Source organism: Polypterus senegalus, chromosome 1 (assembly GCF_016835505.1).
Source record: "Polypterus senegalus isolate Bchr_013 chromosome 1, ASM1683550v1, whole genome shotgun sequence".
NCBI classification, from domain to species: Eukaryota; Metazoa; Chordata; class Cladistia; order Polypteriformes; family Polypteridae; genus Polypterus; species Polypterus senegalus.
The window spans coordinates 216,531,840-216,592,787 of record NC_053154.1 but is presented as its reverse complement, the minus strand read 5'-3'; the positions used below and the strand labels follow the sequence as shown (position 1 = coordinate 216,592,787).

Below are 60,948 nucleotides of genomic sequence, written 5' to 3'. Positions count from 1 at the left end.
TTAATTTTTTGTTTTAATTCCTTTCAGATTTGCAGTAAAGGCATATGTTAGATAAAAACATGTATATTAATCTGTAGAGTAAATGCATGCAATGCACTCTTTAGTGTTGCTATTTGGAAGAAAACATTTAACTGAAATACTCGAGCTTATTCTTTATTTTTAAAGTGCTACTTCACACTAGATTTTCAACATCTTATCGTTTTTCAGTTTGGCCCAATGCTATTAAATTCCAAGTATCGTATAGTAGCAAGTGTTTTGAACCATAGTTTACCCATCCTACAACTGTATGATGTTTCAATGTTACACTGTCTACTTACCTTTTTTCTGCTAATGTGTTTTATCAATACTAACAAAGCTATCTGCTTATTTTCTGTGACCGCTTTTTCCACTAGAACGTTGGGAGCGATAGATTCTCCCTCCACCACCTGGTAAACCAATGTTTGTGTCACGCTGTCGCTAATATGGTGTGATTGAAAAAAACTAGGATACGATAACGTTATTTCTGTAACAGTACATCCTCGGCACCGTTATGTACTGACTATGCTATACACGTCAAGCAATATAAACTGATTAAACCTCTCCGCTGTTAATTCGTTTGAAATCAACACCGCACAAAAGGCTAGACATTCAAGTCTGCTTTTTCATATAACGCCTTTTAGATCGCATCCCTTTCCACTCAACAAAGCCATCGCTACTCCCATTCCACGTCTACACGCTCTGTGCACGTGCACACTTAAACCGCTTAGTGACCGGCAGCTAAGACAGGAGGGATGCGTGTGTCGTCTCTTCTCCGCTCAAGAGCGCCTGCGCAGTAAGATGCCGCTATGTGCGCCGCCGCACGTAGCGGGAAAACGTCTGCAGGGGCGACTAGAGGGCGCTGCTGAAACTGTGGCGCGACTCAGTGACGGATATAAAAATCTGGAGACGGACGAAAAAAAGGGAAGTCTCAGAAAGAGTGAGAAGGTGGCAGCTTTCAAATAAACACTGTGAAGATTACTGCACTGGGTATCTCTTGAAGAATTCGAACAGCCGCTGAAGGTATGAGGAGTCGCCAACGGAGCTGAATGTTAGGATATATTAGTGCAATATGGAAAACACATTAGAGCGACAACAACGAGAAAAGCACAGAAGATTCTAGTCTAGGTGCTGGCGTGATTTTCTGAATAGCTCAATCGAGGTAGAAAACTTAAGATTTTCGTGAGATTCTAAATGAGGAGATACAGGGGTTGTTCGGAGTTGTACGAGGGCGTGCCAGTGGCTGTGTTGATGAAAACTGTGAACGAGGTGTGATTTAATTCGGGATGCTAGATTCTATTTGGGACTGCTATTGCCTTGAATTTAACAATCGAAAGGACGCGGACGGTGCTCTGTTGCTAGGTATCGGGAGCTCGGGATGTGGGTTTCGTTGCAATATAAAATCTTACATATTATGTTTGAAGTTGTACGGGAGCGGCAGTTAAACGTACCTTTTTAATTCAAAGTTTTCTCCTAGCAAAAGGTTTAAACTGAGGCTAATCTGATTTCATCAAGTAAGTACTGGTTATCGTCGCGTCTGTATTTAGTCGGGCGAGACGGGATAACGGCCCTGCACTTTATCCCGTTCTCTTCACATGTGAGCGATGGCATCCCGAGAATGTGCCGGTAAGCAGTGTTCGTCTAATCCTCGGTGCTGCTAGTTCACGTAGGAGTTGAGCTTTCTTTTACGATCGTCACCTTACCACCTTGTAAAGTTTAGTGTATCTCTGTCTTCTTTTTGGAGTGAGTGCAAGGAGCACATAAAAAACGCATGCACTTCATTCATTAGTTGAACAAAAGAAGAATGTTAAGAGCTCGGGATAGAGTATCGACCTGCTGAACTGTTCCCTCGTACGATGATGGGGTTACTGTGGGGGGCGGGGAGAATACGTGGCACATTCCCCCAGCAGCGTCAACCGACAGGGGCGCTCTCCACTTTGCTGTGCTTGCAACGTGGAAAATCGTTTAGTTGGAGTAAGTTTAGTTTGAGAGACCCCGGTGACCCACTCGTATAACCAGTAAGCCCTGCCTTTCGGACTTGCTGCGCTGGCAGTCCTCTGCGTAAAAGATGGGGCGAAATCTCTGAAACTACGCAGCTTCACTGGCTATACGCCACAATGTAACCGATACGCCTCAGCTCTGTCAGTAACTAACAAGTATCAATACACAGCATGTCCATTCCGTAAAATCGGTGTTGTGTGACGATTCATTGAAAATTAACACTCTGTAAATGTTTGAAGTGGCGCAGTGGTTAGCGATGTTGTTTTAGAGATCCCTCGCCCGGTGATTGTAAGTGCACTTTGCACGTTCTCCGTGGATCTTCCTCTGGGTATTTCGGCGTACCTCCTACATCCTCGGAGTCCTACAAGTTCAGTTATTCAGCGATCGCAGACTCGCCAGGGTCAATGAGTGGGTATCGGGGATGGACTAGTGCCCCATTCTGGGCTGTTTCCTGCGCTGCGGTCAGTGCTGCCGAGATCGACACTGTCGACCATTCGTTGGATCAGATAGGTTTTAGAATGAGACTTGATATGAAACCTTGAAGCAAAGCCATGCTGCGTTAATGATGCTCCCGTGATTGTAATCATGTTTTTGCACCATACGTATGAACACATTTTATGGCGTCTTTTTTGTCATAGCGCAGTGTAAAATAATAATCGACTAACGGAAAACAAGTAGTCACAGGATTAAAAAACACACACAAAACTAATTGCATAATTTTCTTGATATGGTCATTTTAGTCACGTTTGAGGGGGAAAAATAAGAGACTCTTAAAAGGTAATTTAAACCTTTTTGCTTTGCCATTGCAGTAAGCGAAACTTTGAATAAATGCACCCTTGTACTGCAGGAATTCTCCCCCAAGAAATTCCAAGCAATTTATTTCTGACATACATTGCCTAGTAGACCAGTTCTTGGCAACACTACACCACTTGTATAATTTAAACAGATTACTACAGAAATAAGAGAACATCCATTTATGTATTTACTGAGTCTGCTTGACACAATGTGTTATTGGCCCTTCCAGTATTAGGCACAAGGCTCAAATGCATCAGTTGGTCACCATCTTTATGGCACTGTTTACAGTGTGCAGAATCATAAGGTATGTTACAGGGCTACCATAACTACAAGTTGCATTTTAATCTAATTAAAAAAATAGTGTGAAAATGCCAGTATTCACATAGAGACATGTTAGAAGAACCAGCAAACCTATCACGTATGTATGCCTTCAAGATGTGATGTGGAAAACTGGAGTATTAAGAGAAAAGTAAGCAAACAGAGGAACTTCACAGCAGCAGTGAGTAAGCCCAGGATTTGAATAAGTGTTTTCCACTTTTGGCCCAAAAGAGAACTTCCTGCCAAATGATGTTAATAATAAATAGGAGCACAAAGTATCAATGTAATATTTTTAATAGACTAACAATATAATTTCAGACATTTTATAACTAGTAAGCTTTTGTAAAGTTTTTATGCTTACTTGAGCCTTTTTATCTTTCATTTGACTTCCCCATTCATGCAGCTTCTCAAATTTATTTTCGGCAGCTGTGCAATCTGTCAACACAATTGCTAACATAGTTACTTTTTAACATATTTCACATTGTGTCTGTTTATATTTTGAATGGATTATACCTTGTATGAATTTTAATTATGTTTTATTCTCCTTAAAACCAAAAAAGGCTTTCTCCATTGTGTCGTGATGGGGAGCAGGAATCTGTTTGAACTGCATCAGATGTACAGTAAAGTAACAGTCAACTGTTGGTGTGATGCCAGTTAGTCACTGGCCATACTCGTGAAAAAAAAATCATCCTCTCTCATGCTGTTTTAGCATACTGGAACAGAACAGAACAGGAGAAACACCCATGTAGACACTGGAAGAATGTGCAAAAAGACTGGGAACCAAATCTAGGCTCCGAGAAATATTAAATTAAAACCATTGTGCCACCATGCCAAATATCGGTTCACTTTTTTTTTTTTTTTTCTTCAGTGAGGTATACCGATCAATGTTTTTAGAGACAAATTAAAACTCTTAGACGCTTCACTGAAAATAATGTTTTAATACATGTAGCACTTTCCATAGCAGAGATGTCGCAAGCTGTTTCCAAAGTAATTTGCATTGCAGTACAGAATGAACTGCAGTGTCATCAAATGAAAGTTGGCAAGTGAAGTTATCAGGGACTTGTCAGTTGGGGGATGGGATAAATGGAAGGCAGAAGAGACCTCACAGTGGCTTAGTGGATAGTATTGCAGTTTCACAACTTTAGAGTGGTGATTCATCTCCTGATCATTTAATTATTTGTGGAAAAATATTTGTTGCATACATTTGGGTGAACCAAGTATGTGGGGTGTGACAAATGATAGTTGGATAGGTGTAAAGGTTTATGGAGGCAAAATAATAAGAGTTGATTCTTCAAACTATTTTGAAAATTTACCCAGCATATCATGCATTCATTTGCAGAGGTTCTTATTCTCAAAGATTGGTAGATTTATTGCAGTACACATTTATATATAAATTAGCACTGAACTTGTGATCTGAATTTTGTCATTTCTTTTCATTTATATATAAAAACACACCCTGGGCTCTCTGCGAAGTTTTTTCCTATGTTTTACTTACTATATTTAGATCATTTGCTTCTGTTTTAGCAGGAGACTTTTGAAGAATGTGGGTGGCCAAGCACCTAATGAAAAAGTGATAGCTGAAGCAACCATTTGGTCATTTTTGTGCATCAGTTGGTGTGATCTACTGGGTAAAAAATAATGGGTAATAATGACCTTTGTATGCGTAAAGAGTGCAGCTAGTAAAACTTCAGTTGAGGACCACTTGTAAGAGTCATAATTGCTGGTTTATGCTTTTCAGTACATAATGGGAAGTTGAGGTCTGCACCGCCTTTCAAAAAAACACATTTTTTTTTTTCTTTCTAATATTCCCTGGTTTAGTTTATATATCCTGGGGCAAACAGTAGAAACAAAAATCCTAGAGGAGCCACTGTTGCTGCTCCACCCTGAAATCTTTGTCTGCTTACAAAAAGCACAAGCATCTTAGCAACTGTTTTACCGCACCCATTGGCAGCATTGTGTTCTGTGCAGTGGCAGTCAGGTGTGCCATGTTGACACGAAGGCCTGATTCTTTGTGGTATTTAGATGGGAGAAAGGGAAAGCGATAGCATGTTAACCTCAGTACTTCTCCTATTATTGTATGTGTTGTTCAGCAAGTAATAATGTGTGGGGTATGTTTGGTGGATTTAAGAAGATCACTCAAAAAGTCCCAAAAAAGAATAAATAAACTGTTGCTTCTAATCCTATTGGGTTCATCTGGCAGTGTCACTCCACATAAATTGTAATTTTGCCATATAAGCTATTATGTAAGGTTTTTTCATACCAGAAGGAAAAAATTTAGACACATTTACACAGTAATAGTTTTAGAATTTATACAGTGCACCTAATAAATAAGACTGGGAAGACCTAGAAGACTTGTCAACCTCAACTGGCAGACAGCATGTTTAGGAAATCCATGTGCCCAATAAAATGTTGGGTACAAATTAAGATAAGTACACTTGTGAGGAACAGTGTTCAATAAACTATTGAAACACAATTCTCTACTCTGTTAGTGATGCAGTGACATCCTATGTAGTGGTGCTCTGGCTTTGAGATTGATGCTGTTAAGAAAGATTGTGGCTTTCTATGATCGTTTAATGGAATGAGCAGGTTACTTGTGTGGCTCCACTTACTGAGAAACATTATTGAAGTTAAAGTGCATGTACTTATAGCCGAGGAGCTTACGTTGGAGTTTTCTTTAGGCTTTGCGCGCACCTTTGTTCTAGTAGTTTCAAATCCATCTCGTTGATCCCCATTTGAGCTCCGATTTATGTACTGTGTGGCTAAAAAACTACTTTCACTTTTAGAAATTAACTACTAAAAAAAAAAAAAAGAGTAACTCTTATTTCTTTGGCTTGAAAACAAGATGGTATACTGACCATTAGATTTTGGAGTGGTCATGGACAAAATCCTGTTTAACTCAATATACTGGGTCTGGAGTCTCAAAAAATATAATGCGTCTGATGGTTTTTGTTTTTAATTTACTGAGCTGTCAAGAGTATGCCTAATTTATACGTGTGTGTGTGTGTGTGTGTGTGTGTATATGAGGATACATATGCATATAAATGTGTTCATAAACCTTCTTAATCCATTTTAGGGTCAGGGAAGCCCTGGGCCAATCCCAACAGCACAGGCAGTGAGTCAGACACTCTGGACAGGATATGAGTCTTCACAGGGCACACACACACACAAACACCCACTTACACTGGGATAAAATTTAGATTTAGCAATTAACCTAACACGTTTCAGGATGTGAGATAAAAACTGAGGTGCTCAAAGGAATACCCGCATGGACACAGGAAAAGTGTACAGACTGTACACAGGAAGTAAATTGGCATGGTATTCAAATGCAGAATTCGGTGCCTACCACCATGACACTTCTATACAAGCTAAAAGTGAATGAGCAACTAATGCCATTATATATTCTGACTGTTTCGGTATGATCACCTGCAGTGTCTATACTTGGGCTGTGGAACCTAATGGTCAGTGTACTGTACCAGAACATTATAAATGATCCCATTTCATCCAGTTCCTGAACTTGCTAATTGAATTCATTGTCATGAGGAACCAAAGCCAGTATAGAAAGCATCAAGTGCAAGGCTGGAACCAGTCCTGGATTGGGCAGGAGTTAATTGCACGAGCATTTCCTGCAATTGCCTGAACTCCTGCCTGAGTAACTTGGTATTGGCATTTAACCCAAATTGCTTGTCTTTAGTATGAGAGAGGGAAATGGACCTTGTCTGCATCTAGGAATCCCATCCCATGTCCTGCAGTCGTGCAACAGCTTTAATAATGACTGAACCACTGGTTTTTATCTGGATTTAGGTCTGAGCTCTGTCTGGGAAACAAGAGATGTGAACTTTTTCCTTGGTCTTTTGTCATGTCGTGGACTACTGTTTATGAAAAGTAAACTTTGTGGTTTCTTTCATCCTTCTTACAGGGAGCAGCAGATTTTCTTTGTTAATCTGTATCTTATTCAGTTTCCCTTTTGTACAAACAAGTGCCCACACCTAGTTAACTTGATGCACCCACAGCATAGAATGGGGTTTCCTCTAACCCTGTGCCACCCTGAAATAAATGGAGTTATTATCTAAATATGTACATGTAGGCAAAACCTGGTAATATTCAATGATTTTTTTACATTTGAAAATTTGTAAATGCTATGTACACTTTTTAAATGGTACAAAAACATGATTAATAATATTATACAAGTCTATATGACTATCATTGTGAAGTCATATCCCATCCTAGCAGAAAACCGCTTAAGGCCGGAATCTGCATATACTGGCAGTGTATGTGTGTTTGGCCTTCAGGTTCTATTTACATGGAGACGGTACTGGTCAGTAACCAGAAGTGAGCTTGATGAAATGAAGAAGGTACAGTTTGGTGCAAATTACTAATAACCTCTGAGAAAACTAATTTGCCCCACTATGCTTTTGTGTCTCTGTCAAGTTCAGTAATCCGTCTTATCACTTTCTGCTTTTTGGTTCCTCTACATACAAATACTTGGAATTAAAGGGTTAAAAAATGAAGGATTTTATAGTTCTGTTTCAGACTTTTAGAACTTCAGTTTAGCTCTTGGAAAAGGACAGCATCCTACCTGTTTTAGCAATCTGGTTGGGATCACATGGCAAAAAAAATCTGAGTCCAAGTACTTCTGGTATTTGTGCAGCTGAATTTCAACCATACTAAGTATAAGTATCGTTACCTTTGTTGACATTTGTTACATCAATTTACTTGGCCCATCTTGACTGCCCTACAGCTTTTTAAAAGTTTTATTATTTTTTCATTTTTTTTATTTCATGCCAGTTGTAACACGGTCTAATCAAGTTAAATGTATTTGTTAGGTGGGGTTACTGGTTGAAATGAATAAATTCAATTGCAGATTAAATAATGCAGAGCATATTTAATAATTTAACAGCTGCCTGGTTCATGTGTATGAATGACATGAGCTGCTATAATAGTCTGCTGACAGTCATGTTGGGAGGTGCTTAATTCTATTTTGTTAGTGAATTAGTGCTAAACTCTCTTAACAGGTGTTGGTTTTTTATTTATTTGTTTGTTTGTTTGGTTATTTATTGTTTTGTCATCTGTACCGTTTTATTAAATCCTCCTACTTCAGTTCATGGTTTTGGGCAGCTGTAGCCCATTCTGTCAACATAATGCTAAACAGTTGCTGACTGTTGTAAACTTTCAGCAGTTTGCTGTCCAGTCTTCAATTTTTTTTGAAGTTGAATGCACAAATATACTGTACATTATCAAGAGTAAAGCTATTTATCTAAAGAATGAATTTAAATTCAGATATGTTGCTTTTACCAAGTTTGATGTAGGGCAATGACTGAATGCTTAAAAAAAACAGCTATTTATCATCTCTCCTTTCTCTCTTTCAGCTTAGACACATATTGTTACCATGGTCTGCAGTATTGGAGTCATTTTTTTGTTTGGTAGCCTGTTGCCCTGGTCAAATGGTGCTAATGACTTCTTTACTTCAACTGGTAAGATTTTCAGCCCTTTATTATCTAAAATTCTGACCATTCCTAAACTAGTTTTCTTCAACAGCAGCGAGATTCTCTCTTGGGCTTGATCGACATTGTTTATTCCTGATCATCTTCAAGTAGGCATGTTCTGTTTGTGCATTGGAGAAGGCTGTGAGCATGGTACACGGCACTTTGAAAAGATCAAAGTTACCACTGGGTTCTAATTTCGTAAAAAGAAAAAGGAGTAGTGGATACTCTATGGAAACAACAGAAGAGCAAAATATCAGTTTGCTTATTTATTCCCAAGACCATTAATACTGTCAACAAGTGATGCTACTGTATTACACGATCAGTATCTTGCCTTTAACACTCATTTACTCTGGAGATATTTTAGTATTATTCTATGTAGCATAGATATGGTATTTGAGTCTGTCCTGGCATCAGGAATGGCTGCTGTAAGAACGTCGTCATTATCACCAAGCCTGTTCTAGCAATATTGAAATAGGTGGTGCTGCATGATTATATCCATGTGCCATTGAGGTACATGTGGGTGTTGGGGGTGGGGGGAGGACCTGTGTGAATACATGTGTTTATATCCCTTTTCTATAAAATCAGTAATCGGTGCTAGCTACAAAAACATAAAGTGTATTGCAAGTGTGTCAAGGTGCATAGTTATATTCATAAAAAGTAAAAACAATTTTCTGTGCATTAACAAAAGTCCTCTGGAACTGAAAAGCTGAAATGTATTGAAATGAAGTATCATGTTAAACTATTTCAAAAGAATGACAGTTGTTTGTCTGCATAGGGCAAATGACTGATCTCCTGTACACGGAGAAGGACTTGGTTACATCCCTCAAAGACTACATCAAAGCAGAAGAAAGTAAACTGGAGCAAATCAAAGAGTAAGTCCTGCTCGTCACTTCTGACTTTGAAATCTCAATTGCACATAAAATGTCAGGACCTGCACTTTTTTCAATAATTACATGCAAGCATTTTTGTTAATATCAGAATTTTATAAAAGAGCCTGTGCACAAACTCTAGAATAGAATAGAATGGTAACCCTTTAGGTTATAGGCACTTTTGAATCCTATAATGGTTTAGTGCTGCCAGAATGTCAAGGAGTATAAAGAGTTCACCAGCCCACCCATAGAAGTGAATAATATACAGTAGGTCTGTTGAAAAGCTGCATTTCACTTAGAAATTAATGTGAACATTATAATATATACAAGCCTTATAATGATGTTAAGTGAAATCCTCTTACTTGCCCCTTTATTGTTGTTTAATACCACCCAGACTGGCTGAAGTAAAATTTAGGTTTAAAGAGATTTTGTGTTGGTCAATCCTTTCATAATATTAACCAAATTAGAGTGATTCCTTTTGCTCTGTTACAATTCAGTTTGAAATAATTTTAATAATGTATTTGTATGGCACATTTTGCACACTGAATGCAGCTTAATTTGTTTTACTCCAAAAATGACAATATTTATTTATAAAAATGGATGCTCAATTTAATAATTCCAGTTTAAAATTGTACCTAATTTAATCACCTAATTTTTGACATCAGTTAGAGCATCTTCATTGGAGGGTTTACTTCTAGTATGTTTTCTCAAAGGTTCAGTCCAATAATTTTAAGAAAATTACAATGTATTTGTACAGGACTGGCCTGTTATATTCATATTGGGACAGGGATAAAATAGAAGTATAGTGGTGTCTGCATTTACTGTACATGCAAATTTGCATGAACCAAATATAAGTATGCCAGATGAAATTGCATAGCTCAAAGCACTCACTTGGCAGAGACAGAATAAAGTGCTTAGAAAATACATGCTAGAAATGGAGCAGAACTGGAGAACACCATGTACTTTGCAAAACAGGTGCACTGTTTTATGATGGGGACATATTTTCTCATTGGCCCTACTGGTCTACCCAGAAAAACCTAATTGTTTTATTCCAAAGTCTCCAACTAGGTGTAAAATTTTGGTGGTTAGTAACTTTATTGTGGGGTTATTTTTTTTATTTGGTACTGTATGAAGTGCCTTTGACAATATACAGGCAGTCCCCGGGTTACGTACGAGACAGGGACTGTAGGTTTGTTCTTAAGTTGAATTTGTATGTAAGTCGGAACAGGTATCACCAGCACTTGCATCAGATTTGTGTTTCAGAGACATTGTTGAAGGGTGAAGACAAAAGGTTAAGATGAGCTGTGTACACGCTATCACAGCAGGAAGACACCCCTCGACAGCACGTCTGGTGTACTGACAAGAGACAACTTCCTGCTATGTACGTAACAGTACAAGCAGGCTTGCTACTGAGAATGAATGGGGGCAGCGAGGGGCAGTTCACGCCCCGCCCACCACACAGTCGCCTCCACTTGCATATAATATGCTGCCTGCAGCATAAGCCCACCGAGAGCAAACAGTGCAGCCAGAGGCAGGTAGTGAATCGCCCACCACCGCCCCCATTCAACAGGCAGCCACCTGAGGCACACTACAATGCTGCCACCCTATTCACCCTCAATAGCCTCCATTCAGCCACAACCGGGTCACCACTTGCAGCCTCACCAGCCACTCAATGCGAAAGAACGGGGCAGCCATTCGAGGGATACTGCAAGTCTGTGTGGTAGGCGGGCAGTGAAATGCCCCCGCCCTTTCCGGCCTCTGTCCAGTTTGGAGCAGTAGCTCTGGCAGCGTTGTGGGCGAGCAGCGAACCACCTCCCTTTGCTCCATCAATCCTCTGTCCTGCACACGAGCGTATGACGCACACCCAGCAGCCCACTGAGAATGAATGGGGTGCAGCCCCCACTGCCCCATTCATCAATCGGAGTCGCCCGAGGGACACTACATTGCGCAAGCAGCGAAACCACCCCCTCCAGCCACCGCTTGCAGCATCTCCAGGCTGAAGATGATGGAGCGTCCGTTGCTGAGGAGCCTGTGTTGCATCCCCCAGACACATGAAGGAGCAGCTGCGGCCCTGTTCATAAAATAAGTCATATGTTGGATGTCCATAACTTGGGGACTACCAGTATTTGAACAAATCAAAATATAATCTTTTGTCCAACCTTTTTTTACTACTCCAGATTATACTAGTGTTTTGAAAATTGCACTCCTAGATAATCTAAAACCTCTTTTGGCAGTGGGGGAAGACCCTTCAATTAGATTTTTTTTCAGTAATCGGGAGTCTGCTCATGGTAAAGTGCACTCTTCACCAATTTGTGGAAACTTCGTCTGAATCAACAAAGATACAGTGCATCCGGAAAGCGGATGACTTTTTCCACATTATGTTAAAGCCTTATTCCAAAATGGATTAAATTAATTGTTTTCCTCAGAATTCTACACACAACACCCCATAATGACAACGTGAAAAAAGTTTACTTGAGATTTTTGCAAATTTATTAAAAGTAAAAAAAACTAAGAAATCACATGTACATAAGTATTCACAGCCTTTGCTCAATTCTTTGTCGATGCACCTTTGGCAGCAATTACAGCCTCAAGTCTTTTTGAATACGATGCCACAAGCTTGGCACACTTTCCTTGGCCAGTTTCACCCATTCCTCTTTGCAGCACCTCTCAAGCTCCATCAGGTTGAATGGAAAGCGTTGGTGCACAGCCATTTTAAGATCTCTCCAGAGATGTTCAATCGGATTCAAGTCTGGGCTCTGGCTGGGCCACTCAAGGACCTTCACAGAGTTGTCCTAAAGCCACTCCTTTGATATCTTGCCTGTGTGCTTAGGGTCGTTGTCCTGCTGAAAGATGAACCGTCGCCCCAGTCTGAGGTCAAGAGCGCTATAGAGCAGGTTTTCATCCAGGATGTCTCTGTACATTGCTGCAGTCATCTTCCCCTTTATCCTGACTAGTCTCCCAGTTCCTGCCGCTGAAAACATCCCCACAGCATGATGCTGCCACAACCATGCTTCACTGTAGGGATGGTATTGGCCTGGTGATGAGCGGTGCCTGGTTTCCTCCAAACGTGACGCCTGGCATTCACACCAAAGAGTTCAATCTTTGTCTCATCAGACCAGAGAATTTTGTTTCTCATGGTCTGAGAGTTCTTCAGGTGCCTTTTGGCAAACTCCAGGTGAGCTGCCATGTGCCTTTTACTAAGGAGTTGCTCCCATCTGGCCACTCTACCACACAAGCCTGATTGGTGGATTACTCCAGAGATGGTTGTCCTTCTGGAAGGTTCTCCTCTCTCCACAGAGGACCTCTGGAGCTCTGACAGAGTGACCATCGGGTTCTTGGTCACCTCCAAGACTAAGGCCCTTCTCCCCCGATCGCTCAGTTTAGATGGCTGGCCAGCTCTAGGAAGAGTCCTGGTGGTTTCGAACTTCTTCCACTTGCAGATGATGAAGGCCACTGTACTCATTGGGACCTTTAAAGCAGCAGAAAGTTTTCTATAACCTTCCCTAGATTTGTGCCTCGAGACAATCCTGTCTCTGAGGTCTTCAGACAATTCCTTTGACTTCATGCTTGGTTTGTGCTCTGACATGAACTGTCAACTGTGGGACCTTATATAGACAAGTGTGTGCCTTTCCAAATCCTGTCCGATCAACTGAATTTACCACTTGTGGACTCCAATTAAGCTGCAGAAACATCTCAAGGATCATCAGGGGAAATGGGATGCACCTAAGCTCAATTTTGAGCTTCATAGCAAAGGCTGTGAATACTTATGTATATGTGATTTCTCAGTTTTTTTTTATTTTTAATAAATTTGCAAAAATCTCAAACTTTTTTCACATCATTATGTCATTATGGGGTGTTGTGTGTAGAATTTTGAGGAAAAAAATGAATTTAATCGATTTTGGAAGAAGGCTGTAACATAACAAAATGTGGAAAAAGTGATGCGCTGTAAGTCAAGTTATACTATCGAAAATGTGCCTGGGTCAAAAAACATTGTCTCGTGCTTCTACTCTAGTAAAAGAAAATATTACATCTTTTTGAATGACCATCAAACCTAAAACTTAGTTTATAACACCCTGCCTAATGAACAACCTCTTGTGATGACTTATTCTGTGTTGGTAGTTCACTGTTTTATCTTGCTAATTAGGAAGAATCCTATCCACCTACCATAACACAATGGAGAAAAATGTCCTATTTTACTTAGTTTGGGAAAAAGTAGATTAACTACACAAACTATTCAAAAGTGCTTTTAGAATCTTATGAGACATTTTATTAACGTTGTCTTCAATTAAATGAATATACCAAGCCATTCATTAATTTTTTGGATATTTTCCCCCCCCGAGTGGTTACATCATATGAGAACTTGATTTTCCTCCCAATCTAGATAGGCAGGTATTGAGTCTAACTGATTTTGTAACACTGTTTAAAATAGATGAAATATGAAAATAAATATATGAAGCAGTCTAATTGTAATAGGATAACATTTACAGGTGGGCATCCAAGTTGGACAAGCTTTCTGCCATAGCTGTCAAGGATCCTGAGGGCTTCCTGGGTCATCCTGTCAATGCCTTTAAGTTGATGAAGAGGCTGAATACCGAGTGGGGTGAACTGGAGAGCCTAGTGCTCAAAGATATGTCTGATGGTAAGAGGCCACAAACATTAAAATAAAGTCTGACCTTTTTTTATTTTTTTATTTAATATATGTATTTTTAGTAAATTCTTTGTGCATATATGGTGTTCTTTTTATATGTTTTATATTTGCACTCTAGCTGTGTCTTTAGTATTATAAGTGACTAACTCGGTTACATAGTACTTCTGGCACATACAATTAACTAATGGCACTATAATGGAGGCTCATTGATGAAGCTGGTTAACAAGGTACTAATCTGTATACAATATTTGTATTTTTTTTACCAGGGCGTAAATTACTTCATTTGAGCTACTTACTGTTAAACATGCTCCATAAAGTCCTTGGTGCTAAAGTGATTGCAGCAGAACTCCATATTAAAATTATAGTTGATAGTGTTACACAGGTGATTTGAAGATGATTCGTTCAGTGCTAAAAATCTCGACTCTCTGTTAGCATGAAATCCTATAATTAGCACTGCCTCAATATACAGTACATTTGAATAAATATGTACCAACAGAAAACGGTTGCTAATTACTTTTACTCTGAAGCACTGTCATGTTCTGTTCTTATCACATTCTGAAAAATGGCATATCCATCAGCTATAGAAAATAACACGCTTTATTCTGTTCAATGACTTGGCTCCATCAGTTAATTTTCTGCTTGCCGTTTTTCTTTTCTAATTTCATCTTTGTGTGTATTTAACTTCAGAAAAGTGTTTAAAAATAATAGAGCTGGGTGCCAGTGTTGCCTTTTACTCACACCGATTATGCAGAGATTTAAAAAAAAAATAAATATTATAATATGCAGTATAAACCATTTTATCTCTGGTTTATTATCACATGGGACATACCCCCATTCCACTGAAGTGATGTACAACACTGCCATAGTGTGAAAATCCAACCACATATAGCCCCCAGTCCGTCCCCCAAACCCTCCCCCCCCGCTCCAAAATGGTCAAGGAACTTAAAAAGGTAAAACTGGGTCTCGACCACAAATGTTGGGACACAGTGCTCAAAGTTAAATTATGTAATCCAGAGAGACAATGAAATTGTTATCCCAAAGTGGTTGAGGAGTTGCTACCTTTGACATGCCACATTTGTTATTTAAACTATGTGAGCGTTAATGAAATTATCAGAATTTATGGGAAATGTGCTAATTTTTACTTCTTATCCTTTTTGGTACATTGGTTGGTGCTTAACCATTCCTTAGTCCTTTGTGCCTGTCTTCCTGTCACATTAAAAAGCATGTCGTTTTGTACTTGAAATCATTTCCAATATTTCCCTTTTATTTGCTAAACATTTAATTTCTGTCACTGCAACAAAAGGCTTATTTCAGTTTGTATTTTCATTGAAAAATAGAATTTTATTTGAAGACTTTCTATATATTTTACCATTAACAGTTTTGCTCATATCTATTTTTCTGTCCATCTTAGAGTAAGATGAAAGCTGATTAGAAAATTGAAATGGATCAAATTATTCGCAAGCACATTAGGAAGAAACTATTAGACCAAATGGAATGTTTGTTTTCTCAGTTGTCATTTTGCAGCATCCATTGTAAAGGGCATTTCCCAGTGTAATCTCCCACACTGTCAGTCAGGGTAATGTGTAAATTGCTTGTGAGCTTGTCCTCAAAGGACTGCCCTCATCGCATTCCCGTCATCCTATTCACAGCTAATATTGTTGTGCCCTTTCTATTTTTACTGCTGCTCTTGGGGTTTTTTTTAGCACAGCACTAGGAAGCAAGAGTCTGCTTCAGCTACTCATGATTACAAAGTGCATTGCTGTGTGTTATTGCCTTATCTAGCTTTTTAATGTCTTGTCAATTGATTATGCCCCAAATGGTTTAAAATACAATTTTGTGAGATGCCACAGGGTAATTGTCTAATCCATCCATTTAACCTGAAAGTGGTAGCATTTCAAAAAAGTCAATACAAAGATTTTAAAATAGAAATGTGAATATCAGTTTTATTGATGAACAGAGGTGACAGAAATACAAGAATTATAGGTCAAGCTTGCATTTGTATGAATGGAAAAACTAGTACTGATATTCTCAGTTTATATTAGTTATAGGACATGACTGAGTGGATCAAACCCTCCTTTATATAGATAGATAGATACTTTATTAATCCCAAGAGCATGACACATTAAGACAAAGTCACGTTTTCCTTGTATATGGATCTGCATTCAAGTGCACAGACAAAATATGTCCTATTGACCTTGCCCCAAAGAGATATCTGTGAAAGTTCAAACTGTGTCTATACCAACCTGCTTGATTGGCTGTGCAGGTGCTGCAAATGACATATGCAAATCACAGATTAGTTTCCTTTCTCTCAGTTTCTCTCAAAATATTTCAACCTTTGTTCAGGAAATGTAGGTCTTCTTAAATATAGTTGGTCATGTAACATTTTAAGATTGGGTAGATACGGTATCTAACACATTGCCTAGCTACTTTACATTTAGTTTGTGTGTGTTTTTTCTTTTTCACTCCACCCACCCCCTGTTTATTTTTTTTAAACCTTTTTATATATAACCATGCATATTAAAATCTCAAAGCTTTATTTTTGCGGAACTCCCGGATTCTCTAATGCTTCTCACTGTGTTAAAATTGAGTTTAAAGGTTTTTGGTCACAAGGTCTGAAGACATCCGTGTCTTTAGATGTGGTACTAAAGAAATCTGGAAACTGAGCTTTCTGTAATTGATTACTTTTTAATTGCTACCATTAATGAGCATCAGCACATTGATTTGCATGAATCCAATTGAACTTAGTTTCCTAAACTGTGTCTCACAGGGTCATGACGCACCATTGCATTCAATGGAAAAGGGACATGAATAGTTTGGAGTGTCTCAGAATGGGTTGACACCATGCACAATTTAAACAACGTGATTGGTTGTGGCGAAAGGGTTTATGACTGTTGGTGGAGATTTTCCAAGGAGGACTAAAACTCTCCCACCCAATCGGATGGTCTCTATGGACTAGGTCCCTAAAACACGAAGAAGGGCAAGATTGGGTCAGAAGGAGAAATAAAAAAGGTTTAAAGAAACATTACAGTGAATATTTTATTGATATTTCTAGAGATCTATAAATAGTGCAGAAGTTTACAGGTGGTTGGATGTGCTACCCAAGTTTCAAATGGATCCAAATGTTTAATTATATAGTGCAGTTATTTAAACCAGGTTCTTAATGTAATTCACAAAGGTTACCTTTTTGTGCACAGAGCTGGGTCTGTTTTACAAACTGTCTTCCATAATTGTAAGAGACGAATGTCTGTTACACTGGTACACTCTCACATTTTTTGTTTTTGAAGCTCACTTGGCATTTATAGCATAGCCATTTGGTCTGCTGTCAAAGTGCACAAACAGACTTCGGGTGGAAATGGCTCATTAATGTGGTTTCTGATTAACTCTCTCTGAGGATTAGAGACCACAAGTAATGAGGCCCTGCACTCTCATTGAATGCTAAAGTAGTTTTAATGAATGCAAAATATATATACACACATAAATAAGGATTTTGTTTTTTTAGTGAAGCATGTGTGCTGGGTTGCTTTCATCACAGTGATTTTGGGGTTTAGCAGATTTGTATGTTGGATATACGACCATTTATTAAAAGAAATACTTATTTCAGAATTGACTTTATCTTGTACCAATTTATATTATATGTATTGCCTGAAATAATTTATTGAGTTTGCAAATTTAAATTTTGTTTCTGCAAAATAGAGTTCTAAAATGTGCAAGTTTCCACTGACACTTTTTGGAATCGCATTGTGTCATTGTAATTGGCAATATAAATTACTATTTTGCTGTGGCCTGACATTATGTTTAAGTAATAGAAAAGTTTAAGAACAATTGTTTGAGTAAATCTGTTTATCTGTATGTATTTGCTAATTTGAGATGTATGTATGTATTTATTCTCTTTTGGTAATGGCAATAGGTGAATTGCCATTTTTGTGCCTAATAATGTTTAAGGTATACTGTGCAACTTTTCTCTGAAGAGCATTATGTTACATAATGTGTAACATCTGTGTACAAAACATATTGTTTTGTAATATAATTTGTCCTTAACTTTCATTCGTTTATTTGCCCAACTTGCTCATCTAAGGCAGAGTTTTAGGTTTTTCCTAATTTTCTCCTGGAGCATCTAATTACACATATTTATTTATATTTCGATAAATATTTCTATCAAAAAACTTTATTAGAGTATTTCTTATAATCCGTGATGTAATTTATTTAAATCTAGTGGATAAATACTGAAAACCCATGAGACAAAAGTGAAGGTGTCTTTAGATTTTAATTTCTTTTTCAAATGTCTAAGAGAGTCATTTGGATTTATTTTTTCACATGTTGCTTTTGTATCTGGTATACTTCATTGTAGGCTTCATCTCCAACCTAACTCTTCAGAAACAATACTTTCCTACTGATGAAGACCAGATTGGGGCAGCGAAGGCATTGCTTCGTCTACAAGACACTTATAACCTAGACACAAAAACATTTTCTAGTGGTGACCTTCCAGGTATGGAGAGTGGTTTACTTTGTTTACCTATTTTAATGAGGACATATATGTGTAAGTGATGTAAAGAGCGAGTCGTATAAGTATTGTACTATTACTGTAATATTACTAAGTTGTATAATGTTTAAGTTCACTTATTGGCTTGTGTGTGGTGGTTTAAAAAATATTTTGACATATTGATGCTTTTTATTTTATTTTTTTTCCCCACTCGGGGTGCGTAGTTTTTATCTCAGTTCATGAATGGTGTGATTGTTGTGTGCATGACATTGCTCATCAGTGTCTATCGGGTGTAATCTAACTAATTTCTCCTTTTTCAGAGCATCCAAATCCAGAGTAATTGAATATCCACAAAATATTTCTAGTAGTTCATTAGTGAACACCAGGAGCCCAATTACAGTAATATATTTCATTCTGAGGGTTGTGTTGCCATTGTGTGGTGTGGGTGTGTGTGTGTGTGTGTGTGTGTATGTATGTATATGCAGTGAACCCTTGTTTATCACGGTTAATCCGTTCCAGACTCTACCGTGATGAATGAATTTTCGCGAAGTAAGATTATTTAGAAATCGAATATTTTCACAGTTAGTGTAGAAGACCTGTTTACGACCTTCTAAATAAGTTTTTTAACATTATTAGAGCCCTCTAGACATGAACTAATACCCTTTAGTCACCATTATACACATTACCCAATATATTACACAAAATAAGAGAAAATAAGACATATTAGACATTACAAATATCATATTACTAGGCTTACCCGCCTTTTAAGGCGACCGACTTTTATCCTCAATTTGTGTGCGCTCCATGTGTACATCGGGCATGTAAGTGTAGGGAATGAGAACATCAAAGTGCCCATTCGTAACATCTCCCTAAAACCTAAGTGTTTTTTTATCCCCTCGAGTGCCTGTCCAAAGTCGTACAATGCCAGCCCGAATCTAAATAAGCTACAGATGAGAATAAGCAAGCACCATCTCCCCTGATATTTACTACGCGGTGAGACATTTGTACTCCATCAACATTGATTATTTCCAGAGACACAATTTTGTCTATTTTTCCAGCGCATCGCGCACAAAAGCAAGGGAACGAAGGGAGCACCAGAACTCTGCTCACATCGTATCGCTTCGTACCGCAAGTAGTAAGTGTGTGATAAGCGGAATACCGCTACGCTTTGCACTCGCGGGACGGAAGGTCAATCCCGACCACTTTTATATAGTAGATGATTGTACTGTACATTTAATTACTTACACACAACCACTAACCTATGAAGGCACGACCTCAGTAGGAGAGTCTTCAGGTGGTGCAGCTTCTTCAGCAGGTGCGTCGTTGTCTTCTTCCGCTGAAGGAGTACTAGGAGTAGGCAGTGGGTGTCTGGGTGCGCGGCTGAAGAACATCTTGATAGGCAGTTGCTGGCGCTGTCTTTTCATATGCGCGAGGGGGCTTTTCTAGGGTATTGCCATCTTTGATCATATCCAATAGTTTCACCTTCTCCTGGATAGTAAGCATCTTCCTCCGGCGCTTAGTTTTATTGTCAGAAGGCTTAGAAAAAGCAGCACGTTTAGGAGCCATTGTGGAGCTTAGATAAAAGTTCTCAAAGCACATGCGTAATGACTTAAGTGTGTATGAGAAAAAAATTGCAGTAGAGTGAAGCCGCAAAAGTCGAAGCGTGATATAGCGAGGGATCACTGTATATAAGTTTAGCTAAAATGAAATGAGTTTAGATTCAGAAGCATAATGAAACATTTTCGTTCATCAAAACCCAGAGGTGGAAGAAATATATTTAAAGGTTAAACATGGCTATCGGTTCTTTTATAAATGTGTAATTCTTTAAGTGTAATTTGACCAGTTAATCAGACAGTTGTGGTTAATGACAGTAGTATATTTCCGTAATATTTTGATAATCCTCCGTGGGTAACCAGAGGTTTACTATGCTTAAATTTAAGTGCTGATCAAAATGACGATGGCATCATGTGCACACAGTGCGAGAGGCTATATAAAACAAAACTTGTTTACTAAATGCCAGCATCATGGCTCAGTTGTCTTTTTGTTGTCTAAGGTAATTCACAATTTTATTATTTACGTGCAATGTGTGTATTATTTTTTTTTTTTAAACCGTTACTTTGAACATAGACAGGTGCAAACAGGGTCAGGTTAGCTTTTTAACTCCTCTTGGTTATATGCAGCTCATTGTTCAATTATATGGTTGTTCAAGAGAAAAGTGATGAAAGGTCCTGAATTTTAAAACAAGTGAGTAAATAAAATTAAGCAGACAGAAGAACTGTGATGCTTAGTTGGTCATAAAATAAGGCAGTAGAGGCTGAGTACTTGATATGACTTTGTTAAAAGCATGGCATTAATAAAGAAACAAGGATGCATTAAAGTAGAATCCACTCACTTCTTTATAGAAATACAAACAAAAATTGGACTTGTGTAGAGTCTCTGTGACCACAATTCATGCAGCATATATTATTAAAATCATCTGCTTCTGTAAAAGCAGTTGTCGCCACTGATAAAAGCCTGGTTTCTGTTTTTTATGTATGTGCCATTATTGTGATGTAAGAGAAGGAAATAAAACTAGGTACCCCACATAGACATTGTCTTTATGAAATCTGAACATCTCCTCCCAATGTGCAAAGAAGGATTCAAACAAGTTCAGTATTTTTTGGTGTATACAATATACTACATCTTTAAAGTTAGACAAACTAAAAAATATTTCCCGGTTAAATCCCATTTTCTGTTTCAGAAGATGGCTTTGGGGTACTGAAGCTTTTAGGCAAATTTTAAATCTTAATCATTTCTCACTTTTATTTTAGTGTTTAATGTTTGATTGTTAAAGAGCCAACAATTGGTTTCTGCTGTGTGTCATTCTGCTCTTCACTGAGTGTACTAACTAGTCTTTGTCTGCCTCCTTTCTTCAGGTGTGACGCACAAGGCCACTTTGACAGTAGATGATTGCTATGAGTTGGGTAAAGTTGCTTACTCAGATGCTGATTACTACCACACAGAGCTGTGGATGGCACAGGCATTGAGCCAACTAGATGATGGAGAAGAGTCACCAGTCGATAAGGTCACACTTCTCGATTACCTCAGCTATGCTGTCTACCAGCAAGGAGACCTGGACCGAGCACTTGTTCTTACCAAGAAACTTCTGAAGCTGGGTATGTACCTGGGTAAAGGTGGGGAAGGGGTAATATGGGGTAATTGCCACATTCACTCTTACTGGTCTTGTTTAGCAATATGTTCTTGCTGAATCTAATTGACTGAACCCTCTTGATACATGGGCACCATTTAACGACTGGTAGTAGTTCTGTTTCTAGTGTACTGTGTATTTGTTTGTTTGTTTGTTTATATCTTTTCAGACTGCTTGCATTTTATTTTCCTTCACAGACCCTGATCACCAAAGAGCAAATGGAAATCTGAAATATTTTGAGTATATGCTTGCTAAGCAGATGAAAATGGAACAGGCAGATGAGGGCACCAAAAAGAAAGAAGAAGAAGAAGTAGGCAGAACTAAAAAAGGACCTTCAGTTGATTACTTGCCAGAGAGAAAGAAGTATGAGCAGCTTTGCAGAGGAGAAGGCATCAAACTGGTAAAGATTTTTCTCTAAAACCTAGCTTATATTCCCATTATTTTCAGATATGCTTTTGATTGTGGTGTTATGCCCAAAATTTCTTTGTACTATATACAAAAATTGTTCGGTGTGAGATGCAGTCATGCAATGATGGTTCTCTGCAAGGTGGCCTGCTCTTTTGAAGTTGAGCCTCTACATTTTCTGTCATATGCATACATTTTTGCTGCTATTTTGCATTTCTAATTGGTAAATAGCTGTTTAACTTTATTTTAATTGTTGTTTAGATGAAGGGCTTAAGCCTGGTGTGTTTCAGATGTCTTGAAATACATAGGGGGAGGTTTTGCTTGTGGCTCTGTCAGGATCAACCATGTGGTTGCCAAGACCAGGCTAGTGGTCGACGGCAATTGTTTTCTTAGGAAGCCATTTAATAACATGAATAATGTTCATCCAAGGAAAAGATAATTGGACTCAAACAAGTCAGCTTCTTAGACAAAATGTGAGTGTACCAGTGTAATTGACATCCACCCATCACAATCCAAATTTCTAATAGTTAAACATAGCAACAGAATAATTCTTTGGCAAAATGAATTACTGTATAAGGCTATGGTGTGGTGTGTTTTTCTTTTTCTTATTCCCTTTTCCCTCACTGGTCTATAAGGAGAATTTCCCTGTGTGGTCTGCGTGCAAGTATCTGATTTTTCAACACGTTCAAAATTATGAGCAGCACAAGTGCCCTTCCACACAAAGAAAAGAAGAAAAAAGAAATTTTACCATTTCATTCTCTGGTGTAACAAAGTAAAACAGTAATGCATTTCCCTTATGTTAAAGAGAGGGCAAGTAACAGCTAAGACCTTGACTGTTATCATGGAGGGTACGCATTCTTATTAGGTTAAATGCAAGCTCCATCAGATTATACCACACAAGGTCATCTTAGGGTGGCTTAAATTTGCTTGAAAGATCCACTTAACCTATTAACTTTATTCATTTTGCTCAGTTTTTAAAAAGATTGAATTTGCCATTTATAGGCAAAACTTTCAGTTTCCCTACAAAGGCAGACTAAGATGACAGACATTTTATTTGACAGTGTTTTTTCAATGTGTTGTTTATATATGGTTGTGATGATTACAACATCGGAGTCAGAGAAATATTGATTTAGTTGTGAAACCTTGTTGTGTACAGAACTGGATCTTAGTGTATGTCTAATTAGTGGCCAGTTGATTTTGTTTATTCATTTGTTGTTACTTCATTCTCAGACACCTCGTAGACAGAAAAGGTTATTTTGCCGCTATTACAACAACAATGGGAACCCGAAATATATTCTTGGACCAGTCAAGCAGGTGGATGAGTGGGACAAACCCAGGATTGTGCGCTATCTTGATGTCATCTCTGATGAGGAGATTGAGACCGTGAAGGAGCTGGCTAAGCCCAGGGTAAGTTTTTATTTATTTATTTGTTTTTTCAAGTCATAACTTTATAAATAACTTAAAAATGATGACAGATGCGGTCCACAGAGACATAGCCCAGTCCTGCAGTTTGCATGTATGCCTGGCCAAGAAAAAGAGCTTGCAGTCTTCTATTTAGTGTGGGCATCAGATCTTTTGTATTTGGTACACAAAGTTGCACTGCACACAACTTCCAGACACAAAAAAATGAAGACAAATGTGCCAGTCTGTTGCAACAGAAACAAGCACCTAATTTTTTGAAAAAATGTTTAATTCCAAAACCTGTTTTTGCAAATATATACAACCACACTTCTTACAATTTCTGTTATTCTCTTTTAAATTTTTTTTGCTCTCTCTCCCTGCTGATCATGGTTTACGAACCCCTGAAAAGGGTGTTTTCTATATATATATATATATATATATATATATTACACACACTCCCTAGTGATAAGTTTACAAAAAAAAATACAATTCTTCTATACGCTTCCCCTAAAGGGAAAACATTGTCCCTCTCATTAAACATTCACTATGTTATCATGTAGTGCTTCCAGATTAAGATCATGTCACACAGACTTCATCTACATAATGTTGGTGAGCTGGGGGCAGTCAAGGTCCAAGACTGTAACCACCAGTAGTTTGACATACCCTGTGATTCAGTCTGACCATTCCCCCCCACCCAAAACACCAAAACAAAAGCAAACTTTTTTCTTTTTTTTTTTTGTCTTAAACCATAGGGTTGGGCTTGGTGTGTGTAAGATTTGAGCACCAATGAGAGCTCTATTGGAGGTAAAATGCATATAATGCAGCAACGAGGAATCTGTAATGCTGGTGTTTTGAAACTCCCAAGCCGATGTCTCGTTTATTATGTACCATGGTAGAATGGAAAAGATAAAGGTTGCAGCTGAATTTGCTGAACCCATAAACCCATTGCACATGAACTGGCTCCGCCAAACCTCATGTTATTGGCTGTCAGAAAAAGGGTCGCGCTTGCTGTACTTGGGTAATGTGAAAGTCTGCTAGGCAATTCATCACATCAATAGTATTATTTGACATGCCATGTGATTTGTAGCCACATAAATTAACATGCTCCAACGACAAGATCAGCAACTGCATTCATCAAGTTTGACATCCTCTTGCACTAAAAGTCATGGAATGTGACAGTTGGCTTTAGTTTGATTAGTGGCATTGTAGAGTAGCTGTTCCTGAAGTGAATTAAAGAAGAAAAAAAATGCATTCCAGCTCTGACATAATTTATTGATTCAAACCACATGACATGAGGTGTAGAAACAAATTAGAATAAAAGATGCTTGTAAAAATAAGACGCATGAAGCTGGCTCAAGTTTTTAGAATTTTGTTTTTATTGGCCCATAAATTTGACTGGATTGGCTTCCCTCTTCCAACAGTACAACATGTGACTTAGTGTTGTGGCTCTGCAAGCTGTGGTGGGTTTGGAGCTGTAGTTTTAACACATTTCCTTTTTGGCTGGTTGGCTTCACAGCTGAGGAGAGCCACAATCTCCAATCCCATTACAGGAGTACTGGAGACTGCCCATTACAGGATTAGCAAAAGGTAAGGAGAAAGGGTGTGGCTGGGCAGGCAATGCAGGGGTGCCCGCCATCCTGTCCCAAGGCAGGAAGCACTCCTTAGAGTGGCTGTGCAGTGGGATGCTAAGCATGGGCTTTTGCCCCTGTATCCTTCTGTGAACCTTTGAGGCACATTCTAAGGAGTGTTGCTTGCAACTGCTTATCTTTCCAGGGGACCAGTCAAATTGGGCTTTACTAACGTTTGTGCCTTTTCTTTCTGTTAAATATCCTGGCCTAAAATTGGGCCAGTAGCATTTGATATTGACCTAGTAAGAGACCATCCCTATTTTTCTTTCTTTCTGTTGCTCTGCTGGGTATTCCTGTGTGTAGCTAAGACGTGCCACCGTTCATGATCCTCAAACAGGCAAACTGACAACTGCCCATTACAGAGTCTCCAAGAGGTAAGGATCATTGCCGCAATTATTCAAAGGCTCTTGATCCTCTAATGTCTGTTCATCCTTCTGACTGTCCAGAAAAGCACTGTGGGGATGGTGGGGAAAGGGGTGTTTATGGAATGACTGATCTAATAAACCTGCTGCTCTTTGCTTAATAACCTAGACTTACAGCCTCCTGTTAAGTTAATAATTGATCTTTGTGTTCTTAATAGTCACTTTACATGATTAGCACATCTTAGCTTAATGAATGGTGTGATTTTTATATCAAGCTCTACTTTTTATTTAGTTACTGGCATCATATATTTGAAAGAAGTCACCATTTTTCAGTATGGTCTTTTGGTTGGTGAACTCAAGTGAATTTAATTTGGAAATGTTCTGCATGGCTTCAGTTTTCTGTTCTGGATTTGGCTTTACATTCTTTTGAAGAGGTAGAAGTGGAATGAAGGCAAAAAACAAGAAAAAGAAATTGGCAGCACAATTGTTTACATCTACTAGATAGTATCAAAGATGATATACATGCTTGAAAAGAAAACTTTAAATTGAAACTGGTGAGGCAATACTATAAAAATAGCTGTCTAGGCTTTTTTTTTATATCAAGCTTTTTCTTGGTGACTGCAATTTGAAACTGCTCTAGAGATCTGTTATGGCAAAATGATGACGGAAAGGGCATGTAATTGCAGCTGTGGCCTGTTAAGTGACTTGCACTAGGTCATAATGAGAGTCAGGGCATGCATTAATACTTTGAAATGGACAGTTTCATGGTAGCGTGCACAAGCTGGGGTAGGTTTAGTGATTTTTCTATTCTATCGAAGTTATTTAGATATCATGATTTTAATATTAAAAGACAGTGCAAGGGGAATTTAAGTATTAAAGTCTATATTTGGTAGAAGAATAAAATATTCCTAAGGGGGTTGTTTGTATTTTCATGTTCTTTTTGTAACTTGGCTGGTAACATTACTTCAAGACTGTCCACCGAATCAACAAGCTAATTTAAAGGCAAGCATAGTTATAGGTCACACTGTGGACCCCCTAGAGGTCATAGCAAAAGAGAGAGTTAAATCAAAACCGAATGCCATTATGAACAATGCTACACATCATCTCTCTGACACGGAGGACTTTCAGCCAACAAATTATTCAGCTTTAGTGTTTCAAGAAACACTACTGGTGCTCCTTTATACCAATAGCAATACGTCTGCATAATGCCTTACTGTGACTTTGACTGCCAAGTCAGGATTTTTCTTTCTTTTTAATTTTCATGCTTTTCAGTGATTCCGGTGTGTGTATAGACCAAAGTGTGTGTGTGTGTGTGTGTGTGTGTGTTTATATGTATTTATTTACTTGCTTATCTACCTATTTTATGTATTTAGTTATTTAAAGAGCTTCTGGGGGGGGGGAATTTCCCCCCCTGCAGACAAACATTCTGTCCATCTCTTCACCTACCTATAGTGCTCCCATTATCGCCTCGTTTTAACACTCCCAGTTCCTAAGTCTTCAGTCCATTCAATTTTCCCTCTGTCTTTACTTTGATTGTGGAGTTCAAAACAACAGCTTAAGCTGCCAAACATGATTCCAATCCAGTTTTTGCAGTGTCTGCTACTTATAGCCAATGGCCAGCTCATCCAACTGAGAGAACAGTGTTCTAGCCAGAGAAGCGCAGTAAACAAATAATTTAAATGTGTTTTAAAGAAAAATGTGTGGAAAAGATAACATTTTTAATTAATCCAAGCAAGCTAACTTGAGATAATAATAATCCGCAAGAATAGTACATAGTTGTAATATAAGCAAAATGCATTTTAGGTATTTTCCTTGGACTTGCAAAGCAAATTATTAGTTCTCACAGAGTGTACACAGGCAACACTTCTGCATGTAAGGTTGCTGCTGAAGGGTATCTTTCACATATTAATATTGTGGCAAGATGAAATTGGTCACACAAACTGTTACTTGGGAGCTGTTCATTCTACCTCTCCCTAAAAAGTGTTACATTTCCTGTACCATTTTAAAAAAGAATCCTCACAATGGGGTACAATTTTTGTTAGATTTCAATGTACTATATGTGTACAGTTTGCAACAACTATGACAGAGGCACAGGAGGGTAAATTTACTCTCATGGAGTAAATTTGCTTTAAAAAGCTGAAGCCGACAAACACTCCGTTGGCTCATAGTGAAGACATGAGACGTGCTCATTCAACATCTGTGCCAAGAATATCCCAAATTGTGGGTGAAAAGTAAGAAGTGGTGTCTCACTGATTGATGTGTTCACATTGACTCAGTGTGGTTCATTCTTGTATACCAGTATATGCTCCTCCTTAGTTGTATACAAATGAATGAAATAGCATTATGTGCTGCTATTATTATTAATAATATTATTATTTGAATTTAATGTTAAAAACAGTATCTTAAAATTTCTTCTTTGTCGATTTCGGTCAGTCATTTGCTAACCTGCTTAGTCCTGAACAGGGTCGCAAGTGTCTACTGGAGCGCATCCCAACTAACATAGGGCACAAGGCAGGAACAAACGCTGAACAAGGCGCCAGTCCATCATAGGGCAGACACACACACTCCAACTACACACTAGGGCCAATTTAGAATCGGCAATTCACCCTAACCCTAACCTGCATGTCTTTGGACTGTGGGAGGGTACTGGAACACCTGGAGAAAACCAATTCAGACACAGGGAGAACATGCAAAATCCACGCATGGAGGACCTGGGACACTACCAGTGTTCCACCCTATGATAGAAATATACATTTCAATTACTGAACAAAACCGGATGGGGTAAATTTACTTTTGAATTGCTGCCAGTGTATTCAATCCATGTTTTGCATTGGAAGTGTGCATGCAGTTGATTTTGAACCTTTTATGAAATTATTTCATCAGTCCTCGTTTAGTGCCTCCATAACATTAAAGTGGCACAAGCTTGTCATTAGTTTGATTGTTCTTTTCCCCATTCTCTTTGAAAGCTTTGAAATACTTTAAAATAAAGTTAACGGAAAGTAATGATGTTGCTAGCAGGCTGACACCCAGTGGGTTTTTTTATAAAGTGAAGATAAAGCAGTTAAAACTATTTTAAAATATTTGCTATTTGACTTATTTCTTGCCCTACATGTACTTTTAGCACCTTTCCTCTGTATCCACGTGTGCTTGAACATCTCTTGACCAACCCTCCCTCTCTCGTGTGCTTTCCAGTAAAGCCTGCTACTCAGATTCCCTCCTTATTTTTGAGGTGCCTTTTTTGCCCCTTGTCCACTTCTATACTTCTCGTCTTTGAGGGCAACTCTTTCAGTGTGTCTCTTACACCTTTTCTCCTCCTTGTGTGTCTTGCACTTCCTGTTTCAATTGCATCACTAAACACAAAAGGACTAATTGGGCCAAAGCGTAACTGACCAATCATATTGCTTTGTGGGACTAGACACGCTCACAGACCTTACTGTGTGTTTTTTTTTTTTTTGGATGCAGCCTCTGCATACTGCCTTGAACGCCCACAATGTAATACAAGAGTAATGTATTTAATAAAGTGGATATGTGGCAGTTTGATGAAGGACAGGCAGTGTAGAGCTGGGAGGAAGGAATTGTGAAGAATTAACAAACAGCAGACTAAGTTTGTTAGCTTTATATAATGCAAAAGGTAGAAAAGCGTAGCATAAAAAGATGTTGTATGATAATCAGACTAATAATGAGAGTAAGAAATACAGAAGTCATGAATGAAATGAAAAAAAAAATCATTTTGCTGTTGGGAATCCCAAGACGTTAGTAACACAGAGGCCTGTGGAGTTACCCATGTTGGCCACTTAATGGCTGTTGCTCTCTTTTTTTCCCCCCCACTTTCCAAACCATTACATAGTTGCAATGAATTATAGCCAGTTTGAGTCCAGGACAAGGCAGGGACCCACCCAGGATGGGATGCCAGACCAGTGAAGGGCACTTGAATACACATATCCACCTTTACATGAATTGAATCAGTGATAAGATTTCTGCTGCTGCCTCACTGCTGCAGAAGACTGGATTTTCATCTTGATCACTGTCCGTGAAGAGTATGCATTTCAAACCATTTCTGCCCTTTGTTCTGGTTTTCCTGCCACATCATAAACATGTAAGTATAAGACATACTGATAACTCTAAATTGGCCTTTTTAATTACATACAGGATTTGCACAGTCCAGATCCCAGTGCTGCTGGTGTAGGCTTACATCTCTATGACTTTAAACTGGGTTATTCAGGCTCAGTGATTTAATGGATGAATAAACATATGTATGAAAATACCGAAGGAAAACCCATGTGGAGACCAGGGAAAATCATGCAGTCCGCGATTGAGCTGGAAAATGTATCTCAGATCTCTGGACCAGTAATAGTCACACTAACAAATGTAAAATGCTTTTTATTGAATGTATTGCCATTTCCCACCAGAGGGAGTCTTTGGCTGTCTTTTCTTACAGAGCAGCACTGCTTTGTTAGAGTCCCCGATGACCTTCAGGAGTGGCCATGGAAACTGCTTTAACTTCACTGCAAGACTGTGCTTGTATGTATTCAGAACTGACAAGCGGTACGCTTCAATAGGTTTGTCACAATCACATAGCTTGTTTTGGGCTTTCTGACATTTTAAGCCATTTATATTTGAAGTATTTAATATTCTTTATGATTATTAAATACTAAAAGTATATTTAGAACTCCAGCATAATAAACATTTGCTGAATTATGGTTCTGCTGAACCTAACCGAGATTATTAATTTATGCAAGGAAGAACAGAGATCAGACCTGCAAAGCTTGGCTCAATACAATGACAGAAGTGTATTTCTCCCCTACCCCCATGTGTTTTCTTACTCCTGCAGTCATGTCACCTTTGCTCATTGTTGATCGAGTGTCTGCAGAATGTAGATTGCTGTTAAGGACCAGTGACTTGTCCAGCATTCCTAATGTCACCTATAGAACAAGCATTCTTTTGTACAAGGCAGTCGTTTAGATGCTGAGACCAAGGGCTTGTTTTCTGGTTGGGTGAGAGGTGCCAACTGCCCTTGACACTTCAGTGCTGTGTTCTGTTCATGCAGGCGTGTCACGCAGACCCTCTGGAGATTCTGTCGGGCTTTTTTTTCTGCATAGGATTGCTCTAATGCTTGCATGTTTTCTGTCCTAACAGACCGCTGTCGTCTATATTCCTATTTTTAACTTTTTTTTTTTTTTGGTGCTAATCTGGTGAAATAGTGCTGTGCAGGACAGGGTTTGCCTTTAGGTTAATACTTGGGAATTGTCAAGGATTGATTGAAAGTAAAGTGATATGAAAACATTAATGGCAATGTAGTATTTGCCTTTTAATAAAAAAGGGTATGAATTCAGCCTTTACCTGCACAGCTCTAAAAAAACCTTTTTTTTTTTTTTATTTCTTTAAATTTTGTAAAGGGTTGTTCCAAAGAGTATGTTGAAAATCCATTTTTAAAATGAATTTTTAATAGATTTATTTTTTTATTGTACTTTCCATAGTGTACATGAACATAGCGCTTAGTAAAGAATGTGTATTTAAAACTGGGGTTGAATAGAGGAGTTTTAAAAGCGACTAAAAGATTTCATTAAGGATGTTGGATATTTTTCTGAAACCGTATGATGATTTTCTGCTGTCACAAATGGCAAGCACCAACTTTAAAGTAGTTCCATAATCTCTATATAATTAAATTATTTAACATGTATGATAAAATGGATTGAATACAGTCTAATCCAAAAATGATTTATGACTTGGGTGCTAGTTGGGAGTTAGATAAACGAAGTTGATGTGTTTTAGTGGTTTGCTGCGTGGTCTTTAAACAAAAAACATGCTGTACAAGTCTGCAGTACGCTATAGACCACTATTAGTTTACTTCTATATTCCTCATATATAATATAATGTGCAGCCAAACAATCAGGTCAGTCTTTATATGGTTCAAGATGTTTCTTTAGAACAACCCTGACTACAGAAGTCAATTTAAGGCACTTGTCTTCTCTGCCTGGAGCCTGTTGTGCTGTACAGTATTGATACAATGCACATTGTTAGTGGTGTGCCACATAACACCTTGTCTAGCTGATGTACATGCCCACCAAGATGTTACTCTTTTGTGTCTTTCCCCTTGTCAGTGCCTGGCTGTCCGCTTATGAGCATCCTGTCGTGGCTCGTATCAACCAAAGAATAGAGGATCTGACCGGTCTGGAGATGGACACTGCTGAGGAACTGCAGGTGAGACATTTGGGGCCTAGCAGCAAACGGGAAGAAAAATTGCCTTTAATTAATTTCTTGATTCCTCATTTGTGTGTTTTTTGTTGTCCTTTTATTTTCCTGTCTTTTGGGAACAATTTATAACTTTTTCCAGTGTTATTCAGTTCACGAATGTTAATACTGAATCAACAGAAAGGATTGTACATGGTTTTCTGATAAGCACGCAGTTCTCCACCAACTGTTGCATACCTATTCTAGGGAGGCGATATTAAACATTTCTCGTGTACAGTACTTAATTTCCCTCCTTTGATGCAACTGGGAAGCTGTCCACATGCAGGACTGTTTTTAATTGCTAAATTATGAAAAATGCTTTTTTTTTTTTTTTTTTAAAAGGCCATGTCACATTAGACAGGTTTTCCAGGAATTCGCCATACTTTTTAAACCCTTTGAAGTGCTTTGGTTCTCGCTTTGTCAGGGGGCATGTTATTGGCAATCAGAAAAAGGGGTGAGAGCATAATATTTTGAAAATGTACTCGGTTGTGTAAATTGACATGCCAGCAATTTCTGGTTGTATACGTTGACACAAATCAACAACAAGATCAGCAACTGCAATCATCATGTCTAACATCCCTTCTGACTAGAAGTCCTATAATTTTGACATTGGCATAACCTGCAGTATGGCTGTGGCCTTGTTACTGGAGAAGAGTGGTAGTGGGAATCCATCATCCAACCCACTATATCCTAACTACAGGATCACGGGGGGGTCTGCTGGAGCCAATCACAGCCAACAAAGGGCACAAGGCAGGAAATAAACCCCTGGCAGAGTTCCAGCCCACTGCAGGGTATTGGGGATGTTTCATACAAATCAGATGAACCTTACAGACACATTGCCCCTGAGAATTATTAATCTTCTTATTCTAATGCTCGGTAAGAACAGCAATATTAACTATTGAGTTTCAAAGCTGATCATTCCACCCTCTGGTGAGCCATTCTTCTCTAGTGCTTTGCTCTGTAAGGTTGTGGAGTATATAAGATGATGCCACTTTTTACATGTGTGGGGTTAACTTCAGAACTGCTACAGATGCATCAATAAAATAAAGGCCTCTCTTCTCTACTCATACTACATGTTCAAACGTCAGAATTCCGGTAAAGTTCCAATTGGATGTGATTACGTTATCTTCACCTGCCAGGTTCCCAATTCTGTAAAGCAGCTGTGTAACTTTGTAAACATTTCTAAATAACATGCCTTTCATCCCCAAGCTCTTTGGAAACCATCTGAAACACTGCAAGACCTTGGAACATCAAGCTGATTAAACATCAGGTTACAATGTGAGGGTATTCATTGTGAATCTAGCTGTATGGAGTGCACCCTCTAGCTGAATGAAATAATTATTTTGAATATTTCCTTATTAACTATAATTGAGTTTCCCTTTAATGTGCCTTCTATGAGACTGAGTGCTTTATAATAGTGACCAGGTGACTCATTTTATTTTACTTTCTTGATGTAGGTAGCCAATTATGGATTAGGCGGCCAGTATGAGCCACATTTTGATTTTGGACGGGTGAGTAAGGCTGCATTAATATTTTTAGGTAACTCGAGCAAGGAATGCAATTGCCATGGTGGCAAAGTGCCTCCCCCAGAAGGTTAACTGTTTATTTCTCTTGGTTTCAGAAAGATGAGCCAGATGCCTTCAAGGAGCTAGGAACAGGCAACAGAGTAGCAACATGGCTGTTTTATGTAAGTCTCTGGGTTAGTGGGAGGGGGTGTTGGGTGATATTTTGGAAATCTGACTAGTTTTGAAAACCTTTATTACAAAATATGTTGATTCTGAGGCCATTACCTAAAATAACTGCTGATTAAATATCACAATTGAAAGCCAGATTTATTCATTTAATTTTTACATTTATCAACCTCAGAGGTAGAAAGAAATCTAATCTTAGACGAGATGAAATTAAATATTTTGATTTAGCGGGTTGGACAATGACTGACTGACTGACTCAAACAGTGTTAATAGGCAGAATATTGTAACGTATATTAAGTAAATGTGGATTATGTACATTTAAATAACTAGTACATTTTAAAACATGTATTGGAGGAACTGTGCAGGTCTAGAAAAGACGATTTGCTGTAAACAATCACATCTTTAAAAGCATCAGAGAGCTCTGAACATTGTGAGCGCTCAGAAAGAAGACCAGTTAATTGGACAGTTGTTTGTATTCAGAAATTGAGCTTCTAAAATTTCTGAAGTAGGGGCTTTTGGGGGGGGGATAAAGGACACCATCACCTGGACAGGGTTGCTGCTAAGGACAAGGTTTAAATGCAAGAGCTATTGATCAGTGGGGTAGACTATATGCTGACATATTGATGTGTCAGAGAAACTGTACCTACTAATGGCCAGCTTGCCGTGAAGTAGTCGTCTGTTTCCCACAAGCAAACAGTTGGAATATTTTAGCATTACACTTTATATGTGCTTGCTTTTCAAGCTAGTGAAAAGTCTCATGGGTATTTAGCTGTAGACTGGTATTCTCTGGCGTCTAGCCCTGTCAGAAGCTGTGTGTTCTGTTCGTTCAAATGTGGGTTATGATTGACAAACCTTTTTTGCAAAACCCTCTGGATATGGCAGCACCTGTGACTTTACAGCTGCATCCTCTCCGAATGTTAGCTAGAGAAGTAAAAGGAACTTGAGGGGGGAAAAAAGAAAAAAGCTGTTTAAATGGCATATCCTTTTCAGTATTAATAGCTTTATTAACTGTCATAAGCTTATAGTCTGCAACACCTAGGCCTTTTAAGATTAGCAGTGATGAAAAATGTTTTTTTTTTTTAGTAGGATATGTTTTATTGAGAACAATTGTTTAATTGTTTGTGATTAGTTTTAAGAGTAATGCAGCAGAAAGAACGTAGAAAGAAATTAGTTTGTACGATCGTGCTAAGTTATACAGCACTGTGTGTGTGTGTAATATGGATATCACAATAACAAAACTTTCGTATTCAATACCAAAAAACACTGAAAATTTAATGATACTTTTTGAGAACACGGCAAAAAAAGAAATCCCATTCAATTGCTTTTTTATGCAAGTACGTCCATTATTGAAGTTTAATGATTTTGTGCATTTTTTTCTGTAATAAGATATATACCATTATTTAATGCTGGTGGTGGTGTTAGTATTTAAATATCTATCAAGTAGTTACCCACCTATCATTTAACTATCCCAACTGTCATGTATCATTCATTGGCATTCAAAAATATCAATACAATTAAAGACTTGAATTTTAATGTAGCAGAGATGGGTATCCACCCCAGTGCAACAACAAATGGGGCTTTGTTACCATGGAGGGATTTCAGCATAATTTTATACAGAATGAAATTATCATGAACTACCTGATTTACCTTAGCAGGTGCACATTGTAAATTTGTTCTCTGACGACTTCTGTCCAGTAACTGAAAAATACTTCTTAAAACCCATACTAAATATAAAAATTCAAACGTTATTGTATACCAGTAACCGTGTACTGCACGATAACGTGCAGTGAATGTATTTGACTTGAGCATTCCTAGTTTTCATACTCTTTCTCTGTGTCTGTTTAGCATTTGTTTGCTCAGAGGTTGATGCGCTTGCTGCTTCCTGAGCAACTCTTCTTTTCTCCACCCTAGAAGCCCACTGCTTTTCCTCTTTCATCTGCATCTTTTCGCATTAAAACTGATTTAGTTTTTGTGTTTCAATTACTTAGTACATTTTCTGTAATTTCTTTTTTTTTTAAAGCTGGCACTTAAGTCTTCAATCTCCCTCAAGAATGATTAGCGAAGGTGGTAGGGAATGTGAACAGTGCCCATACGCATGCGCCATATGGCTGCCCTGCTACACACTGCTGAGAGTTGATTCTACAATAAAATGAGAGTAATTAAAATCATCACCCCGAAAGCGGATAGTAGACGTCACGTAGCATATGTGTACCAAATTTCAGGTCAATAATAGTTCAAACGATTTGCGAGCTACAGATGATTTCAAATCCTGGACAGACAAACAAACAGCCACGGTAGCGTATTATAAAGACTCTTTTTAAAACTTTTTTGTAACATGCTGTTTAAATCTGGTTTGTCAGTGAACCAATTTGTTAGGTTTGTAACATTTGCTATTGTGAGATTTATATTTGCATTATTAGTTGGTTAAAAAAACATATTCCTGTCCTTCCTTATTTACATTTTGCCCCAACTTTAAAGCTTCCTATGTGAAAAATCAAACCTGTCAGTTTTTGTTAATCCTTTATTCCAGAATGTATGTATAATGGCTTTGGTTTACTGTTTTCAGGATTTATTGCACAAGTGATCAGACTTTGGTATTGCTTATGTGTGTGTACAAGTCCAGAATTAGAAAGTTACATGGGTTTTTTGCTATTTTATGTGATAAACTTGTCAGACATGGGTACAACAGTTGGGGTCCAAACCAGCAGTAACCCATTTAATTGGAAACTTTAGGGGGTGGCAAAAAAAAAGTAGATAACAAAACACAAATTTGCTTGTCCCCGACATATTTCTTAAGTTTAAATAAAATTTGGTCACTTTTCTGGGGTCAAAGGACAACCTCCTAGCTTTATTCTTTCACCTTTATGGGCCCACGGCCCTAGAAAAATGGGACCGATGCAGCTCTTGGGGCTGGTGACTGCTGTGAGCTGTGAAGAAGGCAGGAGATAACGTTAGGACAGCATCCCAAGTCACTTGTGGTGGTATTTGTATGTGCATGAAACTTTATTCAGTAAAGTAACTGTGAAACGGCATTACATTTTTCAAAAAACCATAAAAATATATAAAGTATACTAATGAACTATAGTTTGCCTTCAAAGACCAAATGAATAACACAAAGTCAGCATTTACAGATCTGTATTTAGCAATAAAGTATGCTGATTTGCTTGTGTTTTGCCGATTCCATGCCTCTTTTAACATAGTACATGTTGTATTAATAAGGAGATGTGCCTTGTCTTCTGAAGCACTGTAATCCCAAATTTTATTTTAGTATTAATATATGAAGCAATCGCTGGTGTAGACAAGTCATATAGTCGCTTCGTTTGAATCTTGCCTCGATGCTTAATTGTTGCATCTGTTCTTGGCACTGCCTGTCTTTCCACATTCCACAGTCCTATATGCGTAACCATAGATGTGTGTGAGGTACAGGTATACCTGAACAGTATATGCCAGTTATAAAATAGGTGGATGCTTGTTCTGATGGACATCTGTAGAAGTGTTCATTACAATCGAAAAAAGAACATGAAGCCACTGTTCGTTTATCACGAATGTGTTGGATACCGCATTAAAAAGTGATTAATCATGCTATTTGTTTGCATCTCTTCTTACAAATGCATGACAGTACAAGTTAAATGATTACACCTCATCTGATGTTTGTTTGTTCTCAAAGCACTTGCAAGTAAATTTCTCAGCTAGTTCCATATTGGAATAAAAGTGGTAATGACATGGGCATGTGTGGCAGCAATCCTGGACGTCCTGCCCGTTTTGGACAACACCTGCAGGGAGTGCTGCCATCTAGCTTCCTGGGGGAATCAACAGCCCTTTGATACAGTTTACTCCCTGTCCTTCCCTTTTATCACCGCCAGGGAAGGTATTTTAAGTATATCTGGATGGGATGCCTGTCCATCCACCTGGGAGGCTTCCCTTCCGGGTAAGGAACCTTTTCTCTCTCTCTTTCTCTCTCTCTGTCTCGTATATGATGTGTGTGTGTGTGTGTGTGTGTGTACCAGTTCAATAGTGATGACTTTTGAAGTAAAGTAAATGGTTCTGTTTTATTTACATCCAAGATAATCCTTGAGAGAGTGCTTTGGAGGCTATAGAAAGATTACTTATTTTATACCTAAAATTCATTTTGGATTGTGCATAATGTGAAACTAGATTTTTTTTTTTTATAAAGGAAAACACTACAGAGATTGGAAAAGATTAGTTAGAAATAATGAAACTGTTGATGAAAATGGGTGGACAGAGAGACAACTTGTACACACACTAAAATGTAGTGGTTTGTTCTTGATAAATCAGAAAGATGCCTAAATTAAAGAAGGATACTGAGAATGGAGTGATAATTTGAAGTAAGCTACTTGTCAATGTGAACTTTGTAGGCAGCCAAGCCAAGCTAGCAAACTTTAAAACATACCCAAATTAACAAAACCTGAAAAGTAAACATGTTAATCAATATAGAGACAACAAAGATATTACATTGCTAAAGGAAAAATATATTCTTTTATCTTTTGCTTGCAGATGAGTGATGTTGCAGCAGGAGGTGCAACGGTTTTTCCAGAGGTGGGGGCCTCTGTTTGGCCTAAAAAGGTGAGACCTTTTAGCAGCTACTTCATAAACTTGGTGTGCTAAGTGAAGCACAGAAACCAACAATGTGTTATGCTGTATGTTGATGTTCAGTACCCCATGTACACAAAGCTTTTGATGGCTCATTTACTTAGTTTAGTCTCCTCTATCCAGCAGGTTGAACAACAGAGCCCTAAAATACACTGCCCCACATGATATATGTTAGTAAATCTGCTGCTAATGGAGACACTCTGTTTGAGCTTGTGTGCTCCTGGAGTACAAAGACTGTAAATGGTTTCCTGCTGTATCTCTGGAGGGAACCTACACTACAGCATAGTCTGTCCTGGAGATTTACTAGTCCATGATGAATTACACTATTTCTGTTAAGTATACTTGCTTAATTATATTCTTTACTGCTCTGAATAGACAACCTAAAAAGTGATTTTGCTTTAAGAGCTGGAAGTAATTTTTATCTTATAGGGAGAAACAAACTTTAGGACACTATGAATGTAGTGAAAAGTCAAGCAAAATGACACATTTTATTGGCTAACTAAAAATATTACAATATGCAAGCTTTCAAGGCAATTCGGGCCCCTTCTTCAGACAAGATGTAATTTTAGTTAGCCAATAAAAGGTGTCATTTTGCTTGACTTTTTCACCACATGCATAATGGCTAACACGGTACAACACCCTAGTACTACGGACACTGAAGATAATTTTTCAGTAGACAAGTGGGAGTCATTTGATGTTAATTTTAGTCTTCACTGGTGTGCAGAGATGCTTAATAAAATCTTTACAGACTACATTTTTAAGTGTAATTTTCTCATTTTATTTTACTGCTCTCTTACCATATCTGTACTTGAATGCTAAACTTTCTGCCTTATCAGTTATAAACTATTGGTATCTTTACATTGTTTTAATTTTTAAAGATTCATTCATAGATAGCTGAGAAGGTTGGGTAGAGTGACGTAGAGGTCTTCCAAATACAAATTTATTTTTTTGGTCCCACTCATTTTCTAACCTGCACTCTTGTAAAAGTCCGTCCTGCTCCTGACTGCATTCCTAATTTCCCCTTAAAAGGCACTTTTAACTGAGTTGATAGGCTTAAGTGGATTCTTAAAACATCACAATCGACAAGGGATGAAAGCCTCATACTGGTGTGAGAGAATCTGTTTATGATTTGTCTTTCACAATGCAAACGATGGTTCTGGTGATCAGGTTTTGGTATTTGGGTGATCAGATGTCCACGTTTTCTCAGACTGGGCAGAGCCCCATTGTTTTTTCAGCCCCATCTTATCAATAGGTGCCCAAATAAAAGGGTACATTTACAAATGTTGAATAAATATTTTTTAATCAAGTAGAAAGCCAGATGTACAGTCTGTAGTGCTGGCAAACATTCAGAACCATTACAGAGTGCGGTAAAAAGGCCTATCTGGTCACATACATGTATGTTAAGGAGGTGAGCTCATCCGCAAACATGAAAGTATCAAATTGTGAAATTACTAAAAAAAAAAAAAAAAACATTAAGTGATTTTTATGGAATAGCAGAGAAGTCTCCATTTTACAGAGGCTTCATGCCTAGAAATTAAAGTGGGATGTGGTTAAACTTTTTTTAGCTAAATATTGCAACTTTTGCAATTGGGGTGGGTACCAAGGAATAATACCTTAGCTAATGATGTGGAAAAAGCCCCCTATTGCTTTTTGCAGCTTCTTATTAATGTTGTCCACTGTAGACAACATAGATCTCCAAGCTTTTAAATGCCTGCATTGATTCCTCCTAGATATTGTGTACCCCCTGCCTCATTTTAGAGACCCTTAGTGATCAGTTGCAGATGAGTTAGTGGGTCACATATCTAGTCCATTATGTATCCCGAGTCATATTTTGACATTTTCTTCAGCAGTCCAAGTGGACTGTTTGTTAACATATTGTGGTTTTCTTTCAGGGTACAGCGGTGTTCTGGTATAATTTGTTTGCTAGTGGTGAAGGAGACTACAGTACTCGCCATGCAGCCTGTCCGGTCCTGGTTGGTAATAAATGGGGTATGTATGCATCATTTTATTTATTTATTTATTTATTTTAAATACATGTGTATTTATAACAAAAGGTGTACTACTGAATTTCCCTTACACTTATTCATTCACAGTCAATCCTCAACATTTACATGATTAAAATTTGTGACTACAAGCATTCATGTTTGTTTTTTTTTAATTAGTAACCTTTTTTTTTATTTTATTTTTGTGTTGGCAACTGCACACATTTGTAGGTTTTGTGAATATGTGCAGTATGGGGGGCAAAAAAATGAGCCACAACGAAAGTCTGGGAAGTGGCTTGTATCCTACTAGGTGTTTCACTGGTCTTGTTCACCCTACCATTGTAGAGTAAAGAGGTCTGTGTGCATTTGTTGCACATTTTCATTGTACTACTATAAGAAAAATCCAGTTTTATGCTGTAATTATGACCTCAAAAGTGTAGTACGAGACATTCAGGCTCTGAGCCCAAATCGATGTGATGCAGTTTATCGAGAAAGTAAAGCTGTCAGATAAACTGTGTCCTGTAAGGTCGTCTGTCACCAACTGCCACAAGTTTGGTGTTCAAAATCAACCAGCTGGTTAAAAATATCGAAGCTACCGATCAGCTAGCCTCTGTTGTGCTCTAATACACTGAGACCGTTCAGGATCTCGAGTGGGGTGTGAAGCATTTGTCGTTGGTGAATTATTTCAAATAATTGCATCAAATAGTGCATCATTCAGGCTCTCCAACACCATTTGCCAGCCATGAAGGACAGAATGCCTGAGATGTTGAGACCTTGCGAATCTTGGTGTCTTCAGCAACTAAAGTTGGCATAAAAGGTCATAGAATTTAGTGAATGACTAGTGAAAAAAATGTTTTTGCATGTTACCAATTATTTTGTGTTATTACATTTTGTTGGTTATTTTGTGGTTCTCGTTTATTAAAAATGCATATTAGCAGAACTAATGTTTTGTTCTAAAGAATTCTATGCAGAAAAATGTATTTTGAGGAATCTCTAGCGAAAAATTAGTTGTGTGTGTTCAATGTATTAACATTCAGGTTTTGACATTTGTGCCGTTTACGAAGAATGTTACCCCCACAAAAGTTGAGGATTGATTGTATGTACTTCTACATGTTCACATTTTTAAAATTGTTAAACAGTCACACCATGCCTTTTGACATAATGGCATGCCTTCATGCATGATATGCCCAACTCAAGGGTGCACATTATTTACAGCTGTGGCAGCGATGGCAATGTCAGTCTGTTTTAGTTAATTTTCTCCTTCCTCTGTCTACTGTAGTTTCTAACAAGTGGATCCACGAGCGAGGGCAGGAGTTCAGAAGACCCTGTGGACTAACAGAGATGGTATAATTGGAATGCACATTTGGGCTAAGGTTCCAGAGTCCACGTTGTCGTCATTTGTTCTTGCTCTTCTACCCTCTTGTCGATTTATGTGTGAACTCTGGTGTTACACTCCTCTTTCTCCCATAAACGGAATCAAAGACTTGCTACATGGCTACGAAATGCCCACTAAAATGTCAAAGGATATGATTGAAGAGCCATGTTTCAGGATGTTTCGCTTTAGTAATGCTTACATTGCAAACTGGCTGTTGAATTTCTTGTCATCATTCTCTGTACTCTGAAGTGCTGCACACTTGTCCAGGTATTGATTTAGGCCAGAGATGACCATGTGCATGGGTGTTTTTACAGGTGTGGAGGATTCTGCAGCTGTTCTTTACTGGGGGTTAAGGCTTGATTTTGATGGTCAGTTTCAGGATCTCCTGTAGTTGGTTGTGTAGTGTTGGGAATGTCCTACTTAGACTTTTTTTTTTTTTTTAAATTGCACTGTGTTCCTGCAAGACCAGATTGGTCTCTTTACAGCACTCCACAATTGTCCTGAATTCTGTATTAGCCAGTCTTTGCCAAAGTCATGCATACAGCGAAAATGACCCAATGCATAATTTGGAGCGGAGTATAATTGAGGGGAAAAACCAAGCATATACAAGTTTCCTGCAGATTTGTGGAAGGCTCTTAAATGATATGAAACAACCTTTTATTGGAGCTGATTTAGTGTGTCAGTGTTTAAAAATGTCCTTCCACCTGTAAAGGGCATCAAAACTTCTCCAAGTATCACTTTTATAAACCCTTTCAACATGCAGTTTTTGTGGGAGTGAGATTATATTTATGTTTTCACAAAATTAAGGTGTTTTTTTTTTTTTGTTTTGTTTTTTTTTTTTATAATGAAAGGAGGTGTGCTAAGGAATGTTAAGTGTGTTGAATGAATGTTTGTTTTATACCAAAGAATAAAGCTATATATTGAAAATTAAAAGCATATCCAAGTGTTGTGCCATTTCTCTCTCTCTCTTTCTCTTTCTTTCTTAAATTTCATTTATATTGGGCCTCTTGCCAGTACTCTTCTTCCTTACATACTGCTCATTTATTTGTCCGTTTAGGCCATGTTTGCAGTACTGTTTTTCTTTAAAAACACAAATTAGTCTCCCATTTTTGCCTTTCATGTATGTTTTTAACCCCCGGATACTGAGAATTTTGAAAATGCTCTCTGGAATCCATACATTTCTGAAAACACCAGAGTGGATGGGTAAAAACGAATAGCTTTGAAAACACAGACTATAATTGTACTCTGATTGGTTCCTGCTTATTATGTGTCCCTTCCTTGATTGGATCCTGGTCTTTATATTTTCTCACCCACTTGGCTGATCTTTTTTACGTGTGTGTGTGTGTTTATTCTCCGTAAAATTTCAATGTCGTCATCATCATCTGTCCTAACTAAATCTTTTTTTTCACATTTGCCATTTCTGTTATCTGAGGGTAAATGCAAGCTGCAAAAGAGTGTCTAATGTGGAGGACCGTTCCTTTTTCTGCTGACATGCATGTGCCCAGGTTAGGTGAATGGCTATCTTGTATGCAGTTTCCCCCATTTTTAGTGTGGCAGAGCTGCTTTCGTAGAAAACGCTTATGATGGAGATCACACAAACAGTGTTGTTTTTCAATGAAGACTTAGTGTGGACATAACCTTAGTCTGGGCAGTCAACTAGAACACCCTTTTGACACATTTGTTTCATTGGTTCAGCCTTAAAGCTTTTTCTCCTAAACTCAAATTAAGAAATCCTAGCATGTTGTTGTCTTTCACATATCAGGTAGATGTAGTAATGACTGCTCAAATTCTCCGACCAAACAGGAGCTGCTCTTCAGTGTGGCTCCAGAGGTATTCTCTCCTCACTATTTGTCTTTGGTGAAGCTGCTTATTTTTCTCCTCCTCCTCCTCCTCCCCCTCCTCCTGTTTAATCCAGGTGTTTTTTTTGTTTTTTTTTTTTTTTTTTTGTTTTTTAAATTGATTCCGTTTCTCCATTTTTGGAATCTGCTGTTCATATTACAGTGCACGGATTGACAAGAACCTTTTGACCAATTCTAGGCATAAGATAAAAACAAACCCTGGCTGAAATCTCATTCTGTTGCATGACAATTTTTCTCTTGCATTCTGAAACCTGTTTAATTCGGAGTCTTGGGTGGCACCAGTAGGCCCAAAGCAGGAAATAACACTCAAGTGAACACTAGCCAATAATAATAATTTGCATTTATATAGTGCTTTTTGTCACTACTCAAAGCACTCAGCAATTGCAGGTTAAGGGTCTTGCTCAAGGGCCCAACAGAGCAGAGTCCCTTTTTGGCATTTACTGGATTCGAACCGGCAACCTTCCGATTGCCAGTGCAGATCCCTAGCCTCAGAGCCACCAATCCGCCATAACAGACCCTACTCTTACACATACACGCTTTTACAGGGTCAATTTCCAATTAACCTAATGGACAAGTCTTCGGATTTGAACTCCGGTTGCTCAGTACACCGCTGTGGCAAGCAAAGAAAAGTAATGCTTCAAATACATTGTGTGTCCACTGGAAAATAAGAACCTGCATGCGTCATCACTACTTGCGTGTGCACAGTGTCAATGAGCTGTGAGGTATGCTTTGTAACACCACAAGAAGAAAACACACGGTACATTGCTAATAACAGTGGTTGGGCAAAGAAATTGATGGTGCGGAACAATAAGTTTCCATTTGCCCCACTTGAATGGGGTAGTCTAAGAAGAGTGGTCTGGATGTCGTGAGTTGATGGCAATTGATGGGGAATTAATTTTGTAAACTACTGAAGATTTTGACTTCTAACATTCAACAGAGAGATAAAAATATAACATTTTTATAAAAAACAAAGACTCAATTGTTATATAGTGTGTTTCAGAGTGTGTGCTATATAAAGTTGTAATGTGTTCCTTGGGCTACCTTTATATGTGTTACTGGGCTGAATGGTCATCGGTACTGTGTGTCACTCATGTCTTGTACCTTAGCTCTACTGACCTATGAGCACCACATTGCCAAATTTCCTGGTATGGCCTTCTAGCACTTGATGCTGCTTTATTCCACTCTTTCCAACTCATCCCAAGATTCTCATTACTATTACCCTTTCAGAAATTCATACCTATATCTAATATAGATGGTTATCTTTTTTTTAAAAAAAAAAAAAAGTTGAAAGGCAGGAGTTTAATTCTAGATAGTATGCCAGTCTATCACAATACAAACCCACACTTTGTCAATTTAACAATTTATAATCCCCAATGAACCTACTGTAGTATTGTTTTGTGAATCAGTGGCGGGATAAAAAATAAACCCAGGCCCCATCCACTCTGAAAAACCATCTAAATAAGTAAATAATCTATCGATCTACTATTTCTACCATAAATAAACATCTAAAATCTGTGTGTGTGTTTGGTCCCTCCAAGCAATCTGATTGGTCAGTTTGGCTTTGGTGACGTAATCAAAAGAGGAAGTGCATATATAAGACACACGAGGAGGAGTAAAGGCATAGGAGGCATACTGTGGGCCACAAGACAAGAGACATCAAATATTTTTACATTTATTCAATTACCTGTCTTCAACATGTCATGTGGCTAGTATAAAATAAAATGCCAACATCTGTTATGCAATTACTTGTGAACTAAGGCGCTAGAACAGGGGTGGCAAACTCCAGGCCTCGAGTGCCGCTGTGGCTGCAGGTTTTCATTCTTACCATCTTCTTAATTAGTGACCAGTTTTTGCTGCTGATTATTTCTTTTAATTAACTTGACTCAGGCCCCATACTTGTTACTTTTTTTTAATTAGCAGCCAAACAATAATGAGACACAAAACAAGCCACCACATGACTAGCTCCCCTGTGCCCATTATACAATATCTGAAGTTAAAGCGAGGTGATGGTCTTGGTAAGGCTGATCTCTCAGGTCACCAAAACATTTTGACGGTGTTCTTGGAAAGAACAGAAAAACTTAAGTCAGTGGGAAACCGATGTTTTATACTATTTGAAATTGGAAAAAAATCAAATATTCAGTTAGTGGATCTGTACAGAATTTTTTCAAAACCTGCCAGGATCTAATCTATAATATTTTAGAATAAGCTCTTAAAACACCGAGGAAGCAATTATCTCTACATTTCTTTTTCTTCTCCTTTCATCTCTATTGGCCTATTAAACTCATCAATTTAGGTATGTTTAAAAACCTTAAGTTTTACCCTGTTGGCCATGCTCTCTTTCTCAGGGGTGGGGGTCGACTAGTTTTCAATCCTATTTTTTTTGTAAAAATTGATTGATTTGTATGGAATGATTACAATAAAATTAAAAAAAATTGAAAAACAACAGCGTTCGAAATGTGTGCTGTGGCAGAATGAGAGTAGCAACAAGCCATGGAATTAAATAACAGGTTTAATTAACAGCAAGAATTGGCTTTTCACTTAGAAAGTGATTGGAGTGAAATTGGTTGGAATTTGAAGCCCCTGTTTAGCTGGTCATCTGTTACCTCGTTTCACATCTCATTTGTGCTTGGCGGTCATTTAATGAAAAAAGGAATCAATTCAGAGGGCTGAACTCTTTTAACAGGGCTATTAAAGTGATGGCGAAAAAGTGAATTAGCTGTGAAAACTGGTCACTGATTAGGAAAAGGATTAGAATGAAAACCTGTAACCACTGCAGCACTCCAAGCCTGGGGCCTCATGTATAACGCCGTGCGTAGAATTCGCACTATAACATGGCGTAAGCACAAAAGCCGAAATGTGCTTACGCACAGAAAAATCCAGATACAGGAATCTGTGCGTACTCCAACTTCCACGTTCTTCCACTACATAAATCCCGGTCAGTGTGAAAACTAACGCACGTACACGGGCCTTCTGTCCAGCCCCAACTCCTCCCAGAATTATGCCTCTTTGAATATGCAAATCAATATAAATCGCCATTAAGCACAGCCGTTTGTGAAAAGACAATGGGAAAAGCACGGGGGAAAATATAAGAATTTCAGCGAATACCAAGTGGAAGCAAAGGAAAAACATACTATTTGTTTAATTAAACCGTGGTATAATCAACAAAAGGAAGCTGATCGAGTGACATAGCGTGTTGGAGAAACTCGAAAGCTCAAGTTCACAAAATCGCACAGTGCCGGAAATAAAAAAGAAGTCACATATCAAAGTCACCGTGAAAAGGCGAGTTGTAGCCCACTGTCTGAGTGTCATATGAAAGCTTATTAGGGTACAGACAAAGAAAATAGGCACACAGTGGGGAAAAAGCACAAAATGTCAACTTCAATCTCGAAATTTCCACTTTAATCATGTAGTTTATTTTGTCATTAAAGTAGAACATCATAAACATCTTAAAATCGTTTAACCAGTTTCTCAAATCACATCGTAATTAAACTAGCACTTTAAATGCTTTGTTTTGTATTTGATCTTCTATGTGCTCTGTGTGTGTGAATCACTACGTGCTTCTTAAACCGGCTCTCTTCCTCCGACTGGACACAGAATCCATTATATTCATGATATTACAGCTCTCTGAATAACTAAAATACTGAGATGTATATGTGGTATCATTTTCATGATGATAGGAGTTAAAGCACGTTATTAAACATGGGTTTCACAGAGCAGTGATTGTGTGCGACCTTCGATTAAATTATTTATTGCAGCAGTACTCATGGGCTCTAGGCAGAGAAAGAATCGGTGACCCCTTCGCCCGCTAATGTCAATATGGTATCTTAAGCACGGTTGATGGCCACGTCCGTTGCGGACACTGCAAAGCCGCCTCGATCTCATGACACAATCGTTTAACTTTTGTCAAAATTTGCCGCTGCGTTTTTAGCTGTGTCGTTATTTTCTCTTTCTGTTTTATATTCAATATATATTGGTGTGGCCGCCACTGTAGTCCTTGCATTTCTTTCTCAAAGTAACCAATCGCCACACAATCAGCTTTGTAATAGATGTTAAGCCATCTGTAAGCTTAGAGTGCTGATTCTTCAAAACGTTTACGGAACATTGAACTATCTTCGTAGTACATGTTTAATTATTCTGTCCTTCATGCCAGTCCCAGTGAAGAATATGGATTATTTAAATGAAGTTAAACTTTTATCTGTATAATATAATCAACATATTTTGCTGCATTTCATCTTAAAAATGATATTGTCATCATATGTAAATACGCGCTTTAAAAAGTGGCGCAGGTTGTGCGATATTATAACTGTAGTGCAAGTTTACAGTGGGGTGATTGTACTTATAAGTATAAACAGTTCTATAAGGAGCAATTGACTAAGTGCGTTTAAAGTTCTTGGGATGAAACTGTTTGTGAACCGTGAGGTCCGTACAGGTAAGGCTTTGAAACGTTTTGCTATGGCTGAGACAGCGTGTCCTTAAAGCTGTATACCGATAATTCTCTTTCCGATCAGCTGCTGCTGTGATTCACCCTCAGATACAGTGATATAAATACTCCGAGTCGTGCAGTGAGAGTAATATGGAAAAAGATGATCCTCTGTGGCAACCCTAATGGGAGCAGCTGAAAGAAGAAGAAAATGGTGCAGTGAGAGTAACAATGCTAAAGCAGTTATGGTATTTGGAATACTATGGCTATTCCCTGGACCATTATATTGTTACAAGTTAATTACAATCAGATGCATTACACTAATAAACAATATGCGGTTAGTTTCAGTGTATTTATAAAGCTGCGTCAGGGAAATAAGGAGTAACCACACAGGAACATTAGCATTGCTTTGACACTGAGTGCCACCAGTCTGCAAAACTGACCGGAGAACTTGTGTATGACAAGGTATGAGGTACTGTGGAAAAGTGCGTGGCTTTACGGCAAGTGTAGGTTTTATACATCGCGATTTGAACGTGGAAAAGTTCTTCTGCAACATTTCTGTGCGTACACACCGTTTATACTTGAGGCCCCTGGAGTTCACCACCCCTGGGCTAGAACCTTGATCTCAGTCTTAATCGAAAACGTATCACCTGATACTTTATAGAAATCCACAAAACCAAATAACATGGCAGAAAGAAGACTAGTGACATTTGTTGACTGTCAAGCAAGGGATATAGAATGTGAGAACAACAAAGATGGAGAAATGCATGAGGGCAATCGAGATGATTGTCAAATACATCTTCAGAATTCATAATCGAGTACGAGTTCTTACGTTTGTAAACAATGGTCAGAGAGTGTGCAATGCTTTATATCCAGCTTTTGGTTGTGTCATGCAATTCCCTCCCTAAGTTGAAAGACTCCTTACTTTGCCTTCTAAAAACAACATACTTATGAAAACATTCTGTTTTGGAATGTATTGTGTTTATTGTTTCTCACAAATCAGACTTTATTAAACGCGCATAAAGGGTTGCAAAGTGACCTGTGCTAACCACCAAAATGGCAGGAAGAAAGAGAGTAGCAACCTCTGCAGACCATCCAGCAAATTGCAGATGGCAAAAGAGACAATAAGAAGACAAGACTGAAGCACACAGCTAAGCATGAACTAATCCTGATTATAGTGCAATTGAGCAGCATGCATACACAATGGTTCATATGCATACAAGACAAAGTCCAGGGAACAGAATGCAAGAACGAGAACAAGAGAGAAATGAGAACAAATGAGGAGATCATCAAATAAGAGAAACATCCTTAGATTATATATTTCATTTATTATTTCATGTTTGTATTTTTGCCGTTTTTTTTTTTTTCAGTAAACAATCATTTTATTTTTAGGTGTGTTCGTAGGTAATGCATGAAGCACCTATTACGATAAGCCCTGTCTGTCAGTACACATGAAATAATGCGCCCCATGTATGGATTTTTGCTGAACTGTGGTGCACTTATTCTTCAAGGAAATTTGTCTAGACAGTTCAATTTTCATTGAGATACCTCAAACAGATTGCACTGTACACAGTTTTACAATTTCAAAATCTCCTATTGAAAATCCTTGGTGAAGCTGCAAACCCATCTGTCTTAAAATGGAGAAACCTTCTGTGCGACTTCAGCTACAAATTACTGTTTCAGTTTTACCTTGGCAGCAGTTACACCAACTTGTGTATTTTGTATATTTTCCTCTTTTTCACCTCCGACCCCACCACTGACGACAAACAGATCCTCGGTATGAGTTAACAAAACACCAGCAGACTGAGTGCGCTTGTAGGAAGTCTCTGTGACTGGTTGTTTGAGTGTGAATGAGACACCAGTCCTCCATCAACAAGTCCAGCGAGATGCAAATGGAAAACTTTACATCACCAAGTTGTTTATGCTTTATGAAATCTTCCCAGTTGCTTGACAACAAGCAGAAAAGAATGAGTGCATCAGCACCTCCATCCTCCTGATGCTTTAAGTCATAATAAGTACATTAACTGATTTTCCCAACCATAAAAGTACAAAATGCAAGCAAGGAAAATAAACGGTAATCTACATATCAATGAGTACCCAGCACCGTGTAAGCCACAATGCACCGAGCAAATAAGCATTTACTCAGTATTAACCTTACACTAAACCAACCTCACAGCCCCATTATCTACACATAATAATAATTAACTTTTTCACAGTCAGCATAGCTTACTAGGAAGACAAGATATCTCAGTGGAAGGCAATCAATAAAAGTGGGACATGTGCTAACCCAGTGTATATGAGCTTTTGTTGCCATACGATGACCACCGGGGCCTCATGCATAACGCCATGCATAGAATTTGCACTCTAACATGACGTAAGCACAAAAGCGGAAATGTGCTTATGCACAAAAAATCCAGATGCTTAAATCTGTGCGTTGCCAACTTCCATGATCTTCCGCTATATAAATCCCGGTCAGCGTGAAAATTAACGCACGTGCACGCGCCTGCTGTCCCGCCCCAACTCCTCCCAGAATTACGCCTCTTTGAACATGCAAATCAATATAAACAGCCCTTATGATCAGCCTTCTGTGAAAAGGCAATGGCAAAAGTACGAGGGAAAATAGTGCTCGAAATAAAAAAGAAGTTGTCACATATCAAAGTCGCTGTGAAAAGGGGAGACATAGCTCACTGTCAGAGTGTCATATGAAAGCTTATTAGGGTTCAGAGAAAAAAAAAAAGCACACAGTGGGGAAAAAGCACGAAATGTCAACTTCAATCTTGAAATTTCCACTTTAATCACATAGTTTATTTTGTCATTAAAGTAGAACATCATAAACTTCATCTTAAAATCATTTAATTTACTAGTTTCTCAAATTCCTTCGTAACTAAAGTAGCACGTTAAATGCTTTGTTTTGTATTTGATTCTCTATGTGCTCTATGTGTGTGAATCACTAAGTGCTTCCGGCTTTCTCTTCCTCCGACAGGACACAGAATCCATTACATTCGTCATATTACAGCTCTCTGAATAATTAATAATAATGAATAATAAGCTCTCTGCAGCACGGTGTAGTTAAAGTTTTATCTGTATAATATAATAAACATATTTTGCTGCATTTCATCTTAAAAATGATATTATAATCATATGTAAATACGCTCTTTATAACGTGGCTCAGGTTGTGCAATATTATAACTGTATCACAAGTTTACAGTGAGGTGATTGTACTTATAAGTACAAACAGTTCTGCAAGGAGCACTTGATGGACTGATTGATTGTTTATAGTTCTTGGGATGAAACTGTTTCTGAACTGCAAGGTCAGTACATGAAAGACTCTGAAGCGTTTGTCGGATGAGAGCAGTTCAAATAGCGAATGGCTGAGACAGCGTCTGCTTGATACTGTAAACCGATAATTCTGTTTCCGATCAGCTGCTGTACAGCTGTGATTCACACTCAGATACAGTGATATCAATACTCTGAGTGGTGCAGTGAGAGTAATATGGAAAAAGATGATCCGATGTGGCAACCCCTAACAGGAGCAGCTGAAAGCAGAAGAAGAAGGTGCAGTGAGAGTAACAACGCTAAAGCAGTTATGGTATTTGGAATAGTTTGACCATTCTGTGGACCATTATATTGTTACAGGTTAATTACAATCAGATGCATTAAACCAATAAGCAATATGCAGTTAATTTCAGTGTATTTATAAAGTCGCGTCAGGGATGTGGATCTGAAAAAGAAAGATAAACCACACAGGAACAGTAGCACTGCTTTGACGCTGGGTGCCGCCAGTCTGCAAAACCGAGCGGAGAACTTGCCTACGACAAGGTATGAGCTACCATGGAAATGTGTGTGGCTTTACGCCAAGTTTAGGTTTTATACATCGTGATTTGAATGTGGAAACATTCTTACGCAACATTTTTGTGCGTACGCACCGTTTATACATGAGTTCACCACCCCTGGGCTAGAACCTTGATCTCAGTCTTAATCGAAAACATATCACCTGATACTTTATAGAAATCCACAAAACCAAACCTGAGTGCAGCGGATGATACCTCAGCACCAAACAGAACAGTGTGAGGTTTTTTTTTTACGGTAGCTGGAGTGCCAGTCCTGCCATCAACCCAAGTTTTCCCTGCAAGTTGGAGGGCCTACCTGCAGGGCCAAATGCAGATTAATGTCATACTCAGGACGAAGGAATTACAGGTTAAGGCCCTTGCTCAAGGGCCCAACAGAACAGAGTCACTTCTAGTGTTTATGAGATTCAAACTGGCAACTCTCCGATTGCTTGTGCAGATCTCTAGTTTCAGAGTCACCACTCCGCCATAAGAGCCTTCACAAGTAATAAAATACATTATAACTTCTAGAGGAAATGAAAAAAGTATCTATTTAGAAAACATCAGAACTACCAACAGCTTCTCATCTATAGTAGATAATTATATGCATTTTATTTTAGGGCTATGAGTTCACGTGTTTCACTTATGTTACAGAATGTAGAAGAATGTTTTAAAACCGAAATTCTACCTCAGTGCACAATGGTTAGTGCGGGTACATGGCGGTCTGTGCACAGTTTGGACCTTTTAGTTACGATCAGATTGGCTTAGTGTGTTTGTTGTGTGTGAATAAGCTTTGCGAAGGCCTGTTGCCTTTTCCAGTGCTGCTGGAATTTGCTTTGGGGCCCGGCAATCCTAAACTGGATTTATTGGGCTTGCTTTGTTTAAATTCTAACTCACATTTTGTATGTTAAGGAATGCATTTGACGTCTCAGATTATTTTAACAATTCTTAACACAAGTCATCTTTTAAATAACCATCTCTAGGGTTTGTTCTTACTTTGTGCCACGTGCAGCCAGAATAAATTGCGTCCCATTGTCTCCCCCAAAAGTGATTCAAGCGAATTTGAGAACGTTGTGTAATAATAATGTCAGATGTCAAAGTTTGAAAAGCGAGGAAATAATGATGAAATAACTGTACTGCTTGACTGCAAAAACCCAAGGGAATCTGCTGGATTACTGGTCACTGCAAATATTTGTTCATGGGGTGTGTAGAATCACTCTGACCAACAAATTGGACAGGAAAAAGGAAAAAAAGGCACTTTTTAAAATTCCACCATGACAACTTTATGTGCTGGTTTTATAGCTGAGGGTGCCTAGTGAGATTTACTTACACAACATGCAAGTCCCATGATAGTTTTATGCATGGTATTTTTAGTAGTCACATTTTTTATGTTTTTTTGGCCAAATTTGAACTTGCTTTTGGCATCAATCATATTTAGCAGAAGCTTCATTTCCTACGTGTTGCTGCCAGTATCTCCCTGCAGTGCATAAGGAGGTCTCGACAGCGTGCCCGTGTATGTGTGCCAGCGCTGCGGATGTTGGTAGATCACACTGAAGGGGGTGGGCACAAGTTCAGGTTATGTCAGTTCATGGCAGTAACTCATGGTTTCAGCCTGGGTGATGCTGCCTGCTTTATTAAGATGGATATTCAAGTTTTAGTCGTCTCTTCTCTCCTAACCTGTGATGGTCACAACTGTTAGTTCTTCTTCTCTGCATACATTTAATAAGCCAGTATTCAACTTTACAATGTCCAGCACCTTTAGTATTTTTAGGAGACTTTGTCATGGAAATTGGTATCAATCAGTAGTAGGCACAGTCATGATGGTGCAGCTTTCTACAACATCTAATGCAAATGCAGTTGACCTTGTATTTTTTTTTCTTTAGAACATTAGAACAATCTAGACGAGAACAGGCCATTCAGCCTAACAAAGCTCGTCAGTCCTATCCACTTCATTCCTCCAAAATAACATCACGTCTAGTTTTGAAAGTCTTTAAAGTCTTACTGTCTACCACACTATTTGGTAGCTTATTCCAAGTGTCTATCGTTCTTTGTGTAAAGAAAAATTTCCTAATGTTTGTGCAAAATTTACCCTTAACAAGTTTCCAACTGTGTTCCCGTGTGGGAATGCAACAAAAGTTTCTGAGTTTTTGAAAAGTCCCTAGTTCCATTTAATGCTCTAATGGTGGTGCCTATAGGGAATTGAAGATCTTAAGCTTACACCAATCCTTTGGTGTCCTGTCACACATCAGGGACCAACAGAGTGTCGTGGCGATAAGAAACTCTCCCGATTCATTGACAAATCCTAATCAGCTACAACTCAGGTCACTAATGACCAATAGGATAGGTTGACTCTCTGCTTCATACCATTCAAGTTTCAGCATTGACCCCATTCCATCTCCAGATAGATTGTTCTTCTCATCTTGGGCTAGCTGGCCCATTTCAAATTTTACCTTGTCCCTTCTTGCAAAGAGTAATATTAAAACTCAACCAGTACAAGTGGTTGCAAGTAGACTGATGAATGCCTCCAAGACTTAAAACATGTTACATTCTTCAAAGCAGCACTTCTCAGTGATAGTGGGGCACAAAACTTGGGGGAGTTCACAATAACTTGTTTAAATAAAACAAAAAACAGTTTGTTTCTTTAAGTCACTAATTCATTCTTAATTGACAATTTAGAAATGGTTTTATTAGATATTAGAATATTAAATATTAAGCTACATTATGCTATGTTATTACATGTCATTTTGGTTTTTTTTTTTTCTATATCTTGTGGCGGACGGCCAAGGTCCTTGTCTGGCCGGAATGCCCCTATGATGGAAGGACTGGGGAAGAAGGCATATTCAGGGCAATACCTCCACTGGAACACAAGAGGGCAACCCCCCTGGGTCACAGCGTTTGAAGCTTAGAAGCTCAACCCTGCTGGGGCCTGTGGCAACCACCAGGGGGCGCCTGGACAGTTTATGAGCCCTGGGTTGCAGCACTTCTGCCACACCCGGAAGTTCTGCTGAGAAAAGATTGGGAGCACCTGGAGCACTTTCAGGTGCCCTATAAAAGGAACCGAAGTCAAGAGGAGGAGGTGGACGAAGTTGGCAGGGAGAGGAGTGGAGAGAAGGAGAAGAAGATCAAGGAAGAAAGGACTGTGTTTTGGTTTTGGTGCTTTCTCTACTGTGCTCTCTAGTGGGGAGCAAAGATAAAGCACTGCCCCACTTGGAATAAAAAGGTCTCCTGGACTGGAATTTGTGTCTCGCGTCTGTCTGTGTCAGGTAGGGTTTTTTACTTTGTTTCTCCCCTATGTTACAAATTTAGTTTTGGACAAATTTCTCTTTATTTTCTAATTGTGTACTCTATTATTCTCCTTTTCTTCATGATAAATCCTGTTTAGTTTTTTATTACTATCCCTTTGTTAAACTTTTGCTATCATTTTTCTATTTGAAACCACATATAATCATTGCAGTGTCTTTGCTTGTTTACTCTCACTTTTGACTATGAACGTTTTTTTCATTACACTTTATTTATTTAAATAAGTAAAATAAATTGTGACTGTTTTATCTTTTGGCTTTACATTTTCACCTTGTTTAAGACATTTTCTATTCCCTTTAATTTTGACTTACTTATATTTTTCAAGTCAATTATACAGTATTTCTGTTTAAATTTCCTGCTTATTCAATATTATTGTGAGCTTAAAGAACGCTGTCTTTTTATTTACATATTGTAATTTCTTTCTTGCCTTCAAGGTCACTTCTACCTCCATATTCAGCAGCCAACATGGCCTGGTGGGGTGATGTAGTAGTGGTGCTAGTCCTCCAGGGATTATATTGCCATTCCTGGCTGTCGGTATGCAGTTTGCATGTCATTGTGTTGACTATTCAAGTTTAATCCTACATTACAAGCGCTAAGTGGCAACTTATGAGTGTGCCCTGTGGTGGCCTGGCAGGGGCACCATGTCCAGGGTTTGTTTGTCGCCTTGAGCCCAGTGCTCCTCAGATAGGTTTGAAGACCCCAACCCCCAGCAACATCATAATTAACAGATCAGGTTAAAGAAATGATTAGATGGATGTATTTAGTCACAGTCGCCTAAAAATAATTCATCACGTTAAACTGAAGGGCACAAATGCTGACCTTAGATGATCCACAGCTTTGGTAAGACGAGTCTGGCGTCGGCTCTGCTTTTTTTTTCTATCTTTCTTTTTTTTCTCTCACAAGGATCAATATTTGCTGCAGCCAACACAGTCAAGGGAATGAGCTAGGTGATCACAATAGTGTATTTTATATAGAGCCATCATGACATAAACCTCAATGTGTGTTCAGAATAGGATACAGCTTTGCAACTTGTCTCCATAATCCCAATCCATCCATTTCCTGAATGCACATCATCGGATTTAGGGAGAAGGAGCATAGTCTATCCCAGCAGCTTTGATGTTCAAAAAAGGAAGCAACCCTAGACTCTACACTTCTTCATCACAGGGAGCACTCATGGATATACAGTAACTGGGCTGGGATTTGAACTGTTATGTTTTAACCTGATTAAGTTTGTTATTCAGATGAGCAGCATGGTAGTGAAATGGGCAGCATTGCTAATCCACTTCTGCAGAGACTTGGATTTGGATCTTGTTCAGTCAATATTTGTATAAAGTGCTCCCATTCCTCCTAAGTCCATGTGAATTTCACATTTCATCAGCTTTTCAAAGACATGGGGTAATGGGGTGAATGAGCATCTTGGGATCACATTAAAAGCCTGACTATGATGGCGACACTTTAACATGCCCCGTCCTATAGGCGGTACTGCGTTGTCTTGGCCTTGTGACTGCATAATTTAGGCCTGCCACCTAGCAGAGGTATTCTTATTTTTCCACAGCATGTATGGAATGCTGAATGTGGTGCCAATGGCTTTGTGCCCAGCCAAACGTCTGGCTCTTAAACTAACAGGGTTGCGGTTCGACTTGCAAAGCTCTGGGTAAACAGCTCTGAATTTGTTCCTCCATATCTGCTTCTCCAGCACATTTCTTTCCTGCTTGAAAGAGAGGAGCCATTCTATTATTTCTTCTATTGGTTTATAAATGCTGATTGTAGGAAGTGGATTGTTGATTGCTTTTAGGTGCACACACAGCATGGACTCTGGCCTCCCACACTTGCTGTGCACCATTCCAGTTTTCTTTTTTCTTTTGTGAAACGTGGCTATCAGTTTCAGGTCAAAAGTTAACATGACTCATTCATTTCATGATACACCTGCTTCAAGTGCCTTTTGGAAAGGTCTTGTTAAGTGACAATGTCTAATGGGTCCTTGTTGCTACACTACTAAATAAGTCTGAGTGCATGCTTGTGCCTCTCTATTTTTATAAGGCTAAAACAGGAAATTTTTGAAGTGCACTTTAATCCGACTCAGTCCTCATACTTTACAGATTTTCTCTCTAGCTCAAGAAAAGAGTTTCTATTATGTCTGCAATCTGAAAATGTTCACAACAGCCGCAAATAATGCCCAGTGATCAGACCTCTGCAGTTGGACAGCAGAATAGAGAGTCATGTCTGTGGTCCATTGAGCTTGGTCAGCTGGTTAAAAAAGAAGTTTAGTAAAAGTAATTACATTACGGCCTCTGACATATGGTACCTGAAGTTTTGTGACTTACATACAGTTACACAAAAGCAGGTGAAGATCACATCATGTCCTGTGGAGGTTCAGCTAACAACGCAATGCACAACATATTCAAATTGAAAAGTCCTGAATTTCTGTATGCTTATTTTAAGAACGTCAAGGATGTATCAATACAATAGTCCTGGACAGGATATTCATGTCCATTAATTTTATGAACCCATTTATTCCAGTCTGGTCCATGGTGCTGTGAAGCAGCACTCCAAAAACTACCATGAAAACGTTTTGTGAATTGTGCCTTTGTCACACACACAAGTTGCGGGAGAGGCTACCTGGCTCTGAAATGGAAGGTATGAGGAAGGATAAAACTGTTACACCATCCTAAACTAAACCCACTTTATTTCCCTAAGACTGGAGGGTAATTTTTGGGACAAAAAGATGATGCTACTTCTGGGCCCATTCCTTGTGCCTCAGAACCTATATACGAGCAGATGTGACTGGAAGTATCTTGTCATTACTGACAATGCTCTAGATGAGGACACAATCTTCGAGGAGCACGTAATTCCATAAGAAGTCCCTAATTTACGATTGCTCCAATCTGTCCCAGCATATGTGAGGCCGAATTTCCTTGCCGATTAAATGTGGTGCTAGCAAATGCCCCAAAACTGCTGACATTGTCTTTTGATTGTTACCCACAGTTATTGGAGACATAAAATGGGGCTGCCACCCAAGTCAGCTTCTTAATGAGTATAAAGTTGGTTGGAATATGAGCAATTTTAAGTTTTACATGGGACTATCATCCATAAAATTCCATCCCATCTTTAAGACCAAGCCACCTAAACACAGCTGAAGAGCCAAGAAATTAAGAAATAAGGAATTTGGCACCCAAGACTCTTGTTCTGATTATTATGATGGCAATACGCTCTTTGTTTCTATGGTTGCTTGTACGACGTGTGTGAAGTTAAAAATTCAAGCTAAGTGCTTGGAGAGGAGAATGATAGCAATTCACACAGTGGCAGCAAGGAAAGACAATGGAGTGTGAGAATCCTTCCTTTCTCTACATATTTTCTTACTTCTGTGTGTGAGAATAACATGGTGAAAATAGCGAGTTATTACAACTTCCATACAATATATGAATTGTAATTGTAATAATTGTTGTAATAATTAAAGACTCAAGCACGTTCTTATGTTTTGTGTAATGTATTCATTATTTTACCTTTCGCTTTTTTTTTTGGTCATGTTTATACATTCTCGTTTATCATGGCACTAGACATGCTTACACATGACATTACTACTTCTTCTACAACTACATTTTTGCGTTTATTTAAAATTTAAGTAACAATACATTTTCAAACCCACTTAATCCTATCCTGGAAGCATCACATAATCTGTCACAGGGCACACTTTCACATACCCCCAGTGCCAATTTAGATTTGACAGTCTTTACGGATATACAATGAACACTCGGGCATCAGCAATCTCACTATCCCAAAACAACACTAACCAGGGAATGCTCAACTGTTATTGTGGCAGCTCTGCTTAGATGTGTCTGTGAGATTTCATCAGTCATATATATATTGTATATTGAACCGAAAGTAAAACTTCTTCTTCCGTCACTTCAGATTTGTTCTTTCTCTATTTAATTCCTTTTATGTTAACTCTTCTTATCTTGATACTGAATGTGCTGAGCTGTCTCTCAGTTTTTGCTGTCAATTGACTCCTGTATGCATTCAGCATTCATCTATTAATTATCTGAGCACACTTCATCCGTAACTTGGTAGACAGTCCACAGAGCTTATCTGAGTTGCATCAGGAGTAAGACAGAATGCCAGTCCATTTCAGGGTGCTCATCTACCATATTAACATGCGTGTCTTTGGGAATTGAGGGAGTGCATTTTAACACATCATTATTATTGGTGACTTCAGCTGAACTAAACCTTGAGTTTAGCTTTTTTGATAAAGAGAAGGGTTGGGAGCATGCACTGATACAGCGCGTTGCCGCACCCACCTCATGATGCACCACCTTTTGATAGAATGGGGATAAAAGATAAATGTTTTCCATGAGAGTGAGCTTCACAACTGTAGCACCAATAAACAAGATATTTTCCTTAAATGAACAATTAAATGAAAGTGTACCCCAGTGCTCCATGCCAACAAAACACATTTTACACACAACACCACCATTAAGTTTATACACTAAAGATCACTGCAGGCCTACTATTTTTAATAAGCTATATGTCCCACTTAAACCTGTCTTAAAACACAGTACATACTACATATCAGAAAAAGATTCAGACCAATTGCTTCCACTATAGACAGGATATGTTGAAGCGATTAAAATTTGTCAAAAATTGTTACATTACCTTGTCTCTTGCCAGGACCTTCTTCAGACATCAGATTTGTTATTTCATAATAAAGCTGCCAATTCTGTGTTATAGATAGAATATAAGAACATAAGAGGTTTGATGAATGAGAGAAAGTTATTGTGGTGAAGTGTGTTAGGGGTCTGTGGTGGTGACTGAGTTTTTAATAAAAACAGTGCCACTGAGAATAACTGGGTGTGGGTGTGTGTCGATGAGAAGCCACACGGCTAAGAGGTGTGCAATGGGGAAATTGACTGATTGCATATTCACGTGCAAACCTGATCAATACAGCTGGTTTTCCTCATCGACTCTCAGTAGGTTGTTAAGCAAAGGAGTATAAAGAGTCTGAGCAGGAGAGTTAAAGTTTCAAGAAAGAGTCGAGATCAGTAATGAGTAGAGAAAGAAGGAAGAAAATTTAAGAAAGAAAGACAAGAGATGGAGAACTTGGAAGGAATGAATGAGGAGTAAAGATTGGGAGTGTGAGCCAGTGTCATGGACAGGAGGCTGTGCGGTCAGCAGGCCCTGCAGTTAGGGAGAGCAATGGAGCTGCAGGAGTGGGTTGCTCCTGTTGAGCATCGAGGGAACAGGAGCCACCAGTGGCTTCAAAGTTCATCCAGCGGACACCAGGAGATTGTGGTTGGATGAAGAAGCTGGGCTACTGCCTGAGGTGGCAGCCAACTGACGGATGACTGTGTTTGCCGGTATGTTGGCCATGCTGAGAAGGCCTGATGGGTGAGTTGGGGAAAGCAAGTGAGAAAGACACACCAGACTTGAAGAAGAATAGAAAGGAAGTAAATCTGATTTTAATTCTGTGGTTCTTAGACTTAACTTTAACATTTCTTTGGATTATTTATTGATTGGTTTTATCTCCCATACGAGCACATATTTTTATTGGATTATTTATTGGCTTATTTATTTATTGAAGGTTTGAACTCCACATTTACAGTATTTATTCGACACTGCTCTGATTTGAATACATTGCACAATACACATTTGCACCAAACATGGTTTTGTGCCTTAATTGCACTAATCCAACCATGGTACATGACTATCAATGCTCTGGGAACAGGAAGATGCCAGGGCTGTGGGTAACATGGGGCATCTCGGCCATTCAAGCTGATTCAACAAGCTCATTGTAGAGTGTAAACAGCCACTGTTCTTCTTCATTAAAAATTTATGGTTTGACTAGTTCAATATATTTCTGCATCAATAAATATTCTGGTACCTCCAGCTACTTTAGCAGTGGCTACCCATTGCCTCAGTAGTCTTCTTGAGTGCCTCAGCTGCTGCACAGTGGGTGGAAGGCCTTTACCTGTGCATTATTAGGTCTTCTGGCAGTGACCCCATACACAAATCTGTCCCGAGACTAAACACATGTTAAATGTCCCCTGCTCCATGTACTCCTTTAAG

The 60,948-nt window shown here is 38.6% G+C and overlaps 1 protein-coding gene across 4 annotated transcripts; it reads left to right on the top strand.

Annotated features, from left to right (window-relative positions):
• The first annotated feature begins 882 nt into the window (after positions 1-882).
• LOC120539151 (prolyl 4-hydroxylase subunit alpha-1-like) lies at positions 883-42,295 on the top strand. Of its 4 annotated transcripts, XM_039768980.1 has the most exons (16): positions 883-1,038; positions 8,496-8,600; positions 9,388-9,484; positions 13,969-14,120; positions 18,478-18,615; positions 21,525-21,764; positions 21,994-22,196; positions 23,432-23,608; positions 25,119-25,189; positions 25,539-25,604; positions 31,694-31,793; positions 33,281-33,334; positions 33,445-33,510; positions 38,030-38,098; positions 40,018-40,114; positions 41,387-42,295. In XM_039768980.1, exons 2-16 carry the CDS (start codon positions 8,516-8,518, stop codon positions 41,455-41,457), a joined length of 1,686 nt encoding a protein of 561 aa, XP_039624914.1. In that variant the 5' UTR covers positions 883-1,038; positions 8,496-8,515; the 3' UTR covers positions 41,458-42,295. The 4 variants fall into 4 exon arrangements, with proteins under 4 accessions (XP_039624914.1, XP_039624899.1, XP_039624890.1 ...); XM_039768965.1 differs by lacking the exon at positions 25,119-25,189 and having other exon boundaries at positions 884-1,038; positions 25,534-25,604; XM_039768956.1 differs by lacking the exon at positions 25,539-25,604 and having other exon boundaries at positions 884-1,038.
• Positions 42,296-60,948: the final 18,653 nt, after the last annotated feature.

Bases quoted from the DNA above. Each gene is read 5' to 3' on its own strand.
- LOC120539151 (XM_039768980.1), top strand. From the start codon at position 8,516: ATGGTCTGCAGTATTGGAGTCATTTTTTTGTTTGGTAGCCTGTTGCCC. The intron at 8,601-9,387 runs GTAAGATTTTCA...TTGTCTGCATAG, and splicing joins TGACTTCTTTACTTCAACTG to GGCAAATGACTGATCTCCTG. The intron at 14,121-18,477 runs GTAAGAGGCCAC...ACTTCATTGTAG, and splicing joins GCTCAAAGATATGTCTGATG to GCTTCATCTCCAACCTAACT.